The sequence below is a fragment of the Vitis riparia genome, chromosome 9, assembly GCF_004353265.1.
Source record: "Vitis riparia cultivar Riparia Gloire de Montpellier isolate 1030 chromosome 9, EGFV_Vit.rip_1.0, whole genome shotgun sequence".
Classification (NCBI taxonomy): Eukaryota; Viridiplantae; Streptophyta; class Magnoliopsida; order Vitales; family Vitaceae; genus Vitis; species Vitis riparia.
The window spans coordinates 5,733,327-5,799,626 of NC_048439.1; the positions used below are offsets into that span (position 1 = coordinate 5,733,327).

Here is a 66,300-nt window from a genome sequence, read left to right on the forward strand (position 1 = left end):
TTCAGTTTCTCAATCTTACTTGTATCATGACCAACAATCAACATGTCATCAACATAAAGCAAGAGAATATCATCATTAAAAAGTTTCTTCACAAATACACAATGATCAAAAGTGGTTTTACTATACCCATGAGCTTCTATAAATGACTCAAATTTTCTGTACCATTGTTTGAGTGTCTGCTTGAACCCATGTAAGCTTTTTTTCAACCTGCATACCAAACCTTCTTTACCCTAAACTTTGAACTTTTCACGTTGTTCCATGTAAATCTCCTCCTTTTAAGTCACCATGGAGGAATGTAGTCTTCACATCAAGTTTCTTGATCTCTAAGCTTAAATTGGCATCCGTACCTAAAACAACTTGGGTCAAAGACATCTTTACTATAGTTGAGAAGTTTTCTTCGAAGTCAACACCTTTTTTTCTAACTAAATCCTTTCATAACCAACCTTGTCTTGTACCTTAGTTGTGAGTTATTTTCCTCTATGTTCAATTTGAAAACCCATTTGTTCTTCAATGTTCTCTTGTCCTTAGGCAACTTCAACAAATCATAACTATGGGTCTCATGTAAGGATTTCATATCATCTTGCATGGCTCTTAAACATTTTTCGTTTCCTCTCATGGGTCATAACCTCCTGATAATTCTCTGGCTCTCCGGCCATTAGCGATCATCACCTACTCATGAGAGCAATGCCTTGTGAAAACTATACACTTTCCAGTAGATCTTCTCAATTAAGGCTCAACTGGTGGTTCTATAAGGTTTTTAACAAGTTGTTTATTTTCATTTGTGGGCTCATGACCAACTAGAGAAGCATCATCATGGTTTTCCTATGTGTCACTCTTATCGTTTATATATACCATAAGAGAAATAAGACCCCGGTCAACTAGTTCTTCATTATTGACAAATTTGGTCTTTCAGATTTCTCAAAGTCTTCAATAGATTGTTTTGGGATTGAGCCCCTAAAAGTAAGATATGAATTAACAAAGTTAGACTTAACCATCCTCTTCCTATCCTTTTGGTGTATTGGCATTGATTTGAGCATTCAATCCATGTCTTTTACATTGTACGTAATTTGGGTGCATTTATAGTTGCACAGAAGATATAAATCATGAGTTCCTTGTAAGTAGATAAGTTGTCCACAGTTGGTTCATGGATTTAGATAATCTAGTAAAGACTATAATGTACCACCTCTTAATTGGAGGAATAACTTGTCTTGGTCGTCGGGATGGGCTTCTCATTGTGAGTGCACCAGTATATGTGATACACATTGGACATGAGATACAATGAATCATGATGCAAGGCTATCAATTGTCATGATTCACCAAGCTACTATACTGCATGGACTCTCAACCTTGAGAGGATATTGAGTTTGTGCCAAAATCAACAAGAGACTTTGACCTTTGGGTGAGACCCTTAAGTGGTCATATATCTCTATGGATTAAGTCACTATTAATGAAGGCTGGTGGCAACAGGCATTTCAATATAGGCATCTGTGGACCCTCCCCTGATCCACGATCAATGCGACTTGTAATTGAAACGATAATGAGAGAAAAAACGGTTTTCAAGTTTTGGAAAATCTATCCCCGATGAGGAACGATTTTGTTTGGAGTCTCCACATACTTTTTATTTTTATTTTTTGAAATGGGGAAAATTAAGTAAGAACAAAAACCCCTTAATGACTCCAGTTAAGAAAAAAATGGTCCATGAAATTCGATTTCTAGGTCCAGGGATCAGGTTACCTATTAGGAAGGTACCTCATACGAGGTAGCACCCCTCTAAGCCCGGAATCCAGTCTCTACTAGTGAATTGGGTACATTGGAGCATATGGGTCGAAGATCAATCAATTCCCCCTAGGCTACATGGATGACAAAACTCATACAATCCTAGCTAGTATTCGGGATGCATAGGAAATCAACAATCAAAACCATGATGCGTACCTATGGTCCCCGGCCATGTGCTACAGAGAAAGTAAGTCAACAAACACAAGCATGTAGTAGGCTTTCATGATCAAGCATCAAGTTCACACTTAAAGAGAAAGTGAATGGAAATTAGGGTAACCAATTGTTTTATTCTTTTCACGTTCCTCAAACAACAATTCGCCAACCACGAAATTCACATTTTTACCATTAAAAAATTCAGCTACATTCTTCATTTGCATTAAAATGGAACCACACTCTCCATTGAAACACGCACTAAAATTCAGCCACCTTCTTCATTGTTTATCATAAAAAATTCAGCTATATATCCACCATCATGTAGCCTCCTTACTCACCTTTAACTTCCATTTGAAATTAGCCACCAACATACTTTACGCAACCCATGAAATTCATAGTTGCAATTCTCAAATCCACTCATCAAGATTTATGGTTGCACTTTTCCCCGTGAAATTACCTTCATCTTGCAACCACACAAATTACCATGAATACATCTAAGTTACAAACATCAGATTCTTCATATGCGGCCACCAAAACACCATCGATTTTCATTAAATTTTAGCCATTAAAATTATGTGTGCAACCTTGAGTTTCAGTCACTTACATCTCTGTTAACATTTTCATGCTATGACCAAACTGTCCACTGATCTTATGAATCTCCAATAGCATTTTTATCTTTATTTAAACAAAAATTGAATAGCAACTCAATATTTTTATGACAATCTTCATTTTTAATTCAGAGAAGGAAACAAAATTACTAATCTTTAAAAAATTATGGCGTCTGTACTTTAAACAAAATGTAAAAAATAATAAAAAATAATAATAATAACATAAATCAACTAAATCGCTTGTTATAGCATCTTCATTTTTAAATCAATTAGAAAAACAACAACGATAACTAAATTAACTTTTATGATATCTTCATTTTTAATTTAAAACGGAGATCACTAACCTCTACTTTCAGCTGTAATCTTTCTTGGAGGTACGGAAAATGGTGATGCTAATGCAGTTCTATTGGTCTGAAGCGTAGATGGTGAGATGCTAAAAATGGTGTGTGTTAGCCTTCAATGGCAGTGGACTATTCCCTCTTAATTGAAGCTTCTCTCTTAATTAGTTTTTCTTTTTCCCTTATCTCTTTCTTCTTTCTCTCTAGATGCAGAGGCCTCAGAGATGCCAAGGGTTCCCCCACATTTTCAGTCGTCCTCCAACAGAGTATCCTCACCCAGAATTTTCAAAACCTCATTTTTTCCTTCCCCTCTGAAAAACCCCATTTTCTTTTTTTTTTTCTCAGCCTTTTTTTTTTCCTTTCTCTCTAGATGTCAAACCTTCAGAGATGCCCATAACCTCCCCCCATGCTTTCAATTCTCCCTCTACAAAGTCTTTCTACCCAGGATTTTTCCAAAACCTCTTTTTTCATCTTCTGAAAATGTTTTTTTTTTCCTCACTGACCCTCTTATTTTCCTTTCATTTCAGCTATGGAATCACCCACTGTCAACCTCGGAATCTCATCCCAGTCATTTCCTCCTTCGGTCTCGAGGTGGGCAACTACCCCTCATAACTCTATATTTCCTTACCCACCAAGAATCCACATGGATTCAAGGTGGGTTGTAATCAAACCGTCGAAATAACCTAAATCGGACCTAAAACCATCCTCTAACCTATCTGGAGCACCTAGGCTCGAACCGGCCAGAAAAAGGGTGCCAAAAATGCTACAAACAGAGTTGTTCGCAAGTAGCCCCGACGAATCAGTCGACCGGTTGGCAACCTGTTGACCAGTTGAGAAAACTTGCTTAACCAGTTGAGCTGGTTGCCCATCAGGTCAACTGGTTGAGAAAAATTCTCAAATTTTGATAGAATATTCCTTGAAGAACAAGGAATCCAACAAAAAAATGGTGCGCAATTCCGAGCTCGGATGAGAGAGAAATGACTAAAACAAGCCAATGTGTTCTGTCATGACCTCCAACTAAACTGAGGTTGTGGAGACCTTAACCTCTATCCCATAGCATGATACGAACCAAGGTATCGACCATGACAACATTTCATAATGGACCAAACGCTCGCACTAAATTGAACCATAGGTTGAACTCGTGTGATGTTCGAAAATTGATTAAGCCCAAAAAGGGTCCTATGGTCGTGACATACAAAGGTCGGGTGCGAGCGACACCCCCAAAATATATGCAAGTGTTAAGGGACAAAATTGAAGGTCTACAACATCATGATATCTCATGAAATTGAGACAGTATCTCCTATTGGTGATCTAAAGGACGTGTGATCATGAAATCTGTGGCCACAGTAATTCCTTTAGTGGAATTTGACATATGTTTCTTAAAGCTAGAACATGTCAGTTGATCACATAATAAGTGGGATCTGTAACTCAAGGATTTGAGAGGTAATCTTGATAGGTGATAGCACTTCCTTATTAGATTATAGATACCATTTTATGAGGAGTCTACATGTAGTTGATAGTAGGTCACGGACCTAAGCACTTAGTGTTTCATTGTTATTTACATAAGATATTGAAGTTTAGTTGATTCTCTATAGTGAGATGTTGAATCAACTTCAGAATTGGATTCTGAGGGAGCCAATACTCTTATGGGTCCCAATGGTCCCCACTTTGAGCTCAAGTACCTTGTTAGCATAGATTATGAGGGATGGATTAGCTCTATGTTCACTTTTGTGCATAAGGACGTTTTGGTAATTATGCAATGTTACATAAGGGTAAGTAAACAAGGTTTCTAGATTGGGTTAATTGATTAATTAGTAGACTCTATTGGGTTAATTAATCAATTAGAACCCATTTTGGGCTAGATTAAGTGACCCAAACCTATATGGACTCAAGTCACTTAAGCCTAGTTAATTTCACTATAAATACCCCATAGGGGTTAAGGTTTCCATAACTTTTGTCTTCCACCATCCAGAGAGAAAGAGAGTCATAACCTCCATCCTCATTTCCTTTCCACTAGAAGTGTGCCAAGAACAAGGTTGAGTCATCGGGTAGAAGATCGTCGGTTTACAAGACTTCCAACAACTTCAAGGTCATCTTCAACACTTTGAATTTAAGATTTGGGAATACCTAAACCTAAAGGTTAGTGCTTTGACCTTAAAATTTCAATTTTAAAAAAATTGGTATTGCTTTTGTTACTTAGATCTAAGATGCCAACAAATTGATCTTCCAAGAAGACAACATCTCCACTTCTTATTACTTTCTTATCAATCGGATCCCAACATCTATAGCCAAATTCTTCATGGTTATATCCCAAGAAGATACATTGTTTTGTTCTACTATCAAATTTGGTTCTCTCATCTCTAGGATATGTACAAATGCCTTACAGTAAAAAACTCATAAGCAACATTTTTTTCTATCCATACATTTTTAGCACAACACCTTTTGAAGGATTTGAAGGCAAAAGTTATTAAGTCCACAACTATCCTCATTGTCTTTCTCCACAATACTTAAGCAAATTTGCATGAGAGAGCATGCACTTAATTATGTCATTAATTGATAATACAGTTGTGGACCCTCACCCGATCCACCGACCAGCTCGACTCGTTATTATAAAGGTGAAAGGGAAAGCTGGTTTTCGAGTTTTGAAAAATTCATCCCAGTGAGGAACAGTTTTGTTTGGAGTTACCACTTACTTTTTTATTTTTATTTTTAAATGGGGAAAATTTAAGTAAGAACAAAAACCCCAGCATGACTCAAGTCAGGAAAAAGCGGTTTGCGAAAACTAGATTCTGGTTTCGGGGATCAGGTTATCTATCAGGAAGGTACCTCATACGAGGTAGCACCCCTCTAGGCCCGGAACTCGATCTCTACTAATGAACTGGGTATATGGGAATATATGGGTCAAAGATCAAACAAACCTTGGGCTAAACAAATGACATGGATCACATAGACCCGCCTAGTATTTACCATGCACATACACTCAACAAGTCAAAATCAGAGTGCATACTTGAGGTCCCCAGCCAAACACTGCATAAGAGGTCAGTCAATAAGCTCAAATGCACAACAAATATACATAGCAATCATGCACCAAGCATTCATGTGAATTTCATTATCCAAAGTCGAAGTGCATACCTATGATCCCCAGCCATGCACTGCAAGGAAAAGGTGAGGCAAGTAATACAAGCATACAATATGCACTCTCAATCAAGCATCAAATCTCATACCCAAAAGGGAGGGAAGCAGGTCGAAATGAAATAAATGGTTTGCTTTCTTTTGCACACATTCCTCTAAATTCCATCAAACCAAACCATGCTCGCTTAATCCACATTCTTCCCATCCATGAAGTGGGCTCACATATCTAATCAAACTGAACTCTGACCCTAAAGGTGGTGATTCATGCCTAATTGGTGTCTTAGCTGATTCGTGTTCAGCTGGTGCTCCTTGATGGCGGGAGTAATCAAAAAAATTTATAACCTATTACACCATGAACTAGGGTAGCAAAGAAAAAGCTACTATAGCATAGTGGCTCTAGGATCGTTCACTGGGAAGGGTTTCCAAACTGAGAATGATACCAATTCAAAGTGAATTGGTGCTGTTTCATTTTAAGGTTAGCTTAAGAAATAAAACACAAACTTTGGTTGAAAAAGGTTTGGACTTAGATTAACAACACAGCAAGTGATGGAAATTACTTAAGAAGAAAAACATTCCTTGGAGATTCAGGTTCACAGGGGAGGTTCCTCATGCAATAGCATAGCTCCGGTCAGTTGGTTCAATTCCTCGCATTAGAGAATTAACATAAAGTCAATTCTCTAACAGGTGCTGCACAAATGCATCCCTCAATTGGATTTCAGCTTTAATTCTCTCACTGATGCAACTTGCAATGGTTCGAGCCTCTCACTTAGCCTTTACCATTCAAGGTGATCTTTAACCTTGGACTTCCTTTCACAAGCTCGCAATAGATAACTAATGGATGTCTCCTTAGAGTCCAAAAGCTTACCAAGTGTTGGCAATTCTAGAAAATCCTACCTTCAAGTCACCTCCCAGAGGCTCGCAAGGGGTAAACTAGTGCATCTCCATGGATAGAGATCACTTGCCTTACCAAGTGTTGGCCCAGGTGACTCCAAGGCGTTTTAAGTTAACTAAAAACGTAGAAACCATTCACGGGACACACTTTCTTTTCATTCATAGCTGAAACCACAAAGCTTCTGATTCTTGCACTTGGAACCTTTCCCAGCAACCTTAACTCCAAGGAACTAAAAGGTTTAGTTACTCATTCTCTGGGGAAAGCTCCTCAGAGAGTGCATAACTTAGGAAATGAAAACTACAATCAAAGTGAGAAGGTAAAGTAGAGCTCAAGCTCTGTATTTTACTTCCTTTGAAACTTTTACAAAAGGTTCATCACCCTCAAAACAGGCTCCTCGGGCTCTATTTATATCAAAATTACATTAATAGCTATTACATGGATATTTAGTCATTTTCCTAACTTAAAAGCTAAGGAATCCTATAATTGGTGGGATACAAGGAGAATTTGGGGATTTAGGCAACAAAAATCTGAAGAAAAATATCTCCAAGTGTCGGTTACAAATATCGGGAAGCACTAAGGACCATTTCGCAGGTGAAAAAGAGGTTTGCGAAATTTCGCAGACGAACAAAAAGGGCTGCGAAATCACTTCGCAGCAAATGGCTGATTCCGCAGCGCTGCGAAGTTGGCTTTCATCTTGTGGTGTTTGGCTTCCATCGCGTCATGAAACTTCAGGGGAAATCCATAGCACTGTGCAAAAAGACTGCGAAATCATTCCGCAACAAAAGGGTGATTTCGCAGCACTTTGCTAAATCCTTCCTTTAGCTTGGAGTGATTGGCTTCCAATGGCTGTAACTCCTTCATTTCAACTCCGAATTGCGTACCGTTTGAAGCATTAGATTGTTGACTTCCTAAGCTCTCAAATGACATATAGCATGCATAAATTGGACATCATGAAGTGCTCCAAAAGTGGTTGACATGACTGTCATCAAGAATGCTTCATGACTGGATTCTCTTTGCTTCCCCTCCTTGCATTTCAACTTTGCTTATGGCAAAGGGCTTCAAAGCTTTGATTCTTCATGCTTCTGCTCTTTCCATTTCTTTGCCAAGGATTCCATATAACTCTCCTCAATCTCATATTGCTTTGGTGATCAAAAAGCTATCAAAACACCAAAACTTAAGACAATTTGATTAGAATTGATTGCAAATGGGCTTTAACATGTTAATTGGGTTAAAAGGCAATAACTACTACTCAAAAGTGTTTAAAATGGTTAATAACAAGCTATCAAATAGCACTTTTTGAGTAGTAATCAGGTGGCCCACAAGTGCCTTGGAGCCTAAGGGCTTAAGCCACAACAAAAATGGGGGCAAAACATGCTAAAACTGGGGCTGCCTAGCAGAACTTATTGAACCGGTTCCCAACTAGTTCAAACAATTGAGAAAATTCTAAAACTTTACCAGAATATTCCTCTAAGAATAAGGAATCCAAAAAAAACGGCGCTCAATTCTGAGCCTGGATAAGGGAGAACTGACTGAAACAATGTAATGTGTTTATAAAATGGGGCTGCCTAGCAAAACCTGTTGAACCGGTTCCCAACCGATCCAACCAATTGATGAAAATTCTGAAACTTTACCATCAAATTCCTCAAAGAATAAGGAACCCAACAAAAAAAACAGTGCTCAATTCCGAGCCCGAATGAGAAAGAACAAGCCGAAACAATGCAACGTGTTCCTTGTAAAAGGCCAATCCCGAGCCAAAACTAAGGCCACAGAGCTCATTAATCAACCAACAATGCAGCCCCCCTGAACTCAAGAAACCCAGCTGAAAATTCGGCCACACGGACATCCACATGCAACCACCTAAAAGAGGCGCCGCCCATGCCATGGCGGCAAAGGAAGCCACCCGTTCGGGCATTAATCCATTAACACAAAACCTTCCAGAATTGGACAGACTTATCTCTTATATCCAAGCCTCTGTCATTCTCCAATATAGGCTCAAACACATAGACAAGGACTCTAACACCGTAAAAAAAAAAAAAAAAAAAAAAAGTAGAAAGCATAGATGAAAACATTAAAACAAATTCCCAAGGAATGATGAGCAAAAGATGAACATAAATAACCTCATTTTAGGGGTAGATTCATGGGCTGAAACGGGGGAATGATTCAAAACAGATTTTTAACATGAACAAAATCAAACGGGATCAATGGCATCAACTGAATGAAGAACATGGAAAATAGACAAATAACGAATTTCAACATAGCAATTTGTGGCCCTTTTCGTCCACACCAATCAATAAAACATTAAGCATTCTGAAACGACCAAAATGAGGAATTGAATATAAGCAAGAATTCTGAGAGTACTAGAAATGTACCCTGAAGAACCAGCCTTTGAGAGGTGTTCCTCAGCTTCAAGTGAGATTGATTCTCCTTCTGCAAAATCCACTCAAGACCGGTGATCACGATCTCTTTTTTTTCTTACCAAGGCAAACCAAAGAAATCATTTTTTTCCCTCAAGATCCTTTTTCCTTTCCCGTTCTCTCTATTTTTCTTTAAAAACCTTTCCCATTCTCTCCTCTCAAACCTCCATTTTTCTTTTCTTTTCTTCTTTTCTTTTCTTTCTCTCTAAGTGCCAAACTCTCAGAGACCCCTAGACTTTTCCCCCACGCTTTCAGTTCCTGTAGAGTCCCCCCAGGATCTCTCAAAAAACCCCATTTTTTCATCTCCAAACGTCTCCTCTTTCTTCCTTCATCCAAACTTTTTAATCCTCAGCATCCGCACCACACCATTTTCTTTCCCTTTCAGCTTTGAAAATCCCCACCTTCAGCCTCAAAACCCCAACTCATTTAGCTCTCCACTTCACGAGATGGGCAGCTGCCCCTCATAACTTCATAATTTCTTGCCTGCCAAGAATCCACATGGATTCAAGGTGGGTTGCAATCAACCTGAAATGGCCCAAATCGGACCTAAAACCATTCTCCAAACCTATCTGAAGCACCAAGGCTCGAACCAGCCTGAACAAGAGCACCAAAAATGCCAAAAACAGAGTCGTTCGCTAGCAGCCCCTACGAACCAGTCGACCGATTGGCAAAAAAAAACTTATCAAACCGGTTGAGCCAGTTGCCCAACCGATCGACCGGTTGAGAAAAATTCTCAAATTTTGACACAATGTTCCTTGAAGAATGAGGAATCCAAAAAAAAAAAAAAAAAAAAAAAAACAGTGCGCGATTCCGAGTTCGAATGAGGGAGATATGATCGAAACAAGCCCAAGTGCTCTGTATTCGAACCTGCTCCTATGAACTCCAACTGAACTGAAGTTTTGGGGAGACCTCACTTTCTTCTTTTAGCATGATATGGACAACTAAGGAATTGGTCATGACAGCACTCCCAAAATAAACTACACACTCACACAACATTGGACCGCAGATGAACCTACACAAGGCTCGAAAACCGATCAAGCCCAAAAGGGGGTCATGGCGGTGCCATATGGAAAAAATTGGGTGCATGTGACACCCCTAAGATAATGCAAGTGTCGATGGACAAAATTGAGGGTCTACAACGGTTCATTTTCTCTGCAACTCCATTATGTTTTGGTGTTTTTTGCATTGCCTTCTCATTCTTGATCCCATGAACTCTACAGTACTCCTCAAATAGACCATGTACTCTCATTGTTATCTACACATACACATTTTAGCTTCTTTCCTGTTTCCTTCTCAATAATAGCATGGAAAAATCTTTAAACTTTCAAGTACCAAGTTTTAGTTCTTAAAGAAAAGGCCAAACTTTTCTTAAAGTGGTCATCAACAAAATTGGCATAATATTGAGCACCACCATGACTCTTAGCATCCCATAGAGCACACATCAATATGAATCAAATCTAACACATTAGATTTTCTAGATTGAGGAAAACTTTTAAATGCAACTCTATGTTATTTTACTAGTAAAGAAATAAGTGCATACCTTTAGATCTACACTTTCCAAGCTAGGTATTACTTGTTTCTTAGAAACCTCATCCCATTTTCACTTAAGCTACTGAGACGACTGTGATAGAGTTCAATGGAAGAGCCATCAACAACAAGCACTTCTCTTTCATAAGAGTTGGTCTCCATCCTGTAAAGAGAGTTGTACTTCTTTGCCTTTACTATTACTAAAGATCCCATGGTAAGCTTCCATTTTCTTTTACCAAAATAATTATAATAGCCTTCCTCATAAAGTACATCGATGGAAATCAAATTAAGGCGGATATCTGGAATATATTTAACATTCTTCAAAATCAGCTTACACCTAGTATTAGTGTCTAAGTGAACATCTCCCATGTCGATAATTTTACACTCTACATCATTCCCCATCTTTACATGACCAAAATGGTTTGTAGTATAGGATGAGAAGTAATCACAACGGGAAGTTACATGGTATGAAGCACCAAAATCACAAACCCAATGAGTATCTTGACATGTGAGGTTAACAATGTCACTAGACAAATCATGCAAACATCACCATCAACTGTAGTTGCAACATTTTGTTTTCCTTCTTGTCATTGATTTTCTCACCATTTTGCTTTCTTTTAAAAACTATGTACCCAGACTTTTACGCCCTAGCTTATTGCAATGGAAACAAATAAAAGCTTTTCTTAACTTGGATTTTTCCTCATGACTTATCATGGTTATTAGAAGCTCTACTTTTGCTTCTCTCTTGCCTCTCTTAACAAGTGTCTACATTTGAATAGTTATCCCTTACTCCTTTCTCCTTTTTCCAATCTATATAACATGCTTTTCTTTACCATCTTTATGGTATAAATCGAAGCAAAATTGCTAAATGAAACAACAAGAGTTTTTCAAGTGTTTGACAAAGATCTTAATAAGATTAAAGCGTGTATCTCATCATTCAATTTCATCTCCATAGATGTCAACTAATTTAGTAGACCTTGGAAGGTATTCAAATGCTCTATAATAGGAGTTTCATCCTTGTATTCAAGTTCATAAGCTTTCTAAACAAAAAAACTTTGTTTTGTATAGTTTTTCTCTCATACATCTCCTAAATGCATTCCACAATACATGAGCATTAGTCTCATAAGCAACATGATTAAACACACTGTTATCAACCAATTACCTTTCTTTGCTAATTGTTTTCCTATTAAACTTTTTCCATTTCTCATCAGTCATATCGGATGGCTTAGCACTATTACCCAGATAGTGTCTTCTAAATCATGTCAAAATAACATATCCTTCATTCTTGGCTTCCAAATGGAATAATTTGAAGTCATTAGTCTCATCATAATATTAACTCCATTGGATTCCTCCATTTAATTAGCACAAGAAACCACCTTAAGAATAACCAAAAAAGCTCTAATACCACTTATTGGGAAAATTTTCATAAATAATAATTTGTCCTAAACACAAAACAATAGCAATAGAATGAAATAAACCTTTTTTTTTTTCCTTTTTTGTGTAATTAAACAGGCATTTGACGGGAAAATGCTAAGTTAACTATTTCTATCAAACTCCAAATCTAAGCTTTTAGATAATGTCTAATGAAATCTACATTGTTAGATGAAGGTATAAATAAATGAATCAAGTAGAAAAGTACAAAAGAATAGGTTTGTGGTACAAACAATGGAACCTAAAAATGTTACATGGCACCACCTCATTAAGGTACCTTTTCGGTGTGGTATCGAAAAAGTATCTTTCGATACTATAATATGATCAATTTATTTATTATACAAAAAAAAACGTATTAACTTTAAATGTATTTTTATTTTTTATTATTTTTAATATTTTTCTTAATTTTTTAACAATCAAATAGAACCTGAACTTATTTGACAAATAACTTTAAAATTATTGTCTCAAATGCATGATAGCAACCCTCTTTCATTTTAAAAATAAAGTTAAAAATATTTAACAAAGCACATAATTTTTTAAATAGTTAAAACCTATGAAAGCTAATTATCTTGGAAACTTTCATGGTCCATTTATTACACTCTTGTTTCCCCGTTTTATGTGGAGATATACTCTCTTATATTAAAATAAAATAAATTAAGAATCATGATCCCACTAAACACCTCTACTATGGGGTTTTCTAGCACGAGAAAAACAATTTTAAAAAATTAACTTATATAAAAAAATTCTAAAACTAGTATTGTTTATATCAAATTAATTAACACCTCTACTATATCTATACTATGGGGTTTTCTAGCACAAGAAAAACAATTTAAAAAAATTAACTTGTATAAAAAAAAAATACTAAAACTACTATTGTTTCCATCAAATTAATTAAATTTCACGAAGAATTTCTCATTTAAAAAAATGAGATTAATGTAAAAGTGAGTCATTTTTTTTAAAATATGATTTTAATATGAAAAGCGAACTCATTTTCCAAAACATGATTATATAAATAATCATATTAAAAATCAATTCATTTTTATTATTAAATTTATCTTTTGAAAAGATAAGTTTTATTGAAATTCAACTTTCTTCATCAAAAAACATCAACACTAAACTTATCTTTTTTCAAAATATGAGTTCATATTTTAACATTTAATTTATGTTTGAAAAAATGAGTTCAGTAAACACAAAAACAAGCCACCTCGATATACAATTGGTAGAGACACAACAATTATCACATACTTAACCAATTAACATTCAACAAAAACTATCATAAGAATCAAAGTAGAAAACTCAAACAATAAAAAACACAAAAGAATTACATGGTTTCGATTGATAATGCATCAATGCTATGTCCATGAGAGGGTCATGAAGAATCCTATTCTCAAAAGGGGAATTACATGGTTTAGATTGATAACACATCAATGCTACATCCACAAGAAGTTTATTGAGAATCCAGTGAAGACTTTGATCTACTGCTTCCTTTTGTACTCCAAAATTAACTTATGGAAAAAACTAGAAGCTTCTTCTGAATTCTATTTTCCAAAGACTTCTCCTAAAAGATAATAAAGTGTCCTTGAATTGCATAATTTTATTTATATAAATGAGATTTAGTTTAACAATGATTTTAAGAATTTGAATTTTATTCACATAAATAAATTAAAATTAGGCCCAAATTACAAAATACTACAAAAAATAATTGGTAACATGAATTCCTAATTAACTAGATCACATAAAGATCCAATAAAAAATAAAATAAATAAATAATAAAGAAAAATGAAATAATAAAATAAAAACAAAAGTAATGATAAAAACTATGATTTTACACCCTTACATGATAAAAAGAGTTTGATCAATTGTACACAACTAAAAAGTTCATAAAACATATTTTTATTTTAGTAATTTTATATACATGATAATAGCAAATCCAACTTGATCTATGTACTAGATTAATTTATGAAACAAGATTATTTTCTTTAACAATGTCATTAAAGAATAATATATCCAAATTTTGATTTAATCTCCAAGAACTTACAAAATTTATTCACAAAATGATTTCTTGATTAACATTGATATAGAACGTTGATTCAATCGTGCGTTCTCACATTTTTTTTTTAAATGAATCTCCTTATTATTTTTATAATACAAATAAAAATAATAATTCTTTCAATTTTTACAAATATTATTATGAGATTTTAAAGAAAGAAAGGTTTGATTACTTTTTAAAATACAACACATTTATAAAAGAGTTCAAGTTCAGTAATTTCAATAAATTTTATTTACAAAAAGAAGTTTCATTTTTAATATATATATATATATATATATATATATATATATATATATATATATATATTTAATTTGTTTTTTTATTTATAGAAAATATTCCAACCTGACTTCATTTACATGAAAATAATTTTGCAATTTTTATTTAGAAAAATAATCTTATAATAAAAATATTTGAATTCCACTTTGTTTACAAGAGAAAGACTTTCACATTTTATTAAAAAATTATTTAGTAATTTTATTTACAAAAAGTGAATTTTTATTAATATTTTTACAAATTAAAATATATTTTCCAATTTTATTTAAAAATGTTATTTTTAGAATTTAAAAAACGGTTTAGGTTTTATTTTATTTACAAAATAGTTCTCACAAGAGACTGATTTTACTATTTTTTTTTAGAAAAATAATGATTTTTACATATATAAAAAAGTGTAAAAAATAATTACATGGTTTTATTTTAATATTAAAGCTCGACTTACAAAGCTAAGGCCCAACATCTTATTGGAGTCAATGGCCCAAGCCTAAAGCTGTGTTTAGGTGGTTGTCCTTGATGTTGAACCAAAATACTTTCAAGCATGCCCAAATTGAAAATAGACTCGAGTTTTGGTTGGCACATGATACGAGCTGTTGGCAGTTTGTTGTAGGGAGAGTGAGTCGGTGGTACCTGTTCCCTCATGAGTTCCAACTTCTGTATGCCATCCACAAGCTGTGTTTAGGTGGTTGTCCTTGATGTTGAACCTTCTACCACCAGTATCTTCTTTCCCTTCGCTTCCCCTGTTTTGTGCAAGTAGTACCTTCCTATGAGTTGCTTCTTTTAATATTTAATAATTAAGTGTAAAATTTTCAATCTCATACAACACTTAATACCTGAGTGATGAATTGGATCGGCCAAGTATTGTGGAGAAAAATAATTGGCGAAAATCTCCTTCGTAGATCCATCCTCCCATTCCAAGCTTTCCCACCAGGTCAGATCTCCTTCAATTTTCTTTAAGCTCTTGGTGGCACTATTTGAATAGAATGGGAGGCTCCTTAGGCTCGGGCAATTGATCACAGAGATCACTTCCAATGAAGGCAAGTGTAAGGCCCCGAAAAGATCCTCCTCAGCACTGGCATGCCACCTAATACTAGAGATGCGAGTCTTGAGAATCCGCTGGTAATGGTGGGTATCACTACTGTCAAGGATTCACAGAATTGAACATTAAGCGACTCAAGGTGTACAGCATAAATAAGCCACATCAAGTGCTGCAATTGTGGACAACTCCAAATCTTTACATGACGAAGCCTGTGGAAGTGTTGTCTGCCTCTGTCTCTCAAATCAGGACTGAGCATATGATAAGATTCTTCAAATCCTTTACTTCCCTCATTTCCCACATCTTTAATGCACATTATATGCAATTGAATGACATTGAATATGACAAGAGTCTCCAAATAGCTCAGAAATTCTATGGATAGCTTGAGAAATATGAAATCTTTGCAGTCATGTAGACTTAATCTTCTTATGCACCTTAGTAGCTTGTCAGAGCTCTGAAATTTATCGAGAGCTACAACACTACAGAATGAGAGAGATATCTCATCCATAGATTCTATGGACTCCAATTCCTCCAACAAGTGTTCATGGTTAGAAGATAAAGCATTTCCATCATACATGCTAAACAACTGCAATGATGACAGACTTGATATCACATGTGGAGGAATTACAAATGGAGGCAAACCATCAAGTAACAAGCACCTCAGTTTTGTCAACTTCTTGATCCCAATCGGCAACTCTCTTATCTTTGTCATTGAAAGATTAATGTATTCCAAGTTCATCAATCCATCAATGCCATCAGGTAAGTTCGTTAAACAAGGTGTAGCTGACAAATCTAGAACCCTTATGAGAGGCATGAAGTGGAAGAATCCTCTTGGAAAGGTCCTCAGTCGGATACACTCCCTCACAAAGAGAGTCTGGAGATTAGAGCAATGAGGCGTTCCTGGGAGTTTCTCGATATTCCATCCCCACAATGATATCGTTTCTGCCTCCTTCCAGCTGGTAACCCTCTCAGCCTCAACATGCCCAAGAGATTCACGCACCAAAATCTTGTTTATCTTTTTTCCACATTCTTGACCTATCCATAGAGCCATGTCGTGTATCACATCGTGCATCTTGATACATTCTTTAAATCCATCACCCACCTCTAACAAGCATGCATTCTTTAGGTCTTCAATGATTTTGTGTCCTCGTCTGCGTGCTTCATATATGTCCACACCATAAAAAAACCCTTCCCCAATCCAATGTTCTATAAGCTCATCATTTCTAATTTCATATCCCTTTGGAAAAAAAGAACAGTATATGAAACAAGATTTGGTGATATCATCTCTTAAGTTCTCATAACTGAATTTCAAAACATTATACAACTGACCCTCCATACCTGAAATTTCCACTGGGAATTTCTCCAGTTCTTGGATTGCTTGATCCCATTCATGGAGAGAATTCTTATTAGCCATTGCTCTTCCAACAGTAATAAGGGCAAGCGGCAAGCCTTTGCACCACTCTGCCATCTTTTCAGAAAGCCGTGATATATCAGGGTGAGAAGTTAGAGTGTTCTCGCCGACTTTCTCCAGGAACAAAGCCAAGGCTTCTTCCTGTGCCAAACACTCTACCCTAAATATCCTTTGAACTTCCATTTCATTGCATATTTCCTGAATTCGAGTTGTGATTATTACTTTGGACCGGTTTCGAATTTCTGGAAGAGGAACTCCTATTTTTGAGAGATCAAGTCGTTGCCATACATCATCTAAAAGTAGCACAAACCTTCTTGTTTTCATGATGTTGAATATTTCTGTAGCCCTTTCATCCTCTGTTCTACCCTGCCACATGCTATCTGGGATTTGTAATTTATTTCGAATCACCTCTTGAGCAGCTTTCACACTTGCTTTCTCGGAGACAGTAACCCAAATCACTGTATCAAATTGGTGACTTGTTTTGAGGAACTCGTTATTGATTTTCTTCATTAGTGTTGTTTTCCAACACCGCCTGTTCCGTATAATGCAATAATTCCTGCTTGATATCCAGTAAGGCAGCTGCAAACTGTCTCATACAACGAATCTAAGCCCACGGTATGCCCAAGAGGCATTTCATCTACAACAGCATGAGGCAACCTGTCTTCCCCTGCATAGAAATGTTCTATAAGATTATAGAACATTCCTAATTACATATTTCCTGGGAAATATAAAGCAATATATGAAACAAAGTTTGGTGATTCATAGAGTAAGCTATTATAACTTAGCTTCAAAACATGAAACAATTGATCCTCCATACCTGAAATTTCTTCTTTTATGAGGTCCTCCAGCTCTTGTGTTAACTGTTCCCATTCCCTGACAATCTTGCAGCCAGCCAATGTTCGTCCAGCCATTATGATGGCAGATGGCAAACCTTGGCATCTCTCCAAAGTGCTGTGGGCAAGCTGTTGTATCCCGGGACTAGAATTTAGAGTATCCTCTCCGACGAGCTCGCTGAATAAAGTCCAGGCTTCTTCACATGCCAAAGGCTTTACTAGAAATACCTTTTAGCGTCCATCTCACTGCATATTCTCAATGATCGAGTTGCGATTATTACTTTAGACTTGTTTCGAGCATCAGGAAGAGGAACTCCTATATCTGAGAGATCAAGTGGTTTCTGTACATTGTCTAAAAACAGCAAAAACCTTTTTGTTTTCATGATTTTGAATATTTCTATAGCATTTTCATCCTGACTTCTATTTTGCCACATGCTATCAATGATCTGTAATTTGTTTCCAATCACGTCTTGAGCAGCTCTCACGCTTGCTTGCTTGGACAGTGAAACCCAAATCACCGTATCAAAGTCGTGTCTTGTTTCGAGGAGAGCATTGTTGATTTTCTTCATTAGTGTTGTTTTTCCAATTCCGTGTTTTCCATATAATCCGACAATTCCTATTGAATCTTGAGCGAGGAAGCTTCACACCTTCTCATACAAGGAATCTAAGCCCACGGTACGCCCAAGAGGTAATTCATCCACAACATCACGAAGCAACCTGTATGCCACAGTTTCAAAATCTCCTCTGCTTGTTAGATCCCTCACCCGCGTGATTTTTCCACTCACTCTCTTTCCAAGCTTGTAGCTCGACCGAATATTACAATATCTTCCAAGACAAACCTTCTCTAGTGCTCCATCCCCTTCTTGGAGAATTGCAGCCACTTCACTGTCCTCCTTACCAACGTCCTGAAGCCAGCCTTCCACTTCCCTTCTGGTTGTCATATGTTCTTGCTTTCCAAGTTCCACTCTTGTCCTTACATCTTCACTTCGAAGGTTCTGTTGGGCTTTGTGGAGCCTAGTTTTGTTTGATCCAATTTGACGACCCGACCCGAATAATATTGCATGGCTTTTTAATGGGAGATTTATTGAGGCCTGTTGGGCCGTTTAGCCCATTGTGGAACCACCCTTTATGATTAGGGTTTTTTAGTGTGGTGGGGTTGTCGTGTTATATATATAGAGAGAATATTGTAGCCGCTAGGTTGTACTCTGAATTCTTCCCTGATAATAGTGATATCCCTGCAACTCCGTGGATGTAGGCAAATTGCCGAACCACGTAAATACTGTCTTGTGCGTGTGATTATCTTTTCTTTGGCGTGTGTTTTCTTTAATTTTGTTTCTCACGGGTTGGGAATTCGGTTTAATTCCCTACAACTGGTATCAGAGCCTAGGGTTAGGTTTGAGTGGGAGCAATGGCAGAGGAAGCAGGAAAGGCGTCTGGAATAGAAAAGTTTGATGGCACAGACTTTGCGTATTGGAGGATGCAGATTGAAGATTATCTCTATGGGAGGAAATTGCATCTGCCTCTTTTGGGGACAAAACCTGAGAGTATGAAGGCTGAGGAATGGGCGCTTCTTGACAGACAGGTTCTAGGAGTTATTAGGTTAACTCTGTCTAGGTCTGTTGCACATAATGTTGTAAAGGAGAAGACCACAGCAGATTTGATGAAGGCTTTGTCCGGTATGTATGAAAAGCCGTCCGCAAACAATAAGGTGCATCTGATGAAGAAATTGTTTAATTTGAAGATGGCAGAGAATGCATCAGTAGCACAACATCTGAATGAATTTAATACAATCACAAATCAATTGTCGTCTGTAGAAATTGATTTTGATGATGAGATTCGTGCTCTGATCGTCTTAGCTTCTTTGCCAAACAGTTGGGAGGCAATGAGGATGGCAGTAAGCAATTCTACGGGAAAGGAAAAGCTCAAGTACAATGATATACGAGATTTAATTCTGGCTGAGGAGATTCGCCGAAGAGATGCAGGAGAAACCTCAGGATCTGGTTCTGCCCTAAACCTTGAGACAAGAGGCAGAGGTAATAACAGAAATTCAAATCAGGGTAGATCAAATTCCAGAAATTCTAATCGAAACAGAAGCAAATCTAGATCAGGCCAACAAGTACAATGTTGGAATTGTGGGAAAACAGGTCACTTTAAAAGGCAATGCAAAAGCCCTAAGAAGAAGAATGAAGATGATTCTGCTAATGCTGTAACAGAAGAGGTACAGGATGCATTACTTCTTGCAGTAGACAGTCCACTTGATGATTGGGTTTTGGATTCAGGAGCTTCGTTTCATACCACTCCACACCGAGAAATCATACAGAATTATGTTGCAGGTGATTTTGGTAAGGTGTATTTGGCTGATGGTTCAGCCTTGGATGTTGTGGGTCTGGGAGACATCCGGATATCGTTGCCTAATGAGTCTGTTTGGTTACTGGAGAAGGTTCGACATATTCCTGACCTGAGGAGGAATCTGATTTCTGTTGGACAACTTGATGATGAAGGACATGCGATATTATTTGTTGGTGGTACTTGGAAGGTTACAAAGGGAGCTAGGGTATTGGCTCGTGGAAAGAAGACTGGTACTTTGTATATGACCTCATGTCCAAGAGACACAATTGCAGTTGCTGATGCAAGTACTGATACAAGCCTATGGCATCGTAGACTTGGTCACATAAGTGAGAAAGGGATGAAGATGCTGTTGTCAAAAGGAAAACTACCAGAATTGAAATCCATTGATTTTGACATGTGTGAAAGTTGCATCTTAGGAAAACAAAAAAAGGTAAGCTTCTTGAAAACTGGCAGGACACCGAAGGCTGAAAAATTGGAACTAGTACACACTGATTTGTGGGGGCCTTCTCCGGTTGCATCCCTAGGAGGTTCAAGGTACTACATCACTTTTATTGATGACTCAAGTAGAAAGGTATGGGTTTATTTTCTGAAAAATAAATCTGATGTATTTGAAACTTTTAAGAAGTGGAAGGCCATGGTTGAGACAGAAACAGGTTTGAAAGTAAAATGTTTGAGGTCAGATAATGGAGGAGAGTACATAGATGGAGGGTTCAATGAGTATTGTGCTGCACAGGGAATTAGGATGGAGAAGACCATTCCTGGGACACCACAGCAGAATGGTGTGGCTGAGCGCATGAATAGAACTCTCAATGAGCGTGCTAGAAGTATGAGGTTGCATGCTGGACTACCAAAAACTTTTTGGGCTGATGCTGTTAGTACTGCAGCTTACCTGATAAACCGAGGACCATCAGTTCCCATGGAATTCAGACTTCCTGAGGAGGTTTGGAGCGGTAAAGAGGTGAAGTTTTCACATTTAAAAGTTTTTGGTTGTGTTTCTTATGTTCATATTGATTCTGATGCTCGTAGCAAACTTGATGCAAAGTCAAAAATATGTTTTTTCATTGGCTATGGTGATGAGAAATTTGGCTATAGGTTTTGGGATGAACAAAACAGGAAAATCATCAGAAGTAGAAATGTGATATTTAATGAACAGGTTATGTACAAGGACAGGTCAACTGTAGTGTCAGATGTTACAGAGATAGATCAAAAGAAATCTAAGTTTGTCAACTTAGATGAATTGACTGAAAGTACTGTCCAGAAGGGGGGTGAAGAAGATAAGGAGAATGTAAATTCACAGGTAGATCTGAGTACACCTGTAGTTGAAGTTCGCAGATCTTCCAGGAACATTAGACCTCCGCAGCGTTATTCACCTGTTTTAAATTATCTCCTGTTGACTGATGGCGGTGAGCCAGAGTGTTATGATGAAGCCTTGCAAGATGAGAATTCAAGCAAGTGGGAGTTAGCCATGAAGGATGAGATGGATTCCTTGTTAGGGAATCAGACATGGGAATTGACTGAATTGCCAGTAGGAAAGAAGGCTTTGCACAACAAGTGGGTATACAGAATAAAGAATGAGCATGATGGTAGTAAACGTTACAAGGCCAGATTAGTTGTTAAAGGGTTCCAGCAGAAGGAGGGCATTGACTACACAGAGATATTTTCTCCAGTTGTGAAAATGTCAACAATCAGACTTGTACTAGGAATGGTGGCTGCAGAAAACTTACATCTTGAGCAGTTAGATGTGAAGACAGCATTCCTTCATGGTGACTTGGAGGAAGACCTTTACATGATTCAGCCAAAAGGGTTCATTGTTCAGGGACAAGAGAATCTAGTCTGCAAACTGAGAAAAAGCTTGTATGGCCTTAAACAAGCTCCTAGACAGTGGTACAAGAAGTTTGACAGTTTTATGCATAGAATTGGGTTCAAGAGATGTGAAGCTGATCACTGTTGCTATGTTAAGTCTTTTGACAATTCTTACATCATATTACTGTTGTATGTGGATGATATGCTTATTGCAGGGTCTGACATTGAGAAGATTAATTATCTGAAGAAGCAATTGTCCAAACAATTTGCAATGAAGGATTTGGGAGTTGCAAAGCAAATCCTTGGTATGAGAATCATTAGAGATAAGGCTAATGGTACATTGAAGCTTTCACAATCAGAGTATGTGAAGAAAGTTCTCAGCAGGTTCAACATGAATGAAGCTAAACCAGTGAGCACACCCTTGGGGAGCCATTTCAAACTAAGCAAAGAACAGTCACCGAAGACAGAAGAAGAAAGGGACCATATGAGCAAGGTGCCCTATGCCTCAGCTATTGGTAGCTTGATGTATGCTATGGTGTGTACAAGGCCAGACATTGCACATGCAGTGGGAGTTGTGAGCAGATTCATGAGTAGGCCTGGAAAGCAGCATTGGGAGGCAGTCAAGTGGATTCTAAGATATCTGAAGGGTTCATTAAATACATGTCTTTGCTTCACAGGTGCAAGTTTGAAATTGCAGGGTTATGTAGATGCTGATTTTGCTGGTGATATTGATAGTAGAAAGAGTACTACTGGGTTTGTTTTTACTCTAGGTGGTACAGCTATATCATGGGTTTCAAATCTACAGAAGATTGTTACTTTGTCTACTACAGAAGCCGAGTATGTTGCAGCAACTGAAGCTGGAAAGGAGATGATTTGGCTACATGGTTTCTTAGATGAATTGGGTAAGAAGCAGGAGATGGGCATTCTACACAGTGACAGTCAGAGTGCAATTTTTCTTGCCAAAAATTCGGCTTTTCATTCAAAGTCGAAACATATACAAACAAAATACCACTTTATCCGTTATCTTGTTGAGGATAAACTGGTAATACTTGAGAAGATTTGTGGATCTAAGAACCCTGCAGACATGTTGACTAAGGGTGTCACTATTGAGAAGTTGAAGCTGTGCGCAGCTTCAATTGGTCTTCTAGCTTGAGGACAGGAGGATAAGTTGTAGGGATGAGGGATTGTTTCTTGGAGGATAGCGGTTTGATGTTGGTGATTGGACTAGTCTCCAAGTGGGAGATTTGTTGGGCTTTGTGGAGCCTAGTTTTGTTTGATCCAATTTGACGACCCGACCCGAATAATATTGCATGGCTTTTTAATGGGAGATTTATTGAGGCCTGTTGGGCCGTTTAGCCCATTGTGGAACCACCCTTTATGATTAGGGTTTTTTAGTGTGGTGGGGTTGTCGTGTTATATATATAGAGAGAATATTGTAGCCGCTAGGTTGTACTCTGAATTCTTTCCTGATAATAGTGATATCCCTGCAACTCCGTGGATGTAGGCAAATTGCCGAACCACGTAAATACTGTCTTGTGCGTGTGATTATCTTTTCTTTGGCGTGTGTTTTCTTTAATTTTGTTTCTCACGGGTTGGGAATTCGGTTTAATTCCCTACAGGTTCAGTAGCTCCATTTCCTTTCTCAAGCTTTCAAGATTTTCTGGGAGACCACGGATATGGGAGGCACGCGTGACGGTGCAATCGAACAGATGAGTGGCAATAGTTAAGATTGGGCTCACACAATCCATGCTCTCAGGAACCTGAAAAATAAACACCTGAAATTCAAGAAATTAGAAAGACAATGATGAGAAAGAAGGCTGCTAGGGAGCAATACAAAAGGAGATTAATACTGTTTGGTTCTGCGGCTGGAAGAGCGCGATGACCATAAGAGACAAGACTAGGGAAGACTATGCACGGAGACTTTCTATCCTTCTATGGCTTTAATGTCATATAGAGGGGCCCAAATGGTATGAAGCTTTTTTCTTTTTTTTTTTAAATGTTTACAGCTAATTTTAAGGGAGATTTGGGCATGGTTTTTCAAACCGATTAAAAACTGTGTTTAAGTTAAAAAATAAAAAATAATTTTTAATATTTCATAAAAATAAAGGTGTTTATTAAATTGTTTTTAAAAGTAGTTTTTAAAAATAAAAAAACAAAAAAATTAAACTTGTTTAATGTTTTTAAAAATAATTTTTTTATTTTGGTTTTGTAAAAACATTGTAATTCAATTTATATAATATAAATTTAATTCAATTTAAGTTTTATTAAAAATAAATAGTTTTTAGTAAAACATGAATAATAATATTATAATAAAATCATAAATTATATTTTTTATAAGAAAAAAATACACAGAACTTCATCTTCTCAAACTTAATATATTTTATGAATTTCTTTGAAATGAGGTCAAGGTCTTCATCTTCTCTCTTGTTCATCATAAATTGTTGAAAATTCAAATACAACATCATTCTCCTTCTCTTCAACCCTTTGATGCTTGTTCATATTAATATCATGAGTCATAAGTGACCCATGAGTTCTTCAAGAGGAAGATTAGTGACATCCCTTTGCTTCTTGAATTGCTATCACCTTTACTTCTCACTTCTTTGTAGGAGACTTTTGGATCTTCATGACCTTTTCAACTTCAATATAGATCTTCTCAAAGCTTGAGGTTCATTTATGATCCGCATGAACCTAGAAAGCATCTCACTAATCAAAGAATTAATATCAACTTAGCTCTTGGATCAACTTAGGAGAGTTAGGTATATAAATAAAGAATGTAATGCATTAAAATTCTAGTACACCGACAATTTCACAAAGAAATCCTAAAGTTGAACTAGAAATGCACTCTTTTTGAAATCTTCTTCTTCTTCTTAATTTCCTTTTTAGGCTTGATATATCTTATTAAAATTCATTTGTGATCTCCATGAAGCTAGTTCAGTTTTATATATGAGATCTAGGCTTGGGATGGGAAGATTGTCTTGTGTTAGATTTGTTACATAGATAACCAATTAATATTCAGCCAAAACTATCCTAAGAATCGAAGTAGAAAAAGACACAAAAGAATTACATGACTCATAGTGTCAATACATCAATGCTACATCACTGTCCGCCATCCACCACCTTGAAGCCTCCTCCACTCGTTAGAGCAGCCACTTGTTGTACATAGCTTTCTGACCACTTTCTTTCCCAACTTGTTGCTGGAGATGCAACAATAGGACCGCCACCATCTCCTATTAATTCATTGACTTGTGTTGCCGCAGCTTCTACCCTGGAAAGCCCCCCTGTACTTGATCCAAACGCTTCCTTTGTTGCCTCTCAGCCATATCGACCTTCCTTCTCAGGTTGTTCTTTAGCTCACTGAACTTTAATTTGCAGTACTGCAGCTCTTAAAGCCTCCAGATTTTCTCCAAGCTTACATATCTAAGTTGCCTTCCTGCCACTATAACCCCAGCAACCATCAACTATGTCCTCACTTGAATATTATAAAGATCAAAAATATTTCATAACTAAAACTTAAATAAAATAAGAACAAAGCATAAAATTTTAATTTCAGTTTATTTTATTTTCTTCCACTTTTCACTTTATTTCCCTCGTTACAAACCAAACACAGTCTTAAAGACTTGTATTCTTAGGGGACATTTGAAAGTGACTCTAAGAGCATTAAGATCACTTCCTAATGCTTGAGTGCAACTTAGTAAAGTACTAAAAAAAATCATTATTTATACGAAAATACTACTAAAAACCACTTTTTTGTTTCATACTTAAACATTAATTGAGCTTCCATATAAGCTTTCTCTTAGAAATGTTACCTGCAAAAGCCTAAACTTCCTTTTTGTTTTATGTATTGCCTAGCCGGGTCCATCTTTCTTTTTGCATCATTCCTCAACTACACTTGATGAGCTCACAAAGGACTAAAAAAATATAAGAAAATTTAAAGATAAAAAGAAATTTGCTAACGCTTGGAGGTGGTCAACTCCTCCTATTAGGAAAACACATGTTGTTCCATCAAAACAAAGGCTTGAATATAAATCATTCTAACATTAATTTCCCCTTAAGAAATAGGAACAAACTAGAAAAGAAATAAGAACCAATGACTTACATGCTCACACCCTTAACAACAAAAAACAACTTCAAAACAAAAGGAATATTGAAATAAAAACAAACGAGATCTGGTCTTCATGCGCATTACTTGGCTTCCACATGTATGGCTCAACAAGCACGTACACTAGTACTTCTTGAAGCTTGTTGATCTTCTTCGAGCTTAGATATATAATTTGATTGGATAGCAGTGCAATCACAGCAATGTCCTGAGATGCCCACAACTGAGATTAAGTCTGCAAATAGATTTCCCATTAGTATGCAAAAGGTTCATAATAGGAAGAGAATTGGCAAATTTAGAGGGTTAATTACTTCTATTTTGAAGATATTGGAATATTAATGAGGAGAGGAGAGGAAAAAGATAAAAAAGTGGCTTACCACTCCCCATGGAATATTTTGCATTAGTAACTAAGGTCTCATTTGAGTATATTTTTTGTTTTTTATTTTTTTTAAATAGAAAAATACTAAGAAATTTTATATAAAAATTAGAAACTCTACACAAAAAGTATACACTTAGCTCATATCTTTTAAATTACTTACAAAAATTTTCAAATTTGAAGAATTAATATCATTTTTTTTAAACAGCTTTTAAAAACCATTAGCTTTTTAACATTAGCTTCTAAAAGTTCTTCTATTTATAAGAATAATACACATTCCAATCATATTTTGTTTGAGAAATGCATAAAAATTGAAGGCAGGCTGAAATCATACCTCTATGTTCCTTATTCAAATGTGGCTTCGAAACAGGGAAGAAAAGCATTTAGAGTAGCTTCGTCCTCCCATTCTAATTCATTCCACCATTCTTCCTCTCCTCTAATCACACATCTATGTTGCTTGGCACTGCTGGAGTTGAGTGGCAGCTTCTTCAGCTTTGGACAGCTGCCTACAACAATCCTGTCTAGGTGAAGAAAGGGCAGGGGATTCCAATACAAACTCTTCAGTTGTGGTAGACAAAATAATTGCAGTCGTATGAGTTTCGTGAAAGGGCTCAGATTTCCTCCATCCTCTGCACCTTTACCTATCACTTCTTCCATTTTATCACATTCTTCTATTGTAAGATATAGGAGGTGTGGGGCAAAAACAAGCCATGTCAGATTTTTCAACATCTGGCATCTATAGATGTGCACAGTGCCAAGGCCATGGAAGCATTCCACCATTGAGCTGAGATTGCTACACTCCACTATCTCCTTTCCTTTCCCTACCCAATCAAACGTAATCTCTCTCAACGTATTAAAATCTTCCATCCGAAGCCAAGTGAGATGCTTTATATTTTGGAGAGATGATAAATTGAGTGAGTTTGAACCATTGAAGATCATGAGGCATAGAGCATGAGTGCAACTCAGTAACTTTTTGGAACTTAAAAATCTCTTCAACACGGCAGCACTTGCTATGGTGGTACGTAAAGTGGTCAAGTATTTCAAACTGTCTAATTCCTCTACCAAGGACTCATTACCATATGATATTAGTCCTCGTGGAATGGAACAGAGTTTATGTGTACAATACAATTTCAAACTCTTCAATTTTATGAGATCCTTTATCTCAATTGGCAACTTCTTTATCTCTGTCCTAGATAAATCAAGATACTGCAATGAAAACAAATTAGAAATATCTGATGGTAACTCAACTATTTTGGTGTCTGATACGCTCAATACTCTTAGATTGGGCATAAATTGGAAAAAACCATAGCTTATCATCTTCAAATCACTATTAAAATCTAGAAGAAGTGTCGAGAGATTAGGGCATGTGGGTGATCCCATTAACTTCTCAATTTGGTTGGCCATCAGTGATATCCTTTCTGCCATCCTCCATTTATCAAACTCTGGTGCTTGGGTCAAACCGGCCTTTGTTTGTACCAAAAACTTGCCCTTCATCTCCCCCATGTCACCGGTTATCCACACGGCCATATCACGGATCACATCATGCAATTTTACACGGTAAGCATCTGAAGTTTCATCTAGTAGACATGCATGAACAAGGGTACTGATAATGTTGAATCCTTGATTTTTGGCTCCATCCATGTCATCAAATTCATCTAAAAATCCCTCACAAATCCAATGATATATCAAAAGATCTTTACTTATGGTAACATCTTCTGGGAATAAAGAACAATATAAGAAGCAAGATTGAACTATTGAGGGTAAACTATCATAGCTATATTTCAAAAGTGGGTACACTCGATGCCCCATACCTGGAAATTTTGAAGCACATGTTTGTAGTACTCTAATTGCATGCTTCCAATCTAGGGGTGTCACTTTACAAGCCATGGCTTGCCCTATAGTAATTATCACCAGCGGCAAACCGCAACACTCTCTTGCAACAATTTCAGCAAGCTCAGGGATTTCTGGATCAGAATTAAGGGCGTCCTCTCCCACATATTTTTTAAACAAATCCCACGAATCGTTCCATGCTAAAGATTTCACTTTGATCTTCTTCTGAGCTCCCATTTGGCCGCACAAGTCTAGAGATCGAGTGGTGAATATTAGCTTGGACTTATTTTGTTGGTGGGGAGGTGGAATTCCCACTTCTAATAGATCCATTTGCTCCCACAGGTCATCCAACAACACCACAAACCTCTTTTTGCTCAAGGCTTTCCAGATGTCTTTGGCTTCCACATGGCGGCTTTTGATTTTCCATTTATCATCACAGAATCCCACCTTCTCCCAAATCTCGTTCTGAACCTCGTCTAGGTTCGGAGTTTTGGAAACCACTACCCAAATTACGACATCAAAATTGTGGGATGTTTTAAGGAAATGATTGTTGATTTGGCTCAAAAGGGTGGTCTTGCCAACGCCCCCCAACCCATATAAGCCGATGATCCCCACATGTTCTTCTCCTAGACTCCTCCAAACTGTGTCAAATTCTGATTCCAATCCCACAGTGGGTTTGCTGGGTATTTCCTCCACAGGATCTGGAGGTACACTATCAGCCACCACCTCAAAACGTCCTTCGCTCATCAAAGTAGCCACTTGTTGTAGCTTTCTGGCCACTTTCTTTCCCAACTTGTAGCTGAAGATGCAATGCTTGGGATAGCAACTACCAGATAATCCTTTCTCATCAATGGTCTCTGCACCATCTCCAATCAGTTGAGTGACTTCAGTTTCCATAGCTTCCACCTTGGAAAGCCAGCCTTGTACTTGATCCAGACGCCTCATTTGTTGCCTCTCAGCCACATTCACCCTCCTATTCACATCGTTCCTTAACTCCCTTAATTTTTGGAGCTCTGTTCTCAAAGTCACCCGATTTTCTTCAAGTTTGCATACGTAATTTGCTCGAGCAGCAGTGCAATCACAGCAGCGGCCAGTGATGTCCTCGAAGGAGACTGAGCAAACGTTTCCCATTGATGATTGATGTATGAAAAATTCTAAGGAGAAAGTAAGAAAGAAGAATGACAAATGGGAAGGATAAAAGGAATGTCTTTCATTTGCAGGGGAAATTGAGGAGGGGAAGAAAGGAGAAGAGGAAGGGCTAGAAAGTGGCTGAGCGAGTGAGCAGTCAGGCCAAAAAAGCCAGCTGGACCTCCAGCTAAGCTTATGGGTAGAGCATTATTGGTGCACCACAACTTAGCTGGAGGTCCAGTTGGCTTTTTTGACCAGGAAAATTACCCAATAGGGTGGGTGGGGTAAAAAAAATGACTCGGAAGGGTCAGTAGATATGATAATTCTTCTGAAGGCCTTATATTAGACCAATTTACCCTTTAATATTAAATAAATTCTAAAATTATAATTTTTAAAGAAAAGAAAAATTGGAAAAATGGGAGAAGGAACCTGTTGTTCCAGTCCCCTTCCCGTGAAGGCTTCCCTTTCACATCATCGGGTGTTTTCATGGTGGTATCGTATTGTGTCCTTAACGACATACTCAATATTGTGTATTCATCTGTAGTTCCGTTGTTCCAGTAATGTCTTTGTCGAAGGCTTCCATTTTGCATCATCGTCGGCATGTCTCCATTTTCGGCATTGTGTCTTCGATGACATCTTCAATTGCATATTTTTTTCATTGTACGTGAAATACTTGAAATTTTTTCATTTAAATATGAGAAATCTTATTTATTGTGATTTTAGTTTCTAGGGTTTATATGGGGTACCTGTTCACATTGGTATGGATTGTTATGGTGTTATGTTCTTCGATTTGCAAGACTAAATAAATGTGGATTAATATTATGAAAATTGCTTCTAGATGAGGATTTGGTAATACAAATAAGAGAAACTATTTTATAATCATTTTAAGATTTGATTATAATAGGGGAATGAGAGGCATTAGGATATGCAGAGCATATTCAATTGGAAGGATGTTCAAAAATTGGTTTTATCTTACTAAAAAAAAAAATTTGTAACATTTTAGTTATTATAATCATTTAAGTTGCTAAATACATGGAAGATATTAGGATTTCAACAGTAAGATTTATGGAGGATGTTATTTTAAGGTTTTTATGTTGACTTGTGTATTGTAATCATTTCAAGGCTTTATTCTCTATAGAAATTGTCTTCTTGATTATGTATAATAATGGAAAACCTACATCTAGTTCATGATCAATTATATAAGAAACAGATAACCAAGGGAAATGGAAAGATAGAGTATGAATGAAGTTTGATTGCGTTATTTTAATTGGTTATTTGGGAAAAACCAATATGACCTCTTATTCAAGTTGTTGTAGTTATTTTGGTTATTTGTTATAGGTGGTCACTGAAGAATCTAGAATAAATAAGAATTTTAAAGGTGTTCTTAAATATCCCAAAGTGCAAGTAAGACTCTAAAAGATAGGACTATGTTGGGTTTTGTAAAATAGACTTTATTTATGAATGAAAATCACTTTTGGTTGGATAATGGTTACTAATAGGTCTATGAAATTTTGTTAACGCATTAGCTTCTTTATTATCCTTAAAATGGGAAAAAATTTTTAGTTACTTTGTGCAAAGTTGGACTTGGTATGGAAAATGAAGCTCATTCCATGACTTAGTTGCCTTTTTAATTCCAAACATTCCTTATCCTCCCAACTGGGGAATTAGAAAATATAGTTGATTACCCACAAGTAATAATGTTTTATCTGTTTAGTTCAAGATGCTCTAGTGCATTGAATTAAAATCATATAGAAAATCATTTGTATACATATTAATTGGACTTATGAACTCTTTATCATTACATTGAGTTTCATTGTCCAAAAATTAAACCCATTAAAGCTAAAAGCATCGAACACTCTTCTATAAACACCATTGTATGATGATCTTTTGTATAATTACACCTATAGGAAACCTAAATCCCAACTAGTCTAATATTTTTATATGAGTCCAAGCACCATGATTGGTTCTCTTTGTATGTATTATTTATGTTTTTGCTTTCCTATATGAGTATTGGTGTGCAATTCTTATAGGATACTTGCTATTTGATTTATTTTTTATTTTCAACTTCCTTAATAGATAGATCATTGAAAAAGAAAGTTTATTGAAAGTGAATTTTTATAAAATATTGAGGTATAAGAAATCAAATATAGGGATGAAATAGAAAAGAAAAAGAATTCTTATTATATATGTCTTTTTTTTTTTACTTGGTTTTAATTTTTTTTTTTTCTATACCATCGTTATAGTCACTTATATTTTCCATTAATTTGTCTCTTGCTTTTTGCATCTTGTTTAAATTCTCATTTGTCATTTTGTAGTCTAGTGGTTGGGATTTTATAAATTAGGACACAAACTGATAAGACGAAAAAAACAAATTGATAAGACAAAAAAATTAACTTAATTCTAATAGGGATCAATAACAGTAGTTACACCAAAATAAATAAGGGTACAACACAAATGCATTACATTTACAATACAATTATAGTAAAACGACAACACATTACAACAATAGTTGATTTATTGTACTTTTAAAATTTTAGAATGAGGTCAAATCAAAATCCAGCTTAATTTAAATTTCATAACTAATTTTTATAAATTATATACGGTTTAAAAGGTTACCCATGATGAGCATTAACAATGTGTACATATTGGATTACCATCAAACAACCTAAATTGGTTCTCTACTACTACAATGGCTCAGTGTGTTTATAGTAGCATGTATGCAACTATATTTGGGATCACTAATAGTAGTTACACCAAAATAAATAAGGGTACAATAAAAATGCCCTACATTTACAATACCATTGCACTAGAAGTACAACATATTACAATATTACTTGATTCATTGTACATTTAAAAATTTTTAATTATGACAATTGATTATTTGTTATAAATTTTATAGTGCAGTGTAGAGCATAATACATGGATAAAAGGCAAAAACAATACAATACCACCAGCTTTGAACATTCTTTTAATTAGTATTATGTTATTTTGACTATATTAATGTTTGACATTGTTGTTTAATTTTAATGTATTAATTTTTATTTTATAATATTATTTATTTACTTCTACATGAGGTCAAAATAAATAGTCGCTCCTGCACCAAAAAACTTAGACATCTACTTGATGATCTAAGTGATGAAAAGAAGACTATAATTCAAGATATTGGCTTTGGTGGATTGCTTCAGCTTTCCTCCACAGAGCTGAGGCATAACTTATGTAGATGGATGATAAATCATTTCAATATAGCCCACTGTAGGTTAGACATAGGACAAGAAAGACCATTTCCAATTACTTGTTCTGATGTAGGCCGGTGAAATTCTAGGAATTCCATATGTTGGTAGGAGGCTCCTACTTTCACCTTCTAATAGGAATAATATGATGGAAAACCTATCGGTCCTTAGAGATAGGCTAATCTCAATGGAAGGCATGGGTGACTTTAAAAAATTGTTTATCTTCTTCTCATGTGCTACATTACTTGCCCCAACATCGAAGTTGGATGGTAGCCATGAGTTGTGGTGTACTTTGCTTGCTGAAGACTTTTACATCAATGTTAATTGGGGTCAATTTGTACTTGACTCATTGGTTGCTGGAATTAGACATTTTTTACTGGATAAAGGCTAAAGGTTTATAGGTTGTCTTCTTTTTTTTACAAGTAGATACCTTTTTTTATTAAATGTTAAAGGTTTCCATATCGTTTTCTATGTTTTAACAAGTCTTTTCTAAATAACATATTGATGTGTGGAATATTTGTGTATCATCTTTTTTATGTAAATAAATTCTACATTCCAACTGTGTTGGTGCCATGTATCATTTCTATATGTGCAATGTGGAGTAATGACCTGCTGAAGAAAATGGTGCATGCAGAGTTGCAAGATTATGGTGACTTTGGACTAGTCGATGTAAGAGACGAAATTTTCTTTCTACATTTTCTTTTATTTTCATATTTGAAAAATTATTTTTAAAAAAATTATATACTCTTTTTATTATTGTAAGTTTAGGAATATGAAAATGGGGAAGATACGCATGAAGACCCTGCAAATCTAGTAGATGAAGTTGAAGAAGAGACTAGTGATGTGAAAACCATCTACATCTATTCTTTTACTTAAAGAGTAAACCAAACATGTTATGCATAATAATATACATTTTTTACACTTTGTACCATTTTGTAGGAAATTATAGCAAAATATAATGCAGCGGAGAGACAGATTCACCAATTGTTTCGAACAATGAGAGAAATAATTGATAAACTAGCAAAGCGGCATAATAAAAACAAAACCTCATCAAAATGGAAGTCATAGCCAACCTGATATCAATGAATCTTTTTCATCACCCCCACATGGTAGTGAGGTTTTTATAACACTAGTCGTTATAATTTTTTATTACTTTTAATTTAATTGCAAATGTTCTATAATTTTTTAAAAAATAAATAAATAAATTTTGGTTGTTATGCATTGTAAAATTAGCCTATGGATCACCACTAAATGATCATTCCACTCATGGAGAAGATAAGGCAGACCCATCGACCTCACAGCTAGTAGCACATTATAATAGTATACTTTCTGCATCTTTATTTTTTAATAGTAATTTTTAATATCAAAATATTAATGAGTACATAATAATGGCTAGTCTTTCCTATGCATGTTATTTTCGTTAATGATTTTTTTTTCTCTTATTTTCTATACATATAGTTGAAGATGAAGTTTAGACGAATGCTATTATTCCATACCAAATTGGACATCCTTCATTACGTTCATATCGGCTATGCTGACGTGCTACTGCCCTACAATCACCATACGTGGTACAACCATCAATCAAATTTTCAGAATCTTCATTTGTAGCAAAGCAAGTTTTGGCATATGCACTGGACAATACACATGATGAAAGGTAAGGTTAAACTTGATTTAGTGTAAACAAGTACAATTAAGACAGCCATTTGAAATAATTAGTTTTAATTTGTAACATCATAATTATTTTTGTGTAGCTAAATATTATGTTTCATGTACGATTTCTTCTTGACAAGGTTCAACTTCAAATGCTTAAGACTTGACAAATTGATTGACAATAAGGTATTCATATTTAGTTATATGAAGTTAGGATAAAAATACTCTAAAACTATATTTCTAATTTTCATTAATTTACATGAAGATTGTAACCACGCTTTATCGAATGTTGAATGGTACAGATAAAGAAAATACGAAGCATTTCTTATCTCCCCACTTTGCAGTAAGATATGTTGTAAGAATTATAGATTGGTTTTCTTGTTTTAAGTAGATTGTTTTAATCTAATGTATGTTTTGTATTTTTTTTTTTTTATTATAGTCTGATGTGAAATGGTACATTATCTCCAAAATACATATTTGACAATTTATGAAAATATTTCAAAAACACTCGGTTGTACACATATGAATAGGTTTTATTTAATTTAATGAAAGTCATCTGTAGTTGGATATTTTTAAGTATTGTGCAGGAAATACATGAACACAACTAATTTGATAAAATCATTATTTTTTTTTTTAGCTGTTCATACCAATATACAGGAGAAATCACTAGTATTTAAACATTTTGAATATTCATGCAAAAAGAATCAAGTTGTTAGATTCATTGATTGACGGAAAGAAAAAGCGAATGGATGCCTTCATAGAGAAACTAGTAAATATAGTTGTAATCCAATTACTTATGTATTGTTGTCATTATTTTTTAAGGATGTTCATATTTAAAATTTTATATTGTGTTAAGGTGAGCATTCTATCAACTGTCATTGGGATTCAAGAAAGAAGACCATCAATGGACATGACAGAATTCGAATTCTTTGTTCCAAAAGTTGTGCAACAATTGAATCCGTAAATTGCAAGAATTTTATTCCTCTTTACCTATGGAAACCAAATGAGGTTCTAAATTTACAGATTTGATGCACAATTTACTTTTAATTTCCTTAATTACTACTTGCAAGATAGATTTTAGCATATTTGTAATCAAGTTTATGCAAATGGAGTAACGTTGGACTTTCTCGTACAATTGCAAATGTGTTATATTGTGTTGAATACAATATTTTTTATTTTTTATGTTCAATAAAATAACATGAATTTTCATTAATATTATATTGTATACTATTTTGTATAGGACAAGGTCATGAAGTACAAGGAGAAATTGTTAACACAACTGATAATGTCGCCAAAAAATGAAGTCAGGGAAAATGTCTACCAGTTTATGGATTAGTAATGTTATTTCATTAGGCAATAGGGCTATGTTGTTTCTAAAATAGGACTTATTTAAGATTGTATCAATTAAGAAAAGCGATTGTATTTGTTTGTTTGCTTTGTAACATTGTAAGCATGAGAGACACATTCTGAAATTATGTTTGATTATTCTAGCTTGCCAAAATGATTATTTTATATTAGGTTTATGGCTATGTCAATTTTGTTAAGTTGGCAGGTAGATAATAGTTCATATGAGCAATAGTTTGAAAGTGGAAGTTCTATTTTGATTTCCTTTTTTTTTTTTTTTTGTTTATAGTAAGTGATTTTTGTCACGGTTTGATGGAGTTCCATTTCCAAATGTACTAGTCTGATGAATGATATAAATATTGAAATGGCCATTGTCTATTTTATGATTTTCTTGTAAGTGTAAAATGATCATTGTCTTTTTTATTATCATTATGTACCTTCCTAACATTTCTACCTTCACATGTTGAAAGCTACCATTTGGAGTTCATTTGAATGCAAAAAATTAGAAAAATAAGAAATAGATTTTAATTTAATAAATTAATAAATTAACTTCACATATTTGTATACAAAAATAGGTTTATAAATAACTGTATTCTATAATGTTTTCAGATCATTGCAATTTAAAAAAAAAAATACAAAAGATCATTATCAAAAGCTAAGAAAACATTTCTAATTTGAGGTTACAAAAAAAAAATTATTTTAAGACATACTTGGTGAGAAGGATTTGATTTTCCTTTAGTATTGTGCCTCGGAATTTGCCTTTAAAACACATTATGTCAATCATCTTGAAAAATTGCAAACATAAATATTTCAAAAAACGGGTCAATATGACTACCAAGCTTTTCAATCAATTTTTCCCTTTTGCTTTTCAATAGGTTCTCATTTGTTGAACTATTATATAAAAAAAAATGGTAATCAACCAAACAAATTGAACTTCATTTAATCAAAAGATCGCTTAGTTAGTTTATGTTGTAATTTATCATACTGTTAGTGTTTTTTTATCGTAATGTCAATGAATTTATGTTGTAAATGTAATAAAAGTGGTAGAAAAAGCTGTGAACTAGAATAATTAAAAATCTAACACAAATCCACATGATGGATATAATTAACCTATTACAAATAGCTCCAAATACAAATACATCAAAGTACAATGCAATTAAACATTACATATATAATCCAAAACATAATAGACATGAAGTAAGTGTACGATTAAGTAATTTTCAAACATAGAACAAAAAATAAAAGTAGCCTACTAAAATTACTTTCTACATGAACTCAATTTTTGTTAAAATATGTTTAAACTCTTCATCCATGACATACATTCTTCTTTGAACAACCTCTTGTGGTTCTTAGTAGGTGTCGCTATCACCAAATCCTTCGAGGGATGTCCATTTTAAGAAATGGCAATCATCTCTAGTATTTGCATATTGACAACAATAATATAACCTATTTGGGTTGTCCTTTGATTCGAAAATTCTAACAGTTGCCCTTTATCTTGGTGAATATTTACACATACAATTATGATATAGTAGATATTCATTGTTTCTACTATTACCTCTTGTATTTCTAAATGAAGCATTTAAAGATGTCATGATGTAAGTTGTATTTCAATGGAAAACAAGTTAAACAAAGGTAATGAACATGTACAAAGTTAATAATGATCTTGTAAATAACATTAAAATCATGGTTACAAACCACCCTAAATAATGATAAAATCATAAGTCTAAAATTGTGGCATATGTAATACAAACATCTTCATCATGACAATCAAGCAAATAAGTAAGTTCCAAAAAAAATTCTTACAAATCCTAATTTCATAAACCACACATATCATTAGAATCAAAATAAAATAAAAAGTATCATGCCACCATACAAGCATAACACTAAAATCATGGAATGGGTAATGGATTTTTGCATGAAGCTCGATTATGGCCTACAACTTGACATTGTGAACAGAAGGTAAGTCTTTTTTAACTAAATTGAGACTCAATTTGACGGTGTTGAGGCTTTCCAGGTGGTCGTTTTAAGCATGGAGATTTAAGTGAATGATATAAGTGACCTTGAGCATCACGAACACATCCATCAGCATCAATTATAGGCATATTGTGATTTAGAATTGAATTGAAGTGTCCAAAATATATCAATTCTTGCATTGGAAGCTTGAAACATGAGTCAACATATTCATAAACATTCTGTTTCATCTCACGTATTGTTGCACATGCATGCTCACAAGGTATTCCAACCATTTTCCAAGCCTTACAAGTACATGTATGCTCTCTCAAGTTCACATCTACATATACCTTCATATTGAACACCTTAAACACACCACCAACATAGGGATATACAGGAAATGACCCACTTTTTATAATGTTTTCCAATAACTTTTTCTCAGTCTTTAGGCCAATTAGAGCTTTCCAATTTTCTATGACAGCCATATGATCACATGCTAGATGAGCAAACTTATCCATATGTGTCATTACTAAGTTGAAACTTGTGTAATGACATTCCTCCTTTAGCTAAGCATTAAATGATTAAGCAAAATTAGTTGTCATCTTATTCCATCATTTTTTTGCAAACTTTGTCATTGCCCAATGTTTTGGACTGTTCTCTTCAACCCACTTCGCTAGGTCACTGTTACATATCTTCAATTTTTCCATGGCTACAACATAATCATCATCCAACCTAGCATACACAACACTATCAAGCAACAACAATGCATCATTTTTACCCCTCTTTCCTTTCATACTATGTTTTGTCATATAGCTACTAAAATTCTCTTTCACATGACGATAGCAATATGCATGATTTTCTAATCCAAAAAGTTGAGAAACACTACGAAGGATTGCTTAATGCCTATATGATATTATGACTACCTCTTTATCTTATAGTATGTCTTTCAATTTCTGCAAAAAAACCATAGTCAATCCTCATAGTTTTCTGAACTTACAACACCAAATGCAATTGGGAACATGTCATCATCAGCATCATAAGTTGTTGTAGATAATAAGAAGCCCCTACATGGTCCACTCAAATAGGTTGAGTCAATTGCAATAATAAGTCGACAACCCATTAAAAACCCTTAAATTGAAAAAGAAAGTGCAATGAACAATTGCCAAAAATGCTCATTTTGTCTAGTACATTCATCAATTATCCCTAGATTAATGTCTACCGATCTCTGACATAACCATGGCAACAACATATATGAGTTTTCTGGAATACCATATATTCTCTCCTTTGTCATTTCTTTGTATGTCCAAGCTTGCTTATAATTTAATGAAACACCATACAGACTCATGAAATATTTGCAAATTTGACGGGGCAAATACTAAGGGGTTGCCCTTATTACTTGCTCTATGACAGGAGCACCTCTACTTCTCCGCATTGAAGGTTGAGTTGAACACTCAACATCTACACAATGATTGTGTACATTGTTGAAGATATTAACCTTCAAAATTTTGGTTGTACCTATTGAATGAGCAGTTATTCTCCAAGGGCACCCATCCACTAAACAACACACAAATATTCGCTTTTGAGAGTTCTTTTTTAATTTGTATTAAAATCTACCAACTAATGACATCGTATATAATGCATTTCTAAATTCATCTGCATCAGGAAAACTATGCCCACTCCCAATAATAGGTTGAGGACAAAGCCTTAAATCATGTGGCCTAACTTCGGTTTCTACACATGTAAATATGAAGCCTTGAGAAAGTCCTAAATTAGACTCATTGTTTACTTGACATGATGCAACTGAATTATGTGTCTCCTCTGTACTATTATGACTGCATTTTATAGCACACTCAATTAATTAATATTATAAGTAGTTTGCATCATGGAATTAATGACAACTAATACAACATATATCACTTACCAATAATCATTTTGCATATTGACTATACTTTCTTCAACTCTATTCTTCGAGCCCGTTTTAGTACATAAATATGAGCATAATCATAACTATGGAATAACATCATATACATGTCCTCATCATCATCCAACTGTTGAAGTGCAGATGGATCAAACTCATAGGTGTAATGAAACGTATATCCATTTGGATTAATATCCAACCGTTCAGATTCCTTTGAAACAAAATCAGTATATGAGATCTCTTGTCCAATGTACATGTCTTTTTGTTGCCCACTCTTGTATTGTATTTGTTTATCCTCCTTAGGTACAATCTCCCCTCCTTCATGAAGATATCCATAAATGGAATTTCCCAAGTCCATTTACCAATGGAGAAGTACGTCTTCTTTCACCGACAATCAAATCAATCTATTTCACAATATTATAACCAAGAAAAATTTTACAACAAATACAAAATAAACAAATGGAAATTGTAATCAATTGAGACATATTTTATATCATAAAGAACAATATTTGTTATGTATTAGACATGTTAAGGATATGTCAAAGAACCCACAACTGCCTAGTTTCATAAGAAATTTGAAATTTTCAAAATTTTACCTTATCGTAATGTATCATAATGTTATTGTATTTGTATTGTAATTATAGTGTATTTTTATTGTATATATGTATTTTTTATTAAAAAAATTAATTTTATAAATTTTTTTTTATACATCATTGGATTACCATCAACAACTTCATGTATTAAAATTACAATAGTGTATTTTTGTTGTCTTTTTATAATTTTGGCTTGCAAGGTTGCTTCAAAACATTGATCATGATAGGAATACAACATGATAGCTTAGAAATGTCAGTTTAGTAAAAAACAAATCAATATTTTGTTATTTTGGTATATTATAATGTATCATAATGTTAATGTTTTAGCATTGTAATTGTATTGCATTTGTATTGTACTTGTATTTTATAACTGAAGTAATGGTTCTTTTACACAACCTTCAAACTACTAGGCATTCAACACATCATACCAGTGTAATACTCATACAAAAAGATAACAAATTCATAACAAAAATATAGTGATCTTAACTCTTTAACAAATTCATAATAAAAGATAAAATGGTCTCATACAAAGTGATTTCAATTTTCAATGAAAATCCAAATATGTTCATAAATACATAAACAAATTGGTCCCAAACAAGCATGAAACAATTGAGAAATTTTTTTCCTCTGCTATATCAAACCAGTCCCAACAATAAAACTAAAGTGAAAACCTTTTCAATGGAAATCAATAATAATCATATCAAACAACCCACCCGGAAAATAAATTAAAAATAAAAACACATATTCAATATGACCAAATAATATAAAAAAAAATTCAGAAAAAATAAATTTTCATAACATTTTACACAAAAAAAAAATGTCATTTCTTTCTCAAAACCTCCTCGATATTTCAGATCTAATATCTCATATCTACATTGTTAAAATTATTAACATTTTGTTCCTTTAATTCGAGTTTTAAATTATTTAATCTTTTTTTTTTTTGTATAAATTGAGGTATTTTTGTTTTTTTGGCATTAAAAAAAATCTTACCTTTAATGGATTTCTCGCTAGATTCACTCAAAAAATAAAAAACAAGATTTATGGAGACGGTTTCAAATCATGACCTAAAGTACTGGAGCTTTTTCCTCTTTGTTTTTTTTCTTCTTCAATATAAATAAGTTGCAACTGGGTTAAAGAACACCTTTTTTTAGCTATTGCTTTTAACTTATTAACTGTAGTCTTGGCATTTAAAAAAATAAGGTCTTTGGAGGAATTATTATATTTTTAGCCTACCCTTAAGAAGAATTATCAAATCTACTAACCCTTATAGGTCATTTTTTTACCTCGTCCACCCTAAAGGATAAATTACTCTTTCTTTTTCAACTTCATTGTTTTTCTTTTTCTTTTTCTTTATCCCTTTAGGCACAATGGTAGAGGAATTACAAATAATTAATTTAAACATGCATATTATTACACATAATTACTTAAATAAACAATTATAAGATATAAGATATTTAAAAAAAAATTAAATCTTTTTCAAATACATAAGATATCTAATTTCTTCTTATATTAGAATTTTTATATTTTAACTCTTTAACAAAAAAAAAAATGTATTCATATATACACTAAGTGATTCTCTTTAAAAATACTTTTAATAAAAGCACTATCAAAAATATTTCAGATCATCCAAAGAATAGGAATTAGGAACTTCAATATTATTATGAACGAACCTTAAATTTTAGTGCATTCGATTGTACTTTCAAATTTTAAGATTTTAATGCATTCATCCTCGCTTTCCAACTTGATTAATATTGCTTATGATTTTATTTTATTTTTTTTAGTGGGGATATGTGCCCTTTCTGGCCTTAACTAGCTCAGCCAGTGGCCTTAAGGATCTCTCCAATTTGTGGGAGGTCTTTAATTTAACGACCCATGTGGCAGTAAACAAGAAGATAGACAAGTTATTTAGGCTTGCTAAGCCCTCCAACTCCAACATTTTTTGACATCCCTCGGATCATATGTCGTCTTCTATAGTTACGGTAGAATGATAGCCTTTGTACATACTGACAAGCTGCGACAATGGAAGGTTTGATATTACTTGTTGTGGGATTACTGTAAGAGAACGCATGGCATCCATTAACAAGCATCTAAGGTTTTTCAAGTTCATAAGCTCTATAGGCAACTCACACTTGTTCTTGACAAATTTAAGGTATTGTAATGTGACCTCCGTGAAGGTAAATTGGTTAATCCATGAGTACCTGACAAGCCCAGAACTTTTATGAAAGGAATGGATTTGAAAAACTAAGGAGGAGAATGTCTTTGATTGAGTGGTGAATACAACTTTGGACATATTCAATAGAAAATGAACCGGCCCCTACTTTTAAGTCAATCGCATACATCATCTAACATCAACACAAACCTTTTTGTTGTCAAGGAACTCACTGTTGATTTTCTTCAAGAGGGTAGGTTTGGCCAACGCCCACCATTATGCGTAACCCCACTAAAAGGTAATCTCAATGATAGAACACACTTAGAGAGGGGGTGAATAGGTGTTTTTAACCATTTTAAAAGGTCTCCCAACACAAGTTATCCAACCTTAAAGATTTTTACAATTTTTCCTTCTTTTTACAAACACTTTCGAACACAAAGTAGAGATCACATGCAAATATGAATGCAACAATACTCCCCAACAAGATTAACATGCAAGTCACATGCACATGTTCCAACACTCCCCATCACAATTTCTTAAAATAATTTCTGATAAAAAAACAAGAGTATAATATCTCAAATATACCTATGAACAATATTCAGAAACAGCATTCAATATACCAAAAGACAACTCACATCTGTTTCACCTCAACATTAAACCAAGTATTAGATGCCCAAATTGTCTAAGATAGCTAGAAACTAAAAGTGAGATTAAGAGGAGAATGAGAGACAATGAGACAACACCAAAATTTATGTGGAAAACCTCTAAGGAAGTCAAAAACCACTGGCCTACAACCAATCAAAAATTTCACTATAAAGAGTAATCAAGGTGTACAAGGATTCACCTAACTCAAGATCTCCAATCCTTCACATACTACTTGACAAGCACCTTCTCACCTCACCACTACATCTTCATCTTCAGAAACATGCTTGGAGTCTTTCCCAAGTTTGATCTCAGTCTTCTCCTTGAAGCTTCATCAAGAAGAAAATGGGTTTTCACTCAAACCCAAAATGAATGAGAGATGAATGTCAAAGAACTCAACCCATTTTTCTTTTCAGAAAATCCATTAGAAAGTTGGCTTGAAGACTTGTAGAAGATTTTCTTGAAAAACAAACAATCTCAAAAAAAATGAGGAGAATGAAGAGCTCACTAACCAGTTGTTGCTCTCTCTAGCCCAGAAATGGGGAAAAAAATTTAAGGGAAATGAAACCCTTAATCTAATGGTTGGAAAAAGATCACAAAAAGAAGTAATTTGGATCGATCTGTCCCTACACTTGGATCAATCCAAAAACAGGGGAACATAAAACTTTTAGCAAAAATAGTTTTCCCAAGCTTCCCTAACTCTTAAAATGATTCAAGACAATCAATATTTTGAAAATAGAATTGATTCAAATTCATTCAATACAAACTTAGCTACTTACCTTGGCCTCTTAGCAAATCCAAAGTCTTGATCTTCATAAGTCAAGTGGCCCGACAATAGATTTAGAGAACCATAGCTAGTAAACACTTAGGTATTTTGTCCAAAATTGCCAACCTAACTATAACACTCACACCCACCAATTTCTATTTGTTTGTCTTTAAGGCAGCTACAAACCCTCTTATACATCATATCTAAGCCCAGGGGCTTCTCCTCCATAAGCATTGCTTCTACTGGAGTACGAGGCAGATTGTATTCCAGAACTTCAAAACGACCTTTGCTCTTTAGTTCAATCATATCATTGAACCTGATAATCAGTGTCTTACCAAGCTTGTAGATGGATCGACAGTTCTTGGGACAGCAGCTTCCAAGACACCTCTTTTGAATTTCTTGGTTCCCTTCCTGCAGAACTCCTTTTGCTTCTATATTTTTCAGCCAGCCATCTAATTCTCTAGTCCGTATCATCTGTTGTTGCTCGGCAAGTTCAACTCTTCTCTTCACATCTTCACTTATGTTCTACAATTCCATCATTGCATCACATAATGATGTCACATTTTTTCTTGACCATCTCTACCTCTGAACCTCCAATCAATTGATCACACTAATTGATCGGTCGTAGTCTGACTGGTTGATTGGTCCTTACTATGGACTATCACCGGTTCTCATTTTGGACCATTTATATAGTTGGGCTCTCTAAAAATTCATTTATATTTTATCTTTATTATTTTTATATTTGATATATCAAATATAAAATTGAAATATTATTAAAAAAATTATTATATATAATGAATGACCTAAAACATTGGATTTTTCAATCCACTCTTCCAATTTTTCAACCACCCATTTTGTCACACCACTCTTTTTAGTTTTCAAACGGATCCACCCACTCCTTCAACTTTCAACTTTTCACAATTTGATCCATTCATACTTCCATCTTTTTATCATGTTTAATAGGATAGTGTTACAGATAAATAAATGAAATATTTTATAACTTTAAATTATTTATATATAATTTTTAACTTCTTATAATTATTTTAATTTTAATAGTAACTTGTCTGATTAAATGATTGATTTAATTCAAAAAACATTCAAAAAAATATGAAATGATAGTAATGGAAATTTGCATAGTAGGTAATATTTATAACATGTCCAAATTTAGACAAGTGATTAAAATAAGTCAACACAAACATAACATGAATAATAGTTTTGACAAAAACATGAATTCAAATAAAATCTAATTATTAAAAAACTAACATATTATATAACTTATTTGGGAATTGAATCCTATTTAATAATGTAGTTAAATGAGTCGAATTATTTGGCTCCACTCATTATTAATGGGATAAGGGATACCTCCAACAAGAAATATATCGGAGAGTTGATATTGGGCTAGCCAAAAATCAAAGTTTATCAAAGGCTCTATGATTTCATATTAAAATTTTAAAGATTAAAATGATCAATTATTTAATTATTCAAAAAAAAAAAAAACACAAGATTAAGGTTAGGTATAAATATATAAATATTTTCCTACCTTGAGAATTTACATAATTTCGACGGAAGAACACTCCTTTAGCATCCCTATTATTTGTATAAGATTAGCAGCAGCTCCATCACAACTCACAAGCATTCCTCCCTCATCTCCTTTCTTGGGCCACTGTTTTACCACCAGCAGCCTCATTTTGACCATTGTCAATATCTGGGCCATCTGTCTAGTAGCATCACACATGGTTCTTCAACCTTTTCTCAAGATTTGTCCTTCTTTTCCCTCTTTTTGAAATCCTCATTTTTCACCTTTTCCTTCTCTTCCATATCTGGGTTGGCATTTCTGCTTTTGCTCTAAGGAAACACCTGTAGGTGTAAGACCATAAAATCATTAAAATGAGATGAGGGAAATGATGCACAGCATGAAATTATTCATTTCAATAGCATCCAAAACAGTACTATCACCTGGTTCATACTAAGAATAAATTCCAAACCATTAATACGATTATGAAAAGAAAATAGATAAACAACCCAGCTTTGGACCACCATATCAAATGTCCACAAGAACCCACAGAGTGAATAAAGAATACACCAGGCCTAAAGTTGGCAATAAGTTCAGCTAGTTCAAAACCTGCTCATCCAAAACCAACACTCAAAGCGAAAATGAGCAGCTAAAATATTTGGTTGCATTGTACTGTTCTAGTGATGAAACAAACTTCTTTACATCTGATAAACAACAGAAACACAATACTCTGTGGCGTAAAAATAAGAATGTGCTTGAACCAACCAAAGTCCAACTCCATGTGTTACATATATTAAATATGAAAGACTCACAATTTCCAGCATAATCTGAATGAAAAAGGAACCCAATTATAAAACAAGAAGCACAAGTCAAAAACATGTTCTCAGTTTGTTTGTAGCTTGCAGTTCTTTAGCTCTTGAATTGCATATATCTTAGATCAAAAAGTAATCAGATGAACTTGGTTATACATTTTCCATGCCTTTCCATTCATACATATGAATTCCACAATGATGTTTTGAAGGATTTGAGCTAAGCATTTACAAGTTCTAGACCAGATGCATATCGAACTTAAGGATAATTTGATATATGGGCATAAAACATGCCACTCTGATATTTCATATCTTTCTTCTCTATCTTTTCTTTTCCTATGTTTTATTTTACCTCTTTCCCTGCTATAATTCTATTCTTGTTCCTCTCCTTAAATAGTCAAAGATAGAATCCCTAGTCTACTTATTTGATTGTTAATAACCATCCTAGAGTTAACCTACATCACTCTATCATAGGAGTTGACTTACATACACATAATAACTGGAACATTCGATCCTATGCCCCAAATAGCATCCACAAGTAGTCCACCACTCCTAATCAATCTTCAAAATCTTACCCTACAAGAATAACAAACAAGTCACACTAGTGCTTTTATCAAAATCAACAATCATTTATTGAGGACATTTAAACTTTCCAAAAAGGAAAAACATGAAGTGGCAAATTTCGCATGTCATTCAATATATTCAAATACAAGCTTCAATAAGAGCAACACTAGCATTTATAACCAAAGAACAACCCTTTTTTCTGTAACTCCAAAGTGCAATTAAGATATTTAAGGTTTCCCATAACTTGAAACATATTAGCATCAAAACGTGGGTAGTCACAAACTCATTAGGTATTGTTATTGTGTATTAAGTTTACATAGATTCAAACTTGAAACATAACACAATATGGTTGAAATTCTTCACTATTTTGCAAGCCCTTGTGAAAGCCAAATGGAAAATTCTATGGGATCGTATGATAATCGGCACTTTTTCAACACCACTAATGAGCAGAAGAATATCCAAAGTTGCCGCCACAGAAAACATTTGAAATAATTATATCAACAAGGGTAAGAAGTAAAAGAAGTTCCAAGAATGTTTTCATCAGTTGAAATGACTGAATATTCTTTATCCCTCTTAATCTCTGAAATAACAAAAATGGCCATCTACAAACAAAAAGAAGAATGAACATCATAGGAATTTAACACTCACTCGCTCTCTTTTCCTCGCCCTCCCCTGTCTGATCTAATGGCTTCAGAGAAACTATCAAAGGATCGAAGATAAGATTAGAATAATATAGAGTATATAACACCCACCCCTCTCTCCTTCCCTCACTTTCCTCTTCTCTGGTTTTTTGGCTTCAGAGAAACAAACAAGAGCTCAAGATGACAACCTTAAAATCATAAAGACAAGGATCCGAAACAATAGAAATATGTAAACTCCCCATGCAAAATTTAGAAGACACCAAGATGTCATAAACCGCTTAAAATTATGAAACTATCTACTATACTGAAAGCTTCATGTAATCTTGAAAATTAAGAGCTTTCACTCACAGTTTGAGACCTTTGGAAAAATAGATTTCAAATCATAGAAATGTCCAAGAATAAAAACTTAATAAAGTATTGCTTTTTATTAAGAAGAAAAAAAAAAGTAAATGCAAAAATGAAACCAAAAAAAAAATTGTGGGAACAAATGAAGGATAATCATACATGAAATATTTCAATAAAAAAAAAAAGAAAAAGAAAAAAGGAAATACCTTAGACATGGAAGTGAACGGCCAACAATTGCAAGAGAGCATGGGAGAAGAAATTAATTGGGTCCATAAAGGAACACCACTATTCCCATATACTCCCCAACTGTCCACTATGGTCTCCTTCGTTGACTCAGCACATGTTCTATTGGGAGATATAGATTCGAGTGAAATATGAAGTGAAAGCTTGCTTGATGGTTTCATCCCCCCACTGCAGCCTGGCCCACCACCTTTGTTCTCCTCCAATCTTCTTTAGACTCTTGGTTGCACTATTGACATCGAATGGGAGACTCCTTAGCATCAAGCAAGCAACTACATTGATTTCTTCTAGTGATGGAAAGGGTAGGGGCTGTGGATAGATGCTCTTTAGCCTTGGCAGGTTAATCAAATTTAGAGACATGAGTCTTGAAAATATGCCTAAATTTTCATCAATTTCTGAAACTCCACTATCATTACCCATTATGTCTTCCATCAATGCACAGTCCTCTACATAAAGAATTTGAAGACTTGGAGCATAAATAAGCCATTTAAGGTCCAACAATCTAGGGCAACGTACAATAATGACATGATGAAGTTTGGAGAAGTATCCATTGAACTTCAGGTCAAGAATGTCATCAGGGATGAATCCATGCCTCTCCTCCTTGTTAATTTTCATATCCTCTAATTGACAGCAAGTCCATATTTCAAGTTTTTCTAGATGCTCCATTCTTTTAATGGATGAAGATGATAGCTCAAAACAGGTCAAATCCTCACAGTCATCCAGGCATAAACGTCTTATGCACCTTTGCAATTTGTGGGAGCTCTTCAATATATAGAAAGAAAGGGCCGTAAATAAGGAGATAGAGACATCATTCAAATGTTCCAAACTTTCCAATTCCTCCAGTAAGACTTTATCACCATAAGATAAAACATTACCTTCCATAACCACACTAAAGCGGTAGGCCTTGTACATACTAAGCAACTGCAATGACGAAAAACTCGAAATCACTTGCCATGGAATTATTGAAAGTGAATACATAACATCCATCAACAAGCACCTTAGTTCTTTCAAATTCTTCATCTCAATTGGCAACTCACTTATATTTGTTCTTGACAGATTAAGATATTGTAAGGTCACCAATTTATCAATTCCCCCAGATAACTCAGTCAATTGATGAGTACCTGACAAGTCCAAAACTCTTACAATAGGAATGAACTGGAAGAATCCGCTAGGAAATGCCTTCAGCCCAACACAATTTCTTAGAAACAAAGTTAAGAGATTAGGGAAACATAGTGGTTTAGGCATTACTTCTTCAAAACTGCTATCCCACAGTGACATCCTTTGAGCCTCTTTCCACTTTGCAACTCCCTGTACTTCAAATGAACCAGCACCTTGGCATACTAGAAACTTTTTCTTCTCCGCCCCACATTCACAAGCTAACCATAAAGCCATATCACGAATCACATCATGCATTTTAACTCTCTTTTCAGATTCACCGCTCTCCAATAAACACGCATGCTTCAGATTTCCAATAACCTTATGTCCTTGATCACGTGCTTCATAGATGTCCTCAAATTCATCCAAAAACCCTTCTCCAATCCAAAGTTCAATCAATTCATCATTATCAATTTCATAATCCTCAGGAAACATAGAACAATAAATGAAGCAAGATTTCAGGACTTCACCACGTAAGCTATCATAACTGAACTTCAAACGATAAAACAAATCATCCTCCATACCTATAATTTCAGCTGGAAATTTCCTCAATTCTTGTATTGCCTGCTCCCAAGCTAAGGGACCATTCATGCTAGCCATCGCCCGTCCAATAGTAATGAGTGCAAGAGGTAAGCCTTTGCACTCTTCAGCAACAACTTTTGCAAGCTTCAATATATCTGAATGAGAATTTAAGGTGTCCTCTCCTACCTCCTTCAGAAATAAAGCTAAGGCTTCTGTAGATTCTAAACACTCTAGTTTAATCCTCTCTTGAGCCCTCATTTGATGGCACACATTCTCTAATCGGGTTGTGAATACAATCTTGGACATATTCTGATCATTCGGAAGAGGAACCCCTACTTGCAAAAGATCAAGACGCTCCCATATATCATCCAACAACAACACAAACTTTTTTGTCTTCAAATACTTCCATATTTCTGCAGCCTTTTCATCCTCAGTTCTATTTTTCCACAGATCATCTTGGATCTGTAATTTGTTTCGAATGACTTCCTGAACTTTTTCAATCTTTGCTGGTTTGGACACCACTACCCAAATCACAATATCAAAGTCATGGCTTGTTGCAAGGAATTCATTGTTGATTCTCTTCAAAAGGGTTGTTTTGCCAACACCCCCCATTCCATATAAGCCGATGATTCCCACTTGCCCATCTTTGAGGCAGCTACAAACCCTCTCATAGGTAAGATCTAAGCCTACGGTATTTTCCATAGGCCTCTCATCCACCAGAGAACAAGGAACTCTATAAGCCACAACGTCAAAACTTCCTTTATTCTTTAGTTTAAAGACAGCATCAAGCTTTCTCCGTACCATCTTTCCAGTCTTGTAGCTTGACCAACAGTTCCTGGGACAACTTCTGAGACATCTCTTTTGGACTTCTCGATCGCCTTCTTGCAGAACTCTGGACACTTCACTTTCTATAACTTCTACATTTTGGAGCCAGCCATCCACTTCCCTCCTGCGCATCATTTGTTGCTGCTCTGCAAGTTCAACTCGTCTCCTCACATCTTCACCCATGTTCTTCAATTCTACCATTTCATTTCTCAGAGAGTTGAGATTTTTTTCAAGTTCCTGGATATAGACTGCCCGCTTTGCACTGCAATCCCATATGCAAGCAGCAATATCCAAAATTGGGCTCACACAATCCATGTTTCTTAGGAGATGAGAGCAACAAGATTCTGATAGTATTCAATCATACAAACAAAAAGAAAAGAGGTGCAAAAAAAAAAAAGCAGATGAGTAAGACCGCTATTTAAAGACCCAAGGCAACACACAAAGCTAGGGGAAGACGTCACATACTCAAGAAATCCAGTATAATTCAATTCTAACTCTGAAGTCCAAATTCTGCATCAACAAACACCATAAATGAAGTACCCAAATGCAAAGGCCAAAGTAACTCTAACCAAAAGCAGTTCCAAGAACAATTTTCGAGGAAAATTTCTTCTTGCTCTCAAGGCAAAGTCAAAGCAACAGAGTAAGAGAAAAAAGAATGGGAAAGGAAATAAACCACTCAATCCCTATCGATATTCAATGACTACCCATTTATCATCGACTGCCACAAAAGTCAAAACTACAGTCATGCATTTCATCAAACATTTGGCGTGCATTGTGCATACCCCCATACATTTCAACCAATTTAGTCAGTACTTCTCAATTTCAACCAATCAAACAAGGAAGGCAGTGTTCCACCTTGTGGGTGGTTCTCAGATTGCTCACCTAAATTGCTTTTCAGTTGATTGCTACCGTAGCTGCACAGCTGGCGGACGCCGGTGCTTGCTCATGGGTGTGAGAAGTGATAGATGCGAAGCTCTAAGCTATCTAAAACGCAGCGTTTTGTCGCACAATAAAAAGTAAAAATTTTAAAAAAAATATTAATTATATAACTACTTTTATCATCTTATCTTATGACGGAAACACCATTCCCATTATTATTATTATTATTATTTGTTTTTTTAGTATTTTCTAATATCTAAAGGATACGAGTACAAAACTCTTTCCAAAACGTGGATCTCTATGAGCCAAGAATTCTATCGAGCTGGGCTTGAGAACCAGGGCCCAGTCCACAACACTCCGGGCCGACAGTTGGTCAACATGATTTATAAAAAAATTCACATGATTGACCATTATTAGGGGAGGATCTGGATCAGACCTTGTCAACTCTTATGCGATCTGGGCTTGGAAGTGTGGCCTTGAAATGGTGTATATTCTAAAGGGAAAAGAATAGTAGAATAATTCTAAAACTTCTCTAGGAATTCTCTTTGAATGGTGATTTTGGGAAAGTTTTCAAAGTTTTCAAAATCCAAAAATATGGTAAGAATGGAGAGAGGAAACCGAACTTTCGTGCAATAGTATTTGATTTTTTATATTCAGATGAAAGTAATTTGTTTATATCAATTAACATAAGTAAACTTATTATTAATATATTCAGTTTAGTTATGGTAATTGATATCAACAAAATTATATTTAATTATATTTGGTTTTTTCTATTCAATTAAAAAACAAACATCAATCTTAAAATATTTGTTCTTCCTTCCCCACCAGTCCTAACTCTCCTTCCTCGTCAAATATCTATAGATTTTGCTCCTAATTATGAAACTCCCTAAAAGAGCTTAATAGGTGTTCCAAATAAGTGTTTTACCAATTTTTTTATTTTATATTGAAATTCTTTATATCAACAATTCAATCGATCAAAAAGAATATGAAAACACTCAAATAAATCCATTGGATATAAGTGAAGAAACCACTCACATAATTTCCTAAAAACTTGACAAATATGAAGAAAAACATACACAATACAAATAAATCTATGTAGAACTGTATTTTACTTTAATGTATCTATACCAAAAAAATTTAGGAAGAATTTTGTTTTTGGCCCAAAAATTGACCAAAGATCCATATATCATGCACATTTAAGCCCAAGACTCAAATAAAGCGTAAAAATTAAGTTGAAGGATATTATCCTTCACTAATTCCTAAAATACCCTTAGCCCCTACATAGACACATAGTAAGTGTAAATTTTAATTTTTTTTTTTTGTGTTTTTTTCCCTTTTCTATTCCCAATTAAATATTACTCATTTCTAACTTTTTATTTTTTCTTTTTTAAAGATATTGAATCTTTTTACTCTTATCATAAGTAAGGATAAAAAAAATTTCATATAAAATTTAATGGATAATCAATGAATGAAATTTAATTCTTTTTATTATTTTCATATAAAAAATAGTACTAAACAAGGTTTTCAATTTTTATTTTTAAAAATAGTTTTCATTTTTTAATTAAATGCTTTTTCAAAAATAAAATATAAAAAATATAAATCATATTACCATTTTTTTAGAAAGTATTTTTAAAAATATTTTTTGAACATAATTTTTCTTTATTTATAATTTAAAATAGAAAATAATGCTGATTTTTAATTATTTATAAAATTAAAAACAATGAAAATTCCAAATGGTTAAAATATAATTATTATGGTTGAATGAATAGTGGTGCAATAAAAACCAAAAAAACTTATGTGAAAAGTCAATGAGTATTTTGGTCTTTTGATATCGTATATCATTTCCATCAATTATATAAGTTATATGGACCAAACTTTAATTTTTGGACTCAGTTGGACCCAAAATACAATTGTCCCAAAAATTTATGTTGATTAACACTAATACTATTCCTTTATGTATTTTACTCAACACCATATACTTAATAATAATTAATTTTTATAATTATTATTGCTATATATATATAATTAGTATACATTGTACGAAACTTATTTGATTTTTATTTAAATGATTTGCAAGTATATGTGTAGTATTAATATAAAATATATTGAAGTTAATTAAAAAATGCATCATAAGGAAACTCCTTAAGAACCAATGATCATTTCTTCACTCCCCATATTAATATGATTTTAAGGTTATATTTGGTTCTCAAAAAATATTAAGAAAAAAGTATAAAAAAAAATATAGTTTTTCCATATTTGGTTTTATTATGAAAAATACAAAAAAATCAAATATAATTAAAATTCGTCCAAATTTTATATGTTTTAAAATTATTTTATATTTATATAATAAAGGAAAATAAGTTGAATGTGTTTAAAAAAACATATAAAAATAATTTATAGAGTTGAAACCTATTTTTTTATTTTCTTTTATCTTTTAGTTTTTATTTTCTTTTCCTCGCATTTTCACTTAAATTTTGTTAGGAATCAAACATAGCCTAAATGTGTTTTGATATAGAATTCTAGGCTATGCTTTTCATGATCATATCAAATTGACCACTCGTTAGATGATTAATTGGTATTAAGGAGATTCTTTAAAATAGCTCAAATCCTAAGTAGTACAAACTTTCATGCCATCCTAACTACAATCAAGGGTGGATTCCATATGCCCCGTGAAATAAAGAGTTACATGTTGCCCCTTTCAAGTCATTTGCTAGTTCCGTTTATTACAACGATTTTATAACTATAACATTGAAGAGTTGATGAAATGCAAGATTTACCCCTCAATGTATAGTATTTATATACGGCAAAGAAACAAAAAAAAAAAAAAATTGAATGTGAAATGACAATCATAAAGAAACAAAAATACCCTCTGTAAATCGGAAGAAATTAAATCTATCTTATCCATGCAGCATTATATTAAAATTTTAATACATAAAATTTTCTCAATTACTGTCAATTCTCATCTCCCAAGTCCCAACCAGACACATAACACGCGTCTATTGGACCATACATCTTGCCTCAATCAAATATTCAAATCCACCCTCCCCATATTTAAATTCATCCTCACCCTTCCCCTTCCCCTTCCTTCTTCCCCTAATTTCCATTCTCCTACTGCACATGCGATGTCTGAATTATTCATACTATTATAATCGCCGACAAAGTAGGAGCAAGAAAGAAAAAACAAATGGAGAATGCAGTCACTTGGCTTCTATTTCTATTCACTAATTCAATGCATTACGCCCATTTGCACATGCAAATACTTCTCTATGATCTCATTTCTGATAATACCCATTTCATTCTGATGTTTTTCTGTTGATCCCCATGTTCTTTTCCTTAATTAAATGGCTTAATTTTTTTTTTAATATTCAATTATTTAAGGGTAGTTCTGTCATTTGGTCTACAAATCTTGGACCTCCAAATCACCTTCTTGGAAGATCCACATAAAGTATAGTTTTATTGAAGGCATATGGCTGGTGCATGCTAAGTCATGAGGTTGTTTCGGTCATTTTGCATCCCCATATTTGTTGTGTTGATTAGTGTATTAAGTAGTAGTGAAGATGGATTTGCTGTACAATTTGATGTTTAATTGAGGAATTGGAGCTTGGAAAGACAGGAGTGCCCTTGGACCGACCATGGAACAGCTTGCCGGAAAGCATGTGGCTTTCAATGGCTTGTCTAATTGTCTTCAAGAGTCACGACGTGTAATCCTCCACCAGTAGAGGTCACTTGATGAAGTTTGGACAAGGGTAAATTTGGCATTTTGAGAGCTCATGTGAGCTTAGCTTAAATTAGAAGTTGCCCTTGTCTATGGCTTCACAAAACCCAAAAAATTCTTTTCTATGAATAATGTATACAATATTAGCTAATACCAACTAAAGTTCATATGGTTCGTAGAGGAATTAAAATAATATTAACTTAATTTTGGAGAATTCAAACAAATGTGTAGATATCAATTTTTTTTAGTAAATTAAGTTATGGTTAAATTAATCTTTAAAATTTTGGTTTTTCAATTTAACAAAATTTGAACTCAAAAAATGATGAGTCATACACATTTAACATGTGACATATATTCAAAATGTGACACATGATGAAATTTGAAAAGTTAAAAAATTTTAATTTTGTCAATAAATTCAAATATTTTGATTAAAGTCTAAAGAAAATTAAAGAAAACAAAATGATTGACTCTATGTAGGAAAAAAGGTTTTACAAAGGAGAAAATATTTCATAAAATCTTCTCACAAATTCAAAAAATCATAGAAGAATTATACACTTCTTCACATTTCGATGAAGTCATTCAAGAATAAATCACTCTAAACTCTCAATATTATTTTGTAAAATAATATTAACACTGAGATTGTACTTTACAATTAATTAAATTTAATACAATTTTTTGTATATACATATATATATATATTAATTTTTCCTATTTTTACATAACTCCAATAAATACAAGATGAAAGCAAAATGACATCTCCAAATATTTAAGTCTTGGCCAAAATCACAATTTTTAAAAGATAATATCGAAATTGTCAAATTTTATTAAAAATGAAAAAGTTACTTATTCAAATCAAAATATAACTTTTTAAATATATATATATATTCTCGATTTTTATATTAAAGTATTTTCTAAGTCAAACTCTTTAAACAAAATTAATTAAAATTTTTTAATAAACTTTAAAAAAAAAAACTTTTCACTTACCAAAATTCAATCCAAATATGACCTAAATAATATCTATGAATACTAATTAAAACAAGATACAATCTATCACTATCCCTCCTTTTATTAAAAAATAGTATGATAGATATATGGTTATCTTTGCCCCCAAAACATTCACAATATGTAAAAAGAAAAACAAGAAACATATATGTATGATTGAACTCAAAAACTTGTTATTTAAATATTAAAAAATAAAAATATTAGAAAAATAAAAAGCAACAAAGCAAAGAAAGGTCATGTGTGATGTGAATGGATCTCCATTCCCACAAGCTAGCAAATGACACAATGTCCATGTCTTTCCCGGACTTGTAATTCGGGATCTGTCTGCCGGAAATTCCAAAATTGCCCCTAACCATACTTCCAGTGGCAGTTGCGTTATTTTCCTCTAAAGCCATGGGTCTTTAATTTGGCCTCGACACATAAAACCCAATGCACACCCCTCTCATCTCCACCACCTCTCTCTCCCTCCTCTCTCTCTCTGTCTTTCTCTCTCAGAGGAACACAATGTGGCTGAAATCCAGAGTGCTGCTCCTGCTACTTTGCGCCACCTGCCACACTGCTGTATCCTTCACCAATGGTATTCCCTCTTTCAACTCCTCTTTCTTTCCACTTTGTGAGCTTTTCTGATCGATTTTCACTCATATTTCGACATCTACTCTCTCCCACTTTCAAGACTCAAATCTCTCATGTATATATTCAATATTTTGCATTAGAAAATGGTATTTTTGGAAGGTTTCCTGATCCCACATCATCGATCGTACGGATTCAAGGCCTGTTTGTGAGTCTCCTTAATCCGATGCGATTTTTCTTGGAATTTTTTTCCCTTAGACAACTCCTGTTTGAAATATAAATGGCTCAAGACTTACAGAGTAGATCACGTCGTACAGTAACTTCGACCCATTAATATGTCCTAGTACAAGGGCAATGCTTTGTGTTCAAATCTAATAGGCTGATATTCAAAAATTTTAACCTACTTTTATATACATTGAAATTTGGAAGAAGTGATCATGTTAAAACGATGTCGTTTTTCTCGGTTTGTGGTGTATTTCTGACATTGGACTATCAGACTGCGTTATAAATGTTTGGGAACTTTATTTATATTCCGAGAAGGATATTATTGTCATTTTTAATCATTGTATCTCGGGGTATGAACTCATGAATTACTGGGTCGTGTTTGGATCCAAGATTTTCTATTCATTTGGCTGGGTATGTAGCTACGTTGCCCATTTTACTCTTCCCGCCCTATGAGACTTTTGAACTTGCATAGGGCAAATTGGTCTTTTCTCCATTTAATGCTCCTGCGCGAATTAAACTATCATTTATGGTTCATGTGATTGGCCGTCGGAAGCATTAAAGGATGAGATTTGACATCTGCCCTTTTGTAGAAGAATCTCAGCTGTACACGTGGTGGGCACGGCCAATCAGTCACCCAGTTGTGATTGTGGCCCCCACCCATTGATGGTCTTGATCAAAAGAATAGATTGTGAATTAAGGAAACTTACCCACAATATTAAATATTAAATGAATTTATGTGTAATAAAAACAGAGAGTGAAAGCGACAAGACTGTGTAGTGAACTCAAATTGATGTAGGGTTATTGAGTAGTCACGAGGCATATGTCAGCCTCTGACATCGTACTATATTTAATGTCAGCCTCTCACATGGCCACTCCACACACCCATGTGCTACAAAGACTCGATCAAGTCTTTCTCTAACTTTAGACTGATGATTGCAGGCCTATTGCCTAATGGCAACTTCGAGTATGGCCCAAAGCCAGGGGAAATGAAAGGCACCAAAGTAATGGCCTCAAGGGCCATACCCAAATGGGAAATATCCGGCTATGTAGAGTACATCAAATCCGGCCAAAAACAGGGTGACATGCTGCTAATCGTCCCTGAAGGAGCCTATGCAGTAAGACTCGGGAACGAAGCATCCATTAAGCAAAAGGTTAAGGTTGTTAAGGGAATGTATTATTCCATAACATTCAGCGCAGCCAGGACTTGTGCCCAAGAGGAGACATTAAACGTCTCGGTTGCACCCAACTCAGAAGCAAATGACTGGGGAATGCTGCCCATGCAGACCATGTACAGCAGCAATGGCTGGGACTCGTACGCATGGGGGTTCCAAGCCGATGACAAAGAAATCGCGATCTCAATCCATAACCCTGGTGTTGCGGAGGACCCGGCTTGCGGGCCTCTCATTGATTCGGTGGCATTGAAGGCTTTGTATCCTCCCAGACGTACTAGAGGTGACTGTCGAATGTCGACCCTCCCTTTTTGGCTAACACATTATCTATTTGATTAAGTTTTCATTTCATCTTGATTCTCTGCAGCAAACCTTTTGAAGAACGGAAATTTCGAAGAAGGCCCATACGTGTTTCCCACGGCATCATGGGGTGTCCTAATCCCTCCCAACATCGAGGACGATCACTCTCCTCTACCAGGCTGGATGATCGAGTCCCTCAAAGCGGTGAAATACATCGACTCCGACCACTTCGCCGTGCCGGAGGGCAAACGGGGCGTCGAACTCGTCGCCGGAAAGGAGAGTGCCCTCTCACAAGTGGTATTCACTATACCCAACAGGGTCTACGTGCTCTCATTTTCAGTCGGAGACGCCAACAACTCTTGTGAAGGGTCAATGGTGGTGGAGGCATTTGCTGGGCTGGACACTGTCAAAGTCCCCTACGAATCAAAGGGCAAGGGAGGGTTCAAGCGGGCCAAGCTGCGGTTCAAGGCCATATCCAAGCGCACGCGGGTGATGTTCTTGAGTACATATTACACCATGAAGAACGATAATTCTGGCTCATTGTGCGGGCCTGTATTAGACGATGTTAAGTTGCTTAGTGTACGCAAAGCTCGGGTGTGATCAGGCTGGTTATGGTACTACTCCATAGACTATCCATCCACCTTGCTGCTTGGGATACACTTAATGTATTTTGTTGTAATAGAAATTGAAGCCTTGATTTCACTTCATCTTATTTTATTAATTTCTCATGTAGAATGGGCGACATTTCTCTTCATATAGCTTTCATTAGAACAAATCCAATGGATGATGGGTCGTTTTGGAATTGCCATATGCTGACATGCAATAATGCCATTTTTTTCAGTACCATATCACATGGTTACTCTGGTAGTTTGCTGTCACCTGTTTATTAAAAGATAATAAAAATATTAAAAAACTAATTAAGAGGGGAAAGCAATTAGAAGGGGAAGTTTATGACTTTTGGTTTAATGCATGACACCCTATTAACAATTTTATAACTCTTTTTGTTAATTGGTCAATTATTATTATTATTATTATTATTATTTTGACGAGATGTTATTAACATAATTAGCTAACATGACAAATAAGATGATAAGATAAAAATTAATTAAAAATATTTTATCTAAAACTTGACAAAATATTTATTATATACATATATATATATATTATGGTTTTTATTTATATTTTGTATACATGTTTCCTAATTTATTATTTTGCTCACATTTTTTTTTACTGCGGTTACATTATTAATTTCTACTCTCACTACAATTACTTGGTATTTTTGTCATATTATTTATATCAGTCATATTTTTGGTGCCCTAACCATATTCTGCATATTTTAATTACATTTTTCAAATGTTTTCAGAATCGGATCAATCATTAAAGTGAAAATATTATTGATTTACGGTTTAATGGTTGTATCGGTGGTTAAATTACAGTCAAAGCGGTGACATCATTAATATATAATTTACATATTATTAAAATTTAAAATAATAAAAAAAATTAAAATATATATAAATGAATAAAAAGATTAATAATATTTATTTTTTATCTTTGATATTATCAAATATAAATATATTAATATTTTAAACTTTATTAAATAGAATATGTATAATATTTAAATGTAAATATATTTAAAATGAAAGAAAATTTAATTATTTAATTATAATTAATTTTATAATTTCAGAAAGTATTATATTATTTTTATTTAATACTATAAATCTGTTTAGAACACGTATAGATTTTTATTTTTATTTTTTCTAAACTTAGTAACAAATTGTGCTGTAGCCGAGTGGTGCTCCATGATTTTTGCTCGGTTGAGGTAGGGTTCAAATCCTTGAGGTGGATTTTACATAGATTTTTCTTCAGACTTAAAATAGCAGCAATCCCACATGGATGTGGATGAGAATAAGGGCACCCTTATTAACACAAATCATTGAAGCCATTTGTGTAACTAGTGGGTTCAAATGAACAACCCACTAAGGGGGTTTAAATGGGTTTGGGTTTTGCCCAAAAACCATTAAAATGTAATGTTGGGCTTTTTGGGCTTTTACATGGCCCCTATGAAAAAGAGGTGGGGAAGGTTGGACTGTTTGGATGAAGGCTGGGCTGGAATTGGGTCCAATCGTCGATTCAAGCGGTTTGTGGCCGGTTCAACCAACCAATGGTTTAAAGGAGAGGACTAGACTGGAAAGACCACTGGTCGACAGTTAGATTGGCCGGTCCAATCCGATTTTCAAAATAATGCATTTTTTGTACCTTAATTACATTTTTTATGCTTTAATTTCAATTTTCAAACCTAGTACTATAAACACATTCCTTATATCCTAATCACATTTTTCACATCATGGACATATTCTCGTATCTCAATTACATTTTTTATACTTTAATCATATTTTTTTTTTATATATTTTACTCACATTCTTCAAACTCGAATTTCATTTTTCAAACCTTATTCACATTCATTGTATCAAATCACATTTTTATACCTTAATAGTATTCTTCGTAACCCAATCACAATTCTTATAATTTAGTAATTTGGTAATAATTTCTAGACCAATCATATTCTTCATATCCTAATCACAATTTTTATATCCTAATTATATTTTGAATACTTAAGTCATAATTTTAGTATCTTAGTACCTTAGCCATATTTTTATAAATAGAAACTTCTATATAAAAAGGTAGAAAATCTTCTATAAAAAGCATAGGCTTATTATGTATTCATAAAAATCACTTTTAAAATTTGAGCTAGTTAGCAAATAATAATAATAATAATAATAATAATAATAATAAAAAATAATTCTCAAATATTCACTTTCAAATTTTTGCAACTTTCAATCATATAAGCTAGTTACAAATTCATCCTTTAATTAAATTCTGTTTATAAATACATAATCATCTAAAATTGGAAAAAAAATTTGACCACAGGTTGAATGCTTTGTAATAATATAATTATAATTCATTAATCAATAGCAATTAAATTCCTTCATTTAAAAAATAATAATATAAAAGATATAAAAATTAATTAAAAATAAAATAAAAATAGCTTCTTTTAAATTTTATTAAATTTTTATTCGTAGATGATTTTGCAAAGTCTATTAGTTCATAATTTTAATTTCATTTGTTTTATGTAGTTATTACTTTTAAGTTTATTCTTTATTTTTTGAGAAATTATTGAGGGGTGTGTGTGTTTTTTAAATAATTATTTAAACTTTATAGATAATATAATTTTTACAAAAAAAAAGTCAAATTAGATTATAATAATAATAATAAATAAAAAATAAAAAAATAATAAAAAGATTGTAGAGGAATATTTTTGAATTTTTTTAAAAGTGAACTAAGGGGGGAAGAACAAGAAAAGGGGGGAGACAACTCTATGTTTAATGGGTCTCCCCCTTTTGTTGTTGATCAAAGACTCAAGTTTAAATTGAAGGCCAGGTAAGCCTTACTTTTTGGACAAATAACCTAGGACCATCCTTAAAGCATATCTTGGGTCTCTTTAGCATATTTGCATGTTATATATCGAGACCAATACTATTAATGATGCTACACAACCTTGATGTTTGCCTTATTACCCTCGATAGTGGGGTTATCCTATTCTTATTTGGACTTCAATTCTCCAATGGATCTACTAACTCTGTTTAACCATAATAGAGCCCGACCAAATTCAACAACATCCTAAACATGTTCCCCTCGTACCTTCAAAAATAATTTTATATGGCTTTCCAACGTGGATGATTATTTTCATCAAAGGAGGGTTGATTTTCTATAGATGATTCCACTCACCATAGTTCCATGAGTCAAGATTATGCAAGAATTGAAAAAAGAATCTATTTGCTTTGATACAATTGAAAGTTTGAATCTCGACCCTTGAAACTACATAGGGGGTAGAGGGAGTTGATTTCAATCTAAACAAAAATCAAACTTTTTTTTTTCACAATGGTAATTTTCTCAGATCAATTATGAAATATTTAAAAATAAAAAATAAAATTTAATCCTATAATAGACACATGATCTACGTGGAAAACCACCTACCGAGTTTATCAGAAACTCTGTAAATGTAAAAATCACGTATAGAATCTATTATAGAGTATAATCATTAAAAATAAGAGATCCAATATACAAATTTACTTTGACCAAATGTTAAATTCTTCCAAGGGTCTTGCCAACACTTACACTTGTTTTCATATGCCTATGACACAACACTTTATGCTCCTTAGTGAACTAGTTAACAACTTGAGGGGATGCAATCAACCATCATCTTGATCAAGAATGAGACTTTGGAGAGTATTGAGAATGTACAAAGTATAATGGAAATAATGTTATAGGGCACATGTCTCTCATTCAACAAAATAAAGTATATTAATACTCTAAAAACCCTAGTATGCTAGGTTGGTGACAAGAAAAAAGTCAAAATAAAAATTAACAAAAATATGCAAAAGTGGTCTTGAGCTCTTAAGTGCTCATAAGGACCATTTGAGTGTGAAGTCTAACTAATTATGCCTAACTATACACCCAAGAGGGGTAAATTGAGTATTGGTCAATTTTAACAAATTTAAACTCTTAATAATGTAAATGACAAAATAAATAACATTAAGGATAATGGGGATTAAAAGGCAATAAAGAAGAGAGACGCAAACAGTGTTTTATTTGTTTAACATAATCCTGACCTATGTTCACTCTTCTCAAGCCTTAAAACCAAACATAGGGTTCTATTGTCTTTTAAGACTTCAACTAAACTTTAATCACCTTTACACTTAGATTTTTGGTTTCCAAAAACCTTTTATAATTTCCAATTAAGAGATGTCTTACTCTTGAACCCTTTCATAACTTAAAATTCAAAGGGATGACATTACAACAACCCAACAATAAGTTGTACTACAAGAAATACAATGATAAGCTAGGGTTGAAAATGGTGCACTAGGGTATATAAGTTTTAGTCCAATTTTCATTCAAAAGACAATGTGATAGCTCTTAAGATTAATGACCAATAAATGAAGTTTGTATGAGATGCATTGGGAAATTAGTCATAGACATAATTTCCCTTGATCAGTTGACCTAGGCGATCAATAGTTATGCTACTTGTTGGTGGTAAGAAGATACTATAGGTAGTTACAAAAGCTTGTAAAGCTCAATCGATTGAGTTGAGTTGCCAACTAATTAAGATTCCTAACTAAATGAACAATCATTTCCAAAATGTGGAAAAACAACTCAAATGTCACCTAATTGATTGATCGATACCCATGCTTCCTTCATAATTTTGAGAAAAATGAAAGTATAAGCTTAAATTAAGGGTTTAAAAATGAAAGTATAAGCTTAAATTAAGGGGATTAACCGATGAGGCTTCTACTAACACATTTTAAAAGAACTTTTTCGAAACGTTTTTGGCCAAGTTAAATTTAGGTTTTTCTTAAAGAAAATTTCATCCAATTTATAAATGAAGAAAACTAGCTTTAAGAACCTTATGGATGAGTTTTGTGCTTTAAAAGGTAAATAAAATGCAATAAACGCTTAATGCACCATTCGAAATTACAAATATAATCCTAAGTATCTTCAATTTGTTGATATCCTTATGATACCTCTGTGATCTTCATTTTGCTCTTGACTTGTCAATAATATATAAATAAACTAACATCTTGGAACTTAATAGTCACATTAGTCGCTTTAACCTTATTTTGTGATCATCAAAATATCATAATGGGAAAATCTTGGGTTGACATTGAGCATCTAGGATCGTTGGAGTGCTCAGAGCCCTTAACCACTTCTTTGGAGTCGCTTCTTCACAAAACTTGTTTTTTTGAACCCATTAGACCTGCATATTCCAATAAAACCCAACTTTCACTTTTTTATGCTATTATTCACCCAAACAAATTTGATCATACTTATGACCTTTTGTATGAATTAATGATGATTTTCAATCTTCAAAGCTGGTATAAATCTTAGAAAGTATGTAGAGTTAGATCTAGTAATATTTGAAATAAAATTATTAATCTAAACTAACTAATCTAATTCACTAATAATATATATTTTAAGGCTATGTTTAATTACTGAAAATTTTGAAGGAAAATATGAAAGAAATAAAATAGAAAAAAAATAAAGGGAGAAAAAAAAAAAAAACTAGATTTAAAGCTGATAAATTATTTTTATATGTTTTTTCAAACCCATTTAACTTATTTAATTTTTTTTATATAAAAATAAAATAATAGGAAAATGTATAATAAAATCAAATATAATAATTCTTTTTCCCTTGATAAAAAAAACCCTAAAGCCAATTTGAAAAAACGGAAAAAGTGAGACAAAACAATTGGGATAACAAAGTATTTTCCATTATTGTACAACAATGGAAACAAAATTTAAAAAAAATTGAAAAGAAAAAGAGAGAAAAAAAAAAGTGGGAAATGTGTGGGGTTGATGGAATGAAAAATTCAGTTCAAATATCAGGCTTTAGACGGAATGGGAATCCGACACCAAAATTCCAGAACTTCTGCTCTGTTCGTGCCCTACATAAAACCCTATTAAAAAAGTAGAAGCGGATATCGGACCACGTGTAGGGTTCAAATTCAAGCGGCGTTTTGAAGCGGGATTCGATCCAACGGCTCATGCAATCGCGTCAAACAAAAGCCAAACCTCAAGCCCACCGCTTCTATTTATCTACTATCAAAACCCTTCTCTCTATCTACAAACGCAATTCAAATTCTCACTCATCTCTCCGTCTCTCTTTCTCTCTCTTCATTCATATGGTGACCTCCTCCTCCCTCTTGATCTTTTATTTTCAATCTAGGGTTAGGGTTAGTTTTTTTTTTTTGTTTTTTTTGTTAAATCTAATTTTTTCATGATCTGATCGGCTGCTGTTTTTGATTGTTTGGTTTGGTTTAGGCACTTCCGAATCAGCAGACTGTTGATTACCCGAGCTTCAAGCTCGTCATCGTCGGTGACGGTGGCACAGGTATAATTTTGTTTTATCTAAAAAATGTTATGCTATGTTTGGTTGGCCAGAAAGTGTTGGAATATTACGATTTTAAATATTGGATTCTTGACACTGTTTGGGAATCGGGTAATGGGAAAAATCTCTGTTTTTCTTACCGGATTACAGGGAAAGAAAGTAGTACAAGCTTAAAGGTTCAAACTTTGCTTGTGTGTGTGGTTTTTTAAATCATGTACTCATTTTTTTTTCTCAGCAATCAGTGGAGGGTTATGAGGTTTCGAGATCTTTTTTTTAAACGTTGAACTATTTGAAAAAAAATTCTTATATCTTATGTTATTATTGTTGTGATGTGGAAAAATGAACAAATTAGTTTTTCATTCCCTGGGATACCCGATCAGCATGAAAATAAAATTCAAGATTTTCTTTTCCACATTTTAGTAACAAGAAAGTGAGGATTTGGGGTTTAGATCTGCCTTTTTTTTTTGTCTATACTCTTCAAGGCTTTCAATTGAAATCTTGTTTATTCAACATCAATGTGATTTATCTCAATTGTACTGCTGCAGGGAAAACCACCTTTGTCAAGCGGCATCTTACTGGAGAGTTTGAGAAGAAATATGAGCGTAAGCTATTATGATTTGTTTGAATCCTTCCTTGTATGCTTCATGTTATTATCTATTGACATATATTTGAAATCTCTGTTTTGCAGCAACAATTGGTGTTGAAGTCCACCCATTGGACTTCTTCACAAATTGTGGGAAGATTAGGTTTTATTGCTGGGATACAGCTGGACAAGAGAAGTTTGGAGGGCTAAGAGATGGCTACTAGTAAGTTGTCGCCATCAAGTCTCGTTCTTGTGTTTTTTGGTTAATTGGGAATTTATGGAATTAACAAACTATATTTTGGAAGATATTCTGCCCCTTTGTTCTATTTATTCTTTCCTCTTTCCTTGGTTGGGAAAAGTTGTTTGAGGGTTTCAAGTAAAGAACTGGTCTACAATGATTTAGATTGGAAGTAGTTACCTTATGGCCGATGATAGTACGGAGTCCTTACTTATTTTTCAATAAGTGTTTATGACACTTGTATTAGTGAGTCTTGCAAAAGATACTACCTTTACCGGTGGAAGAACATGGCTGGAACATGTTTTGAAGTCATCTAAAATTCATCTTTAATACATGTCTTATTTGTTAGTTAACATTGCTTTTTCAT

The 66,300-nt window shown here is 34.1% G+C and overlaps 6 protein-coding genes across 10 annotated transcripts in view; 2 read left to right on the forward strand and 4 right to left on the reverse strand.

Moving 5' to 3' along the window:
• Positions 1 to 15,917: 15,917 nt before the first annotated feature.
• Positions 15,918 to 17,548, reverse strand: LOC117921727 (disease resistance protein RPS5-like). Its single transcript, XM_034839692.1, has 2 exons — positions 16,062 to 17,548; positions 15,918 to 15,930 (listed from the first exon to the last, which is right to left on the reverse strand). Exons 1-2 carry the CDS (start codon positions 17,546 to 17,548, stop codon positions 15,918 to 15,920), a joined length of 1,500 nt encoding a protein of 499 aa, XP_034695583.1.
• Positions 16,215 to 18,812, reverse strand: LOC117921728 (probable disease resistance protein At5g63020). The gene is made up of 4 exons (XM_034839693.1): positions 18,519 to 18,812; positions 18,153 to 18,212; positions 17,856 to 18,084; positions 16,215 to 17,705 (listed from the first exon to the last, which is right to left on the reverse strand). The coding sequence occupies exons 1-4, from the start codon at positions 18,810 to 18,812 to the stop codon at positions 17,548 to 17,550; spliced, it is 741 nt and encodes a 246-aa protein (XP_034695584.1). The 3' UTR covers positions 16,215 to 17,547.
• Positions 18,813 to 26,840: 8,028 nt separating this feature from the next.
• Positions 26,841 to 29,456, reverse strand: LOC117921729 (probable disease resistance protein At5g63020). The gene has a single exon (XM_034839694.1). The coding sequence runs from the start codon at positions 29,454 to 29,456 to the stop codon at positions 26,841 to 26,843; it is 2,616 nt and encodes an 871-aa protein (XP_034695585.1).
• A 15,740-nt stretch (positions 29,457 to 45,196) lies between these two features.
• On the reverse strand, positions 45,197 to 51,288 carry LOC117922707 (probable disease resistance protein At5g63020). Of its 5 annotated transcripts, XM_034840899.1 has the most exons (5): positions 51,192 to 51,288; positions 50,775 to 50,819; positions 47,774 to 50,653; positions 46,504 to 46,593; positions 45,197 to 45,552 (listed from the first exon to the last, which is right to left on the reverse strand). In XM_034840899.1, the coding sequence occupies exon 3, from the start codon at positions 50,622 to 50,624 to the stop codon at positions 47,913 to 47,915; it is 2,712 nt and encodes a 903-aa protein (XP_034696790.1). In that variant the 5' UTR covers positions 50,625 to 50,653; positions 50,775 to 50,819; positions 51,192 to 51,288; the 3' UTR covers positions 45,197 to 45,552; positions 46,504 to 46,593; positions 47,774 to 47,912. The 5 variants fall into 5 exon arrangements, with proteins under 5 accessions (XP_034696790.1, XP_034696788.1, XP_034696789.1 ...); XM_034840897.1 differs by having other exon boundaries at positions 47,774 to 50,819; XM_034840898.1 differs by lacking the exon at positions 51,192 to 51,288 and having other exon boundaries at positions 50,775 to 51,158.
• Positions 51,289 to 56,370: 5,082 nt separating this feature from the next.
• Positions 56,371 to 58,923, forward strand: LOC117922785. Its single transcript, XM_034841000.1, has 3 exons — positions 56,371 to 56,482; positions 57,640 to 58,152; positions 58,237 to 58,923. Exons 1-3 carry the CDS (start codon positions 56,410 to 56,412, stop codon positions 58,767 to 58,769), a joined length of 1,119 nt encoding a protein of 372 aa, XP_034696891.1. The 5' UTR covers positions 56,371 to 56,409; the 3' UTR covers positions 58,770 to 58,923.
• A 5,830-nt stretch (positions 58,924 to 64,753) lies between these two features.
• Positions 64,754 to 66,300, forward strand: part of LOC117922712 (GTP-binding nuclear protein Ran-3-like) — a 3,278-nt gene continuing 1,731 nt past the window's right edge. The window contains exons 1-4 of the mRNA XM_034840906.1: positions 64,754 to 64,909; positions 65,046 to 65,115; positions 65,658 to 65,714; positions 65,801 to 65,918. Coding sequence (XP_034696797.1) covers positions 64,769 to 64,909; positions 65,046 to 65,115; positions 65,658 to 65,714; positions 65,801 to 65,918 — 386 coding nt within the window. The 5' untranslated portion in view covers positions 64,754 to 64,768. The remainder of the gene's footprint in view (positions 64,910 to 65,045; positions 65,116 to 65,657; positions 65,715 to 65,800; positions 65,919 to 66,300) is intronic.

Coding starts and splice junctions, on each gene's coding strand:
- LOC117922785 (XM_034841000.1), top strand. CDS start 56,410: ATGTGGCTGAAATCCAGAGTGCTGCTCCTGCTACTTTGCGCCACCTGC. Junction 56,483..57,639: donor TGCTGTATCCTTCACCAATG/GTATTCCCTCTT, acceptor TGATGATTGCAG/GCCTATTGCCTAATGGCAAC. Junction 58,153..58,236: donor TCCTCCCAGACGTACTAGAG/GTGACTGTCGAA, acceptor GATTCTCTGCAG/CAAACCTTTTGAAGAACGGA.
- LOC117921729 (XM_034839694.1), bottom strand. CDS start 29,456: ATGGGAAACGTTTGCTCAGTCTCCTTCGAGGACATCACTGGCCGCTGC.
- LOC117922707 (XM_034840899.1), bottom strand. CDS start 50,624: ATGGATTGTGTGAGCCCAATTTTGGATATTGCTGCTTGCATATGGGAT.
- LOC117921728 (XM_034839693.1), bottom strand. CDS start 18,812: ATGACAACCAGAAGGGAAGTGGAAGGCTGGCTTCAGGACGTTGGTAAG. Junction 18,213..18,518: donor TAGATTCCTTGTATGAGAAG/GTGTGAAGCTTC, acceptor GACAATGTACAG/AAACCACTTGATCTCTCAGA. Junction 18,085..18,152: donor ATGCTCGAAACAAGTCTAAA/GTAATAATCGCA, acceptor TTTCTAGTAAAG/CCTTTGGCATGTGAAGAAGC.
- LOC117921727 (XM_034839692.1), bottom strand. CDS start 17,548: ATGAAGAAAATCAATAACGAGTTCCTCAAAACAAGTCACCAATTTGAT.